Below are 72,089 nucleotides of genomic sequence, written 5' to 3'. Positions count from 1 at the left end.
GTGGGTGGCACTGGGGCCAGGGTACCCAGTCTTTCCCTAAACTTCTCCAGGGTCGCTGCAGGTGGGTTGCCCACATCTTTGGTTGTGGGCACTAATTCCCCAGGAATGTCCAAAGGTATGCTGTACACTAGCTCTGCTGCTGAGGCAGTTAAGTCTTCTTTGATGGCTGTATGGATCCCCAGCAGAATCCACAGAAGCTTGTCTGTCCAGTTGGGTCCCTTGAGCCAAGCCATCAGTCCCGGTCTTAGGTGTCTGTGGAACCATTCTACCAGCCCGTTTGCCTGGGGGTGGTATGCTGTGGTATGGTGGAGCTGCATCTCCAATAGGTTTGCCAGCACCGTCCAGAGAAGTGGCACTTCATTAAATACAAAATCAGTGATTTATGGTCAATAAACCCTTTGAATTGTCTTCCTTCCAAAAGTAGCAGAAGTGTCAGACCATGAGGTACAATGCAGTCCTTCCATGATTTACATAATATTTCTGCACACAACCAATGCATGGACCCAATGTTCTCAATACCACTTCCAATGCTTCCTTTGGGGGGCGTGTGTCAGGGATCCCCAGGAGTCAGTGGGGATGTCGGATTTTTGTTCTAAGAAACCTTGAGCACATCCTTCAGCCTTTTCCTCTGTCCACTGTGGCAGAGAGCAGAATAGAGATTATTTTCCTGAAGTTTGGCCTGTGAATGGGGTGGCCTGTTTAACAGAACCGACTGAGTATAACTTGGGCTTCCAAGGTGGAGATACTGGCCTGGGATATGGTATAATATGACTGAAAGTCAGGATGACAATTTGTATTCGGTTATCAATTTTTGTGTGGCCACAATATTCCCAAAAGGTCAATAAGAGGGTGACGAATGAGGATGGTGCAAGGCAAAATTCTTAAATATCATTGCAACGGAGGAAGTGAAAAGGAGGTGGAAAAGCATAAAGAGGGAATTACATGTCTAAAGACTTTGGCAACTGGTGACTATCCAGCTGGGACTTGATCGACAGCAATATAAGCAACAAGATTAGTACCACAGAATGGAAAAGTGTGAGTCAGCATGAAGGCGAAAGGAATAGCTGACCTTGTTCACTCCCACATTGAATATCAATTGTGACTTTGATAACCATTATTATTATGAAGGAAAGAGAAGTTTGGCAGCAAAGATTTAGACATCAAATTGCTCGGATTGTTGCTATAAATGTGAGAGATGAACACATGGTCAAGGACTCTAGAAGAGTTGGAGATAGGTTCTACATTGCCACAGGTCAAGCTTGGGTATTTTCTGTCATAGACGATCAAGGAAATGCCTTCAGTTGACTTGTAAGTCAGGATAAGAAATTGGGTGGTCTGCACATTGGCAGGGAAAACAATTGTCATTCTTTCTCCTCCTGCACCCCCATATTTTTGAGAATTAAAATTCCTGACCGCCAATGCCTCTTATACTGTTTGATATACACAGCTCTGCTTGCAGTAAAAGGTTCCCACAGAGGTTAGCTTGCCCAATGTTACTTGAATGACATAATTGAAAAAATGGCACAGCTGGAATCTTTTTCCCGAACGCTCGTCCAACAGAATGTGGTAATACGCAGGCGTGAGAAATGCTCCTTTCATCTTTGATGGGAATCCTGCTTTGACTGTTCCAAAATGAATCACAGTGCTTCATTCTGATTTAATCAGTGCTTTATGTTTCAAAATCTGCCAAACATAAAAAGAAATTAAATTAAAATTTATTGCCTTTACTCCATCATGGGCATTATAAACTGTTTTATCTAGCTATTGCGAGCTTTTGACGCTTAAAGTAACAGAAGATTTCAGGCTAACATGAATAAAATATTCTCACGAATATGCTAAGCAGATGATTTGAATTTAGTTGCAGGAAACATTTAACCATTGTTAAACTCTTTTGTATGTGTCTATAAATGCTCAAATCTCAGCCAGATTCAGCATCCCCTGAATCAGGAATTTGTGGTTTGAACACAAATTCCTGATTTTTGTACTGAATCCAGCTTTATAATTTATTCATAACGGTGTACTGATGAAATGTGAAAGTGTCTGGAATTAGAGACCTGGGAAGAAATAGTTTATGAAAAAAACAGATGGAGAACAAAGTAAATGAATGTCATAACAGAGATACGTCACTCTGTGAAGGGTTAACCCTCTTGTGGGCTACATAATGGCTGATGGAATTTAATTAGGACAAGGGTGAGCATTTACATCCTGGGTCAGACTTGTGAGTCATGAATGATATTTTCTGTAAGGGAGTGCAAAGTTCATTGTCTATTTCAACAGATGAAGATCCACATCTTGCTTGCTTCATTGGATGATTGCTGTGCTCAGACACAACAGACCAGAGGGCTTGTTTACTGGGGCTGTATGGGTAACCGGTGGAGCTGATGAAAGGAAAAATTATAACTACATTAATGGGATGATATTCACAACCATTTAATAAACAGCAAGAATTAGAGAAGTAAATCTGTAGAGAGATAGGAGATAGCTGCAGGAAACATAAAGTTGTGATTGTAGGTAATGTTAACTTTCTACATATTAATGGGATTCCCATATTGTAAAAGGGCTGGATGGCTTAGAGTCTGTCAACTGTGTGTCGACAAAATTTTCTAAATCAACGTATAGAGGTACCAACTAGAGAGAGTTCAATACTGGATCTCTTATAAGGGAACAAAACAGGACAGGTGACAGAAGTATGAGTAGGGAACACTGGAACCAATGATCATAAAGCCATTAAATTCAAGATAATTATGGATAAGGATACGTGTTGGCCTTGTGTTGAGATTCTAAATTGGAGGAAGGCCAATTTTGAGGAAATGACAAAAGATCTAAAGTGCGTGGATTGGAGCTAGGTTGTTTTCTGGCAAGAATGTTCTCAATAAGTGGAAGGCCTTCAAAGGTGAAATTCTGAGAATACAGTGTTTGTATGTTCCTGTCAGGATTAAAAGCAAAGTTAGCAGGCATAAGGAACCTTGGATTTTGAGGGATATTGGGGAGCTGATTTAGATGTATAACAGATGTAGGAAACAAGGAACAAATGAGGTACTTGAGAACCTAAAAAGGAAATCAAGAGGGCTGAAAGAAGACATGAGGTTGCTTTGGGAGACAGAGTGAAGAAAAATCCTAAGGGATTCTACAGGTAAATGAAGAGCAAATGGATAGTAAGGGGAAAAAAATTGATCCCCTTAAAGATCAGAGTGGTCGGCTAGTATGGAGACAGAAGAGATCGGGAGATGTAAAATGGGTTTTATTGTATCTATATTTACTCAGAAAACTGACACAAAGTCTATGGAAGTAAGGCAAACAAGCATTAATGTAATGGAACCTATAATTATTAAAGTGAATACAGATGAATAAATTCCCAAGGCTTTACAAGATATTCCCTTGGGCCTTTGTGGAAGCGAGTGTAGGAGCCCTGGTAGATGCATTTAAAATGAGCTTGGCACAGGTCATGTGCTAGAGGATTGGAGGGCTGCTCAGGTTGTTCCATTTTTTTAAAAAAAGGAAGTTATAGGCTGGTGAGAATGACATCAGTCATGGGTAAGTTATTGGAAGGTGTTTAAGAGATCAGATCTACAAGTATTTGAATAGTCAGGGAATGTCGGGATAGTCAACATGGCTTTGTGTGTGGTAAACTTATGGTAAATTTATAGAGTTTATTTTAAGGAGATTACCAAGAATCTTGATGAGGGAAAGGCTGTGGATGTTGTCTACATTGCCTTTGGCAATGTCGTACATTGCAAGTTAGTCAGAAAGATTTAGTAGCTCGGTATTCATGTTAAGGACATAAACTGGATTCATCACTGGCTTTATGGGAGAAGCCAGGGAGTGGTAGTCAATGATTGCCTCTTTGATCAGAGTCCTGTGACGAGTGGTGTCCCTCAAGGATTGGTGTTGAATCCCTTATTGTTTGCATTTCTCTCAATGATCTGGATGATAATGTGGTAAATTGAATCAGCAAGTTTGCAGATGTCAGGAACAGTGAAGAAGGCTTTCAAAGCTTGCAGAGAGGAAAAAAAGGGCTGCATAATGGCAGATAGAATTTAATGGAGACAAGTGTGAGCATTTTGGAAGGACAAACCAAGGTAGCACATACGTGAAAAGGGTGAGGGCACTGAGGAGTGCAGTGGAACAGAAGGATCTGGGAATATAGATGCATAATTAATTAAAGTAAAATCACAGGTAAATAGGGTCGTAAAGTGAACTTTTGGCACATTAGCCTTCCTTGGGGAGCAGAGTTAGCATAACTGTTAATGAAAAGCCATTACAGCACCTGTAGGGAGTTTTTGTGTTCTCCACTTGCTGGCATGGGTGCTCTGGTTTCCTCCCATCCCTGAAAAAACATACATGGTTTGCATGCTTTTTGGGGTATTTGATTAGCACAGACTCACAAGCTGGAAGGGCCTGTTATTGTGATATATTTCTAAAACAAAATTTAAAAATTAAAATCAAAGTATTGAGTATAGGAGTTGAAATTTTATGGTAGAGTTGTATAAGACATTGGTTAGGCCATATTTGGAGTAATGTGTGCAGTTTTGATCACCAAACTACAGGAAAGCTATCAATAAAATTGAAAGAGTGCAGAGATTTACTAAGATGTTGCTCGGTGGTGGTGGGCAAGTTGATGGAAAGTGTTCTGAGGGATGGTATTTACAAATATTTGGAGGTACAGGGATTGATAAGGAGTAATCAGCATGGTTTTGTCAGGGGTAGATCATGCTTGACAAACCTGATTGAGTTTTTCGAGGGGGTTACAAAAAAGGTTGATGAAGGGAAAGCTGTGGATGTTGTCTATTTAGACTTTAGTAAAGTTTTTGACAAAGTTCCCCACAGGAGGTTAGGAAAAAAGGTGGAGGCATTAGGTATAAATAAGGAGGTAGTGAAATGGATTCAGCAATGGTTGGATGGGAGGTGTCAGAGAGTAGTGGTAGAAAATTGTTTGTCCAATTGGAGGCCGGTGACTAATGGAGTTCCTCAGGGATCGGTCCTGGGTCCACTATTGTTTGTTATATATATTAATGATCTGGAAGTAGGGGTGGAGAATTGGATAAGCAAGTTTGCGGATGATACAAAGATTGGTGGTGTTGTGGACAGTGAGGAAGATTACCGTAGATTAAAAGGTGATTTAGGAAGGCTGGAGGTGTGGGCTGAGAAATGGCTGATGGAATTTAATACAGATAAGTGTGAGGTGTTACATTTTGGAAAGGCAAATCTAAATAGGTCATATGCATTAAATGGTAGGCTATTGAGATGTGCAGAGCAACAAGGGATTTAGGAGTTGTGGTAAATTGTACCCGCAAGGCTGATACTCAGGTAGATGGTGTGGTGAAGAAGGAATTTGGAATGTTGGCCTTCATAAATCAGAGTATTGAATTCAAGAGTAGGGAGGTTATGATGAAATTGTACAAGGCATTGGTGAGGCCAAATTTAGAGTACTGTGTACAGTTTTGGTCACCAAATAATAGGAAAGATATAAACAAAATAGAGAGAGTGCAGAGAAGGTTCACGAGAATGTTGACAGGATTTCAAGGTTTGAGTTACAGGGAAAGGTTGTGCAGACTGGGGATTTTTTCTCTGGAGCGTAGAAGATTAGGAGGGACTTTATAGAGGTGTTTAAGATTTTAAAAGGAACAGACAGAGTAAACATGGATAGGCTTTTTCAATTAAGAGTGGGGGAGATTCAAACTAGAGGGCATGGTTTAAGATTGAAGGGGGAAAATTATAAGGGGAATATGAGGGAAAATTTCTTTACGCAAAGGGTGGTGGGGATGTTGAATGAGCTTCCGACAGACGTGGTCGAGGAGGGATCATTGGTTACATTTAAGGAATGACTGGATAGTTACATGGATAGGAGAGGACTGGAGGGGTATGGACTGGGTGCTGGTCAGTGGGACTAGGAGGGTGGGGATTTGTTACGGCATGGACTAGTAGGGCTGAACTGGCCTGTTCTGTGCTGTAAGTGGTTATATGGTTATATGGTTATATGGATATGTTAAACAGGTTAGAACCTTATTCCCTGGAGCATAGAAGAATGAGGGGAGATTTGATAGAGGTACACAATAATATAATTGATAGAGTAAATGCAAATAACGTTTTTCCAATGAGGTTAGGTGAGATACAAACCAGAGAACTTGGGTTAAGGGTGAAAGGGAAGAAGTTTAGGGGAACATGAGGGAGAACTTTTTCCACACAGATTAGTGATAGGTGTTTGGAATGAGCTGCCAGCTGAAGTGGTAAATGTAGACTCGATTTTTAACATTTAAGGAAAATTTGGACAGGAACATGAATGGGAGGACTTTGGAGGGATATGATATGGGTACAGATCAATGAAACTGGGCAGGATAATAGTTTGGCACAGATTAGAAGGGCCAAAGAGCCTATTTAATGTGCTGTAATGTTCTATGTGAGATTATACCAGGATATGCCTTGCAGAAAGATTAATGCTGAAACACGCGGAATTTCCACTTCAGTATCTGAAGGTCACATCTGCTCGAGGTTCAACACTGACCAATGAGTGTCACAATGGTTCAGCTGACAACAATCTTACTATTTCCTCTGGCAAGTTTTTAGTTCATGCCCTGCCTGTTACAACTCTGAGCACCCAAATGTAGTTGGATCTTTTGTGTCGCACTGCTGGAGTGCTGCACTTTTAGAGGTGCTATTGTTTGGATAGCACTTCTGCTTTGGTTTCAGCTTAACCAGTGGTTTTCAAACTGCCCCCTGTAGCGCATCGAATGACTCAAAGACATGTAGATTCAAAGCAAGGGTTTTATTACCAAAAGACTGGAGCATAGTACATCGAGGTCGACCAGTCCAGACTGACCTGAATCTGGTTAGTTGGAGCACCTTATGACCTGGCCAATAGGTGTGGCTACAGCTCTCAGCCAATCATTAGCACTATATGCAAATATATACAGAGGTGATAGGATCCCATACTATCACATTCACCCCTTCTTTAAGAACAGACGCCGGGGTGGCTAAAAAGAAGGGGGTGGGGGTTCATTACAGAATGGTGGCTTTCCTTAGTTCTTAATAGTCCATAGTCTATATGGAGGGGAACAGCAATGGTACATCCTTTCTTTGGACTCCCAAACAAGGGGAGGATAGCATTCAGGGGTTACGGGCTGTGGCCTGATCGTCTGACATGATCGCCATGGTGCCGGAATTGGAGTAGCTGGCGGGGCCAGTGCATGATCACCGTTGGAGTTTCTGAGTACCCTAGACCACTGTCGTTGTCATCTGCATACTGCTGCTCGTCCCGCTGTCCCGGCATGTTACCAAGGGGAGAGTTGGAGGAAGGTTGGGGAATGAACATTACAATGTTAGATCTGGCTTGGGCCGGGTCCCTTATCAAGACCGTGTCCTCCCGTCCGTCCGGGTACTCGATATAAGCATAGTGCGTGTTCGCATGTAGCAGTGTTACCCAGTCCATTAGAGGGTCTTTTTTTTGTACCGGACATGATATCTCAGCTGAACAGGTCCAGGAATCATCAGCCAAACCGGTGTGGTCGTCCCCGATTCCGACTTCCGTGGGAACGAAAACATGCATTTGTATGGAATAGCGTTCGTGGCAGTACATAACAGAGACCTGATGGAGTGTAAGACATTTGGAAGTACATCCTGCCAGCAAGTGGTGGGAAGGCCTTTACACCGGAGGGAAAGCATGATTGGTTTCCAGACAGTGGCATTCTCCCTTTCGACCTGCCCGTTACCACGGTTGTAGCTAGTGGTCCTGCTCGAAGCAATACTGCGCTCCAGAATATACTGCCTCAGCTCACCATTCATAAACGAGGACCCCCAGTCACTGTGGATATAACTGGAGTATCTGAAAATGGTGAAGATGCTGTGCATTGCATTCATGACTGTGGAGACGGTCATGTCTGGGCAGGGAATAGCAAATGGGAAGCGGCAGTACTCATCGACCACCATGAGAATATAGGTGTTATGGTTTGTCGAAGGTAGGGGCCCGTTGAAGTCCACACTGAGAAGTTGGAAGGGCCAGGTGACTTTTATGGCATGTGTCTTCTCGGGCTGGAAGAAATTGGGCTTGTACTCAGCGCATATGGAGCAGGCTCGGGTCATGGAGCAGATCTCCTTGACCGTATAGGACATGTTGCGGGCCTTTACGAAATGTGTGAACCTGGTGACCCCCGGGCAACAGAGCTCCTCATGGAGTCTCTGCAGCCTGTCCAGCTGTACGTTGGCGCGTGACACATGGGAAAGGGCATCGGGCGGGTTATTGAGTTTGCCAGGCCGGTACAAGATGTCATAGTTAAAGGTAGAGTGCTCGATTCTCCACCTGGCAATTTTGTCATTTTTAATCTTACCCCTCTGTTTGTTGCTAAACATGAATGAGACCGCGCGTTGGTCGGTCAGCAGTGTTAAGCGTCTGCCAGAAAGGTAGTGTCTCCAACAATGTATAGCTTCCACAATGGCCTGGGCCTCATTCTCGATAGAGGAGTGTTGGGTTTATGGGCCCTGGATGCTCCTGGAAAAGAAGTTAACAGGCCTGCTAGCCTGGTTTAAAGTGGCTACCAGTGCAAAGTCGGAAGCATCGCTCTCTATCTGGAAGGGTATCAATTCGCTGTGGCAATGTCTGACCATGTTCACCCCTTTCTTAAAATTAGCCCTCGTTAGGGGGGGAGGGCCTCCTCAGTGCCAGGTAGTATCTACAAGTTCAGGCAATCTGGCAGTCGTCTGTGCTTTTGGGATCATCGCAGGACAGGCTCCTAGTCAATGATCGGTAGATGCAGAGCTGCCTGATGGTCAGCTGTGTCTGGGGTGGCCGGGATGGTGTCTGGCAGAGAGGGGGGTCTGCGGGGAGTGGGACCCTTTGGAGAGGAGGAGAGAGAATGTTGGCTCCAAGGGGATCCTGGATGGGCAAGGGGTGCCCGGGGTGAGAGGGATGGACCCCTGCTGTTGTTAGGTCCCTGATTGAGATGTCTATTGGGGTACCTGACATAGGAATCATTTAGCTTTGAATGGAGGAGGTGCACCTGCTCGACCAGGGTGCCGGATTTGTGGGTCCTCATGTATTTACAGGGGAGTATTGATCCCGGAGATGTCAGCCACACTGGCAAGGTGATGCTAGTCATGGAATTCTTTGGAAAGGGGAAAAAAGGTTCATAAAGGTCTGATTGGTAGCCGTGCACAAGAGCGACCATACTGCATGAAGTGCCTTGGGAGGGCCTCTTGCCAATAGTTCATGGACCAGACTTTCGACCTCAGGGCCAAGAGGACCGCCTTCCAGATGACCCTGTTTTCATGCTCCACCTGCCCGTTGCCCCTGGGGTTATAAGTAGTCATACGACTAGCCGTGATGCCTCGCACTGTCAGGTACTGGTGCAGCTAGCTCCACACTCATGAAGCTGAACCCCCAGTGGCTGCGGATAAATGTCAGATATCCAAACATGATGAAGATCTGTGCCATTGCCTTGATAACAGAGGTGGTGGAGGTCTCATGCCAAGGGATGGTGAAGGGAAAATGAAAGTATTTATCTATGCCCAAGAGGATATAGATGATCTTCAGAGGTCCCTTGAAATCAACACATGGGCCTGTGGTGGGCAGAAGAAGCGTGGCTTGCACTCTGCACAGACCCTGCAGGACTCAGTCATGGTCTGGATTTCTTGGACGGTGAAGGGAAGGTGTCGGCTTAATGACGTGCGACAAGTGCATGATGCCCAGGTGGAAAATGGTGATGTGCTGTGCCTGAAGCTGTTCGGACTGCGCGCTGGCGCAGGTCCGGGACAGGGCATTGGGGGAGTCATTGAGCTTCCCCGACCTATAGTGGATGTCATAGCTGAACGTTGCCAGTTCGACTTCCAGTGGAAGATCTTGTCATTTTTGATCTTGCCCCTGTGGGTGGTTCTGAATATGAATGCCACTGCATGTTGATCTGTGAGAAGGGTGAACTCCTCCCTGCCAAAAAGTGGCACCAGTGGTGGACTGCTTTCACAATCGCCTGGGCTTCCTTTTTTATGGCAGAGTGTCTGAGCTCAGGTCCTGGAGGAAATGGCCATGTGTTTCCCTCTTGATTGAGGGTGGCAGTGAGGACAATGTCAGAAGCATCGCACTCAACCTGGAATGGGGTGGACTTGTCCACAGCAAGCATCATGGTATTGGCGATGTGGGCAAAGGCCACTTGCGCCTCGGCAGAGAGGGGGAAAATGGTGGCTTGGGCCAATGAGCAGACCTTGTCTGAGAAGCGGGGGATCCACTTGGAGTAGTAAGAGAAGAGCCCTAGGCACCAGCAGAGGGCCTTGAGCATGTGGGGGAGAAGCAGTTCCATTAGGGGGCTCATGTTCGAGTTTAGGACCAATGATGCCATGTTCCAGGATGGTAAGACGGGTGGTGCTCAACCCCTGTTGTGAGGTTCAGTGCCTCTGCCGTCTGGAGAAATCTCTCCAGGTTGGCATCGTGGTCCTGCTGGTCGTGGCTACAGATGGTGACATTGTCCAGGTATGAGAAGGTTGCTCTTAGATTGTTTCAGTCTACCATGTGGTTTATCTCCTGCTGGAACATGGAGACCCCATTTTTGACACCAAACGGGACCCAGCAGAATGGATAGAGGCACCCATCTGCCTCAAAGGCAGTATAAGGTTTATCCTGGGCAGCTGATGGTAGGCCGACTTCAGGTCTACCATGGAGAAAACCATGTACTGGGCTATCTCGTTGGACATGTTGGCGATGCGGGACAGTGGGTAGGCATCCAGCTGGGTGTTCCGGCTGATGGTCTGGCTATAGTCGATAACAACCCTCATTTTGCTGCTCCCTTTTACGACAAGGACCTGGGCTCTCCAGGGGCTGGTGCTGGGCTCTGTAACTCCTTCCGCCAGAAGCTGACTCACCTTGGTCTTGATAAAGGTCCTGTTGGCCGCATAATAGTGCCTGCTCTTGGCAGCTATGGGTTTACAGTCTGGCGTCAGGTAATTGAAGAGGGATGGAGGGGACCCCTGTAGGATGAAGAGCCTGCAGGTGGACGGGGGAGGTTGCTGAACTTTGTGCTATGGATGGTGAGCGGGGGAGCTGGGCCACCAAAGGCAAGGATGAGGTTGTGGGGGTGACACGAGAATTCTAGCCCCAGAATGACAGGGGCACAGAGCTGGGGCATGATCAGGAGCCTGTTCCCTCCCCCCCACCCTGTCAAGTTCACTGAGCCATGATAGAATGGTCCTGGACTGTGAAAGTGACAGCTATAGCGAAGTTTGCTGGGTATACCTTTAATTTCAGCATATGGACCACATTCGGGTGCACAAAGTGCTCAGTACTACCGCTATTAAACAGGCATTTTATTAACTTCCCATTGACAGCAACATCCATCATCGAGCACCCAAGTCTGTGGGGAATGTCCTCCATTAGTGTGGTGGGTGCTAGGACCATCTTCAGGTCCAAGTCACTGCTTCTCGATAATTGTAGCGAGTAGTGGCCAGTGGGTGTCTTTCGGAGCATGGGGCGCGGTGAATGCACAGTTTTGCCTGTGTGCGTGTTGACCACCTCATCCAGTCAGAGAGTCAGGTGAGTTGGGGTGGTCAGGAGTCAGCTGGCCCATGAAAGCAGCACCCAAAGGGCACATATGGCATTGGTGTGGTTGGGCGACTTGACCGGAAGTGATGTCGGAGGTGATGTTATTGGTGCGGGCGGAAGTTGGACAACAAAAGATGGGGGCACCTGTGATGAGCACATGGCAGTGGCGTGGTTCGACAGTTAGGCCAGAAATGATGTCTTGGGTGTGGGTGGAGGAATGGTGCTGCCTGGCATCCACATGTAGGGTGTCCAGAGTGTTGGAAGGGGCTCCCGGTTGGTCACAGAGGGCCACAGTGCTCCTGGTGAGTTTGGAGAGGCATACTTTAGTGAAATGGCCTTTCTTGCTGCATCGGGAGCAATTCGAGTTCCTTGCAAGGCAACCCTTTCGGGAGCACCTGTCTGACACACAATTGGACCCACAGTACTTACAACAGTGGACTGCATCGGTGGTAGCGATCATCTATTCAATGTGGGCTCCTCAGTGATTGCTGTCGTTGGTATCAGCCAGTCCAGTATTTGGGGGTAGTCAAGCATCGAAGGCCTCTACATGGTGAGCTGCAGCTTCTAGGGAGCAGACCGCCTTCATGATCCTGGTAAGGGAAGCCCTCGACCGCAACCCTTCCACACAGGCATCTTGGACGGGTCGCTCCACCTCCCCAGCTTTCACCCCAGCTTTGATCGTATACGGGCATGCTAGTTTGTGCAGTGCCTGCTGTCTCACTTGGCTGCTACACCCTGATGCTGAGCAGGTAGCGGGTGTAGAGTTTGTTTGTCGGGGGCCGGTAAATGACTTCTAGGATGGCCATAGCTGGTTTGAAATTCATGCAGTCTCAGATAGCCTGGAAAGCGCGCAGGCCCAGCTTGATGCAAAGTACCATGAGGTTCTTCTGGTTAGTGTTGATGACCTCAGCCTGTGTGTGGATGATTGCTTCAATGGCATGCTTCCAGATCTTGAAGTGTCCATGTGTTGAGGGTTGATATCCAGCCTTTTGATGGTGATGAACTTCTCCATGCCCTTTTTAATTGTAAGCTAATTAAATTATGAGCGCTGCTATGTGAATGATTCTGCCTAAAAGTCCACAGCCTGTACAACAGGCTTTAATTAGCTTAAACGTACACCACTCTTAGTATCTTTGCTGGCTCCATGTGTCTGACTGTCCACTGAAGGGGCCAGCTTGAGTCGTTATATGGGCCAGTGATTGACAGCCGGCAGGTGGGGCCAGTATCCCAGGTTTCCTAGCTGCAGATACAGTGGTTGCCCCCTGCTGTAGGTTGGTAGGAGTGCGGCCAGTGTAATGATTGTATCACCACAATACCTAATTGACTCGTTATGTGCACAGTTTCATAACTCCAAAGGAAATGGGCCAATGACAATTTTTCTCAAACAAAATATTTCAGAAACAATTGGGTCTAGAGTAGTGGTTCTCAACCTACCCTTCACACTCACATCCCATCTTAAGCAATCCCTTACAATCACAGTGGACTGATGGCATTGAGATTACTCAAGGTGGAATGTGAGTGTGGCTGGGGAAAGCCAAGTCTCTTGGTGTTGAGTCTCTCTTCACTATCTGCAGATTAACTGCCTTGTTTCCTTAAATTTCAGTCATGTCCACACTTCAATATGGCTGCAGAACATTTGCTAAGTCCTGAGGCCATGGAAGATGTTTTGGCCTTTGTATGGATGAGCTTCTTTCAGCGACTCTGGTTATTCGCTTAATTGAATTGCTTATTATAGTAATACTGTCACTTTTGGATAAAACCATTTTTCATTCACTGTGTTAGCTAAGTTTAATAAATTTGTGTTCAAACCATATACCCAATTTCAGGAATATTACATTGGTTTTTCAACCACAACGTTTATCTTTCTTTAAACATCATCACCGTTGATTGGATTTCCCCACCTAATTTTATTGAAGGAAACACTTGGAAGGCAGTGTGTAAGGATTATATCAGATTTTTCAAACATCTTGTATTTTATAACCAAATGAAATTTTGTTGGCACACAGTGAACACTGAATCATTTTCATATTATTCCATTCTTATGAAATAAATGAAGGCCATTTGGGCTATCATGCCAGCTCTTAGAGAAATCTCATTTCTTTTATTTTGTTCCTTGTAACTGATTCGGTCTCACATACTCATCAACCAAGCTGTGATACTCCTTCCATCGACTGACACTTTTGGATGAGATAACCAATTAACCTATCCATCTGCATGTCTTTGCGATGTGGAAGGGAACTGGAGCACCTGGGAAACCCATTCAGAGGGAGAACATGCAAATTCCGCATCCCCTTCTGTACAGTGTGAGTATGGTAGGCTGACTGGTTTGTGTGGAAAAGTGATGAAAAATGGGGGAGAGAGGGAAGAAGAGAGAAAGAGAAAGAGAGAGATTCATAAGTAAAAATGGGAAAATTCAGTTTATACCATTGGGCTGGAGACTATGCTGGTGGAATATGGGGTGTGGATCCTTTAGTTTGCACTGGACACACTCTGCCAAAGGAGACCAAGGGTGGACATGTCAGTGTGGGAATGAGAACCACTCATTATTTGGTACATCTTGAACTGAACCTGGAAATGGCTTGCGAACAAAAGCTCAGGGTGCTCGTTGCAGACAGAGCACAGTTGCTCTGTGAAATGATCCCAAAGTCTGCGCATTGTCTCAGTGACATGGACGAAGCTCGGCTAAGGAGCACCATATGGAGTGGATGAGGTTGAAGAAGGTGCACCTGGAAGGATGGTGGTGAGAAAGTAGGTGTCAGTGCTTCCACGACTCTGTGATAGCATTGGAGGACAGGCTTCAACACAGGTTGCCGCAACTGCAAGCAGCAGCATTACCTTCTGCCATCACAGAGAATAAAGATGGAAAAGATTCCTTTGTGTGTGAGCCCTCATTAAGTGGGTCATGAATATCAAATTCTTCTTTTTAAATTCACTAAGATATTCAAGAAACAACTCAATATAGAAGATCCCAGCCCTCAAGTTCTCTGTGTTTCACACTATCTTGGATGTGTTGTCTGTGCCAAGCAGAAATTGATTAAAATTTTGTTTGTGCAAGAGGTGAGAACTTGCTTCAGACTTCTGGTCTTAGCTAAAGAAAATAACCTTGTAAGCACTTAATTGATCATTTGCCCCAAATTACCTGCCTCATTAGACTAAATTTTAAATTTGACCAGAAAAAGAGGTGGAAAAGAAGTTAAATTTGTGCCTTAAGACCCCGGCTTATTATTCAATGAATGCTAATAAAGAGAATGCTCAGATTCCTCATTAGAACAGAGGCCAAGATTTGGCTAATATTCAGGAGAAAGTGCTCATACCTTTAACTATTCTGTGGTCGGGTTTTTGGAAATGCTCTTTTACTATTCTCACAACGTACAACAAAATTATCATTCAACATTTTGATTGAACTTTAGGAGCCTATCACCAATAACTTTAACAAGTTAATTATACCGGAGCTATACCAGAGATAGCAAGTGGTCTGTGCAATACATGTCCCTATTGATACACCAATTATCTAACAATTGGGGTTTTCCGGCATAGGCTTGAGGTTAAGGTGAGATACAGTCTTCGACAAGTAAGTGTATCCCAAAATAATACTGTTAACCCACAAGGTGACATAATCATTGAGATGTTAAAGGCAGAATTAGAAAAGGGGTATGTTCTGATGTTTATGAACAACATCTATACATTAAAATCTTTACATCGGTGAAATCCTCACTACTTCCTTGCCTCTGGATTTCACATTTAGTTGCCTGCACTTCTGTTGTAAAATGTTTAGGATATTGTAGCAAAGTATTCTTTACTGAGCTATTAGAGATGTTGGTGGACACATTGTGAAATCGCTATATACGGTGTCGAGTGGTTGTATATGTGGGGAAGTTGACATACACGCTGTGGAGTCCAGTACAAGATTGATACCTCCAGGCTTGCATGCTGGACTTATATACATCATTGCTTCTGTCACATGGACAGGAAGCCATGTCATCAGTGATGTCATCAGCCCAGATAGAAAGAAGTATTGGATGCAGGTGAATTTCCTGCATTTTCCACAGCAGGTCTGCTATTTTGGGAGCCAGTTCACTTGCTGGTAAGTTTTTTATTTTTTTAAATTTTTCACACTATGAACCATACTGACCAAAATACACACCAACATTTCCCTCTTGAATATACAGTGTCATTTTCTCCCCTTTTTCCCCCCTCCCTTCCCTCCCTCCTTCACCCCCCCTCCCCACTCACTCAACGTTCAACATATTTGATACATTAAACCCATTAAACAATGTCATCACACAATGAAAATAAACAAGAAATTTGTGTCTTCTACTTTTACATACTGGGTCAGTTCATTTAGTCTTCTTCTTCTTCTTCTGTCATTTTGGGCGGTGGAAGTCCACGGTAGGACTTCTCTGTTGTGTTCCATGTACGGTTCCCAAATTTGTTCAAATACTGTGATGTTATTTCTTAAATTATATGCTTTTTCCAATGGAATACATTTATTCATTTCTATGTAGCATTGCTGTATTCTCAGGCTATCTTCTAGTTTCCAGGTTGACATAATACATTTTTTGCTACAGCTAAGGCTACCATAATAAACCTTTTTTGTGCTCCATCCAAGTCGAGTCCAAGTTCTTTACTTCTTATATTACTTGGAAGAAAGGTCTCTAGATTTTTTCATATGTTGCTTTTTGTGATTTTATTTAATACCTGATTTAGATCTTCCAAAACTTTTCCACTTTCTCACATGCCCAAATTGCACGTACTGTTGTTTCCGTTTCCTTCTTACAGCGAAAACATCTATCTGATACTGTTGGGTCCCATTTATTTAACTTTTGGGGCGTGGTGTATAACCTGTGTAACCAATTATATTGTATCATGTGTAACCTCGTGTTTATTGTATTTCTCATAGTTCCAGAGCATAGCTTTTTCCCATGTTTCATTCTTTATCTTTATGTTTAGATCTTGTTCCTATTTTTGTTTGGGTTTACAGCTTGTTTCCTCATTCTCTTTCTCTTGCAGTTTGATGTATATGTTTGTTATAAATCTTTTAATTATCATTGTGTCTGTAATCACATACTCAAAATTGCTTCCTTCTGGTAACCTCAGCCTGCTTCCCAATTTGTTCTTCAAGTAGGTTTTCAGTTGGTGGTATGCAAACATTGTACCATGAGTTATACCATATTTGTCCTTCATTTGTTCAAAAGATAATAATTTATTTCCCGAAAAACAATTTTCTATTCTTTTGATCCCTTTTCTCTCCCATTCTCTAAAGGAAAGGTTATCTATTGTGAAAGGGATTAGTTGATTTTGCGTCAATATTAGTTTTGGTAGTTGATAATTTGTTTTATTCCTTTCTACGTGAATCTTCTTCCAAATGTTGAGCAGATGGTACAGTACTGGTGAATTCCTAAGTTGCACCAGCTTTTCATCCCACTTATATAGTATATGTTCGAGTATCTTCTCCCCTATTTTATCTAGATCTAACCTGGTCCAATCTGTTTTTTCCCTTGTTTGATAAAAATCTGATAGGTATCTTAATTGTGCTGCTCTATAATAATTCTTAAAGTTTGGTAGCTGTAAGCCCCCTTGTTTGAACCATTCTGTTAATTTATCTAGCGCTATCCTTGGTTTCCCCACTTTCCATAAGAATTTCCTTATTATTTTCTTTAGCTCCTTGAAGAATTTTTCTGTTAGATGAATTGGTAATGATTGAAATAGATATTGTATCCTTGGGAAGATATTCATTTTAATACAATTTACCCTTCCTATCAGTGTTAGTGGTAAGTCTTTCCAATGTTCTAAGTCATCTTGTAATTTCTTCATTAATGGCTGATAATTTAGTTTGTATAGATGGCCTAGATTATTATCTAGTTGTATTTTTTTCTTTGGCTTGGCTTCGCGGACGAAGATTTATGGAGGGGGTAAAAAGTCCACGTCAGCTGCAGGCTCGTTTGTGGCTGACCAGTCCGATGCGGGACAGGCAGACACGATTGCAGCGGTTGCAAGGGAAAATTGGTTGGTTGGGGTTGGGTGTTGGGTTTTTCCTCCTTTGCCTTTTGTCAGTGAGGTGGGCTCTGCGGTCTTCTTCAAAGGAGGCTGCTGCCCGCCAAACTGTGAGGCGCCAAGATGCACGGTTTGAGGCGTTATCAGCCCACTGGCGGTGGTCAATGTGGCAGGCACCAAGAGATTTCTTTAGGCAGTCCTTGTACCTTTTCTTTGGTGCACCTCTGTCACGGTGGCCAGTGGAGAGCTCGCCGTATAATACGATCTTGGGAAGGCGATGGTCCTCCATTCTGGAGACGTGACCCATCCAGCGCAGCTGGATCTTCAGCAGCGTGGACTCGATGCTGTCGACCTCTGCCATCTCGAGTACCTCGACGTTAGGGGTGTGAGCGCTCCAATGGATGTTGAGGATGGAGCGGAGACAACGCTGGTGGAAGCGTTCTAGGAGCCGTAGGTGGTGCCGGTAGAGGACCCATGATTCGGAGCCGAACAGGAGTGTGGGTATGACAACGGCTCTGTATACGCTTATCTTTGTGAGGTTTTTCAGTTGGTTGTTTTTCCAGACTCTTTTGTGTAGTCTTCCAAAGGCGCTATTTGCCTTGGCGAGTCTGTTGTCTATCTCATTGTCGATCCTTGCATCTGATGAAATGGTGCAGCCGAGATAGGTAAACTGGTTGACCGTTTTGAGTTTTGTGTGCCCGATGGAGATGTGGGGGGGCTGGTAGTCATGGTGGGGAGCTGGCTGATGGAGGACCTCAGTTTTCTTCAGGCTGACTTCCAGGCCAAACATTTTGGCAGTTTCCGCAAAGCAGGACGTCAAGCGCTGAAGAGCTGGCTCTGAATGGGCAACTAAAGCGGCATCATCTGCAAAGAGTAGTTCACGGACAAGTTTCTCTTGTGTCTTGGTGTGAGCTTGCAGGCGCCTCAGATTGAAGAGACTGCCATCCGTGCGGTACCGGATGTAAACAGCGTCTTCATTGTTGGGGTCTTTCATGGCTTGGTTCAGCATCATGCTGAAGAAGATTGAAAAGAGGGTTGGTGCGAGAACACAGCCTTGCTTCACGCCATTGTTAATGGAGAAGGGTTCAGAGAGCTCATTGCTGTATCTGACCCGACCTTGTTGGTTTTCGTGCAGTTGGATAATCATGTTGAGGAACTTTGGGGGACATCCGATGCGCTCTAGTATTTGCCAAAGCCCTTTCCTGCTCACGGTGTCGAAGGCTTTGGTGAGGTCAACAAAGGTGATGTAGAGTCCTTTGTTTTGTTCTCTGCACTTTTCTTGGAGCTGTCTGAGGGCAAAGACCATGTCAGTGGTTCCTCTGTTTGCGCGAAAGCCGCACTGTGATTCTGGGAGAATATTCTCGGCGACACTAGGTATTATTCTATTTAGTAGAATCCTAGCGAAGATTTTGCCTGCAATGGAGAGCAACGTGATTCCCCTGTAGTTTGAGCAGTTTGATTTCTCGCCTTTGTTTTTGTACAGGGTGATGATGGTGGCATCACGAAGATCCTGAGGCAGTTTACCTTGGTCCCAACAAAGCTTGAAAAACTCATGCAGTTTGGCATGCAGAGTTTTGCCGCCAGCCTTCCAGACTTCTGGGGGGATTCCATCCATACCTGCTGCTTTGCCACTTTTCAGTTGTTCGATTGCCTTATATGTCTCATCCAGGGTGGGAACCTCATCCAGCTCTAGCCTTAGGGGCTGTTGAGGGAGCTGGAGCAGGGCGGAATCTTGGACTGAGCGGTTGGTACTGAAAAGAGATTGGAAGTGTTCTGACCATCGGTTGAGGATGGAGATCTTGTCGCTGAGGAGGACTTTGCCGTCTGAGCTGCGCAGCGGGCTTTGGACTTGGGGTGAGGGGCCGTACACAGCCTTTAGAGCCTCGTAGAAACCCCTGAAGTCGCCAATGTCCGCGCTGAGCTGTGTTCGTTTGGCGAGGCTAGTCCACCACTCATTTTGGATCTCCCGGAGTTTGCGCTGAAGATGGCTGCATGCGCGACGGAAGGCTTGTTTCTTCTCTGGACAGGACGGCTTTGTAAGGTGAGCCTGGTGGGCAGCTCGCTTCTTTGCCAGCAGCTCCTGGATTTCCTGGCTGTTTTCGTCAAACCAGTCCTTGTTTTTCCTGGAGGAGAAGCCCAGTACCTCTTCAGTGGATTGCAGTATGGTAGTCTTCAACTGATCCCAGAGGGTTTCAGGGGACGGGTCCGTGAGGCGGGTTGCAACGTCGAGCTTTGCTTTGAGGTTTGCCTGGAAGTTTCCTCTCGCTTCGAGTGAGGCAGGCGGAGGCCCCGGTCCGGACAGGGAGTGGGAGGCGGCGGCCCCAGTCCAGGCACAGGGAGAGCAGCAGCGGCCCCGGCCCCGGTCCGGGCGAAGGGTAGACGGCGGCGGCCCCGATACGGGCAGGAGCAAGGGGGAGACGGCGGCCCCGGCCTCGGTCGAGTGAGGCAGGCGGAGGCCCCGGTCCGGGCAGGGAGTGGGAGGCCGTGGCCCCAGTCCAGGCACAGGGTGAACTGCGGCGGCCTCGGCCCCGGTCCGGGCAGTATGGACCGACCTAGGAGGGGAGGCAGGCCCCTCCAGCCCGGGTAAGAAACCTGCATAGGAGAAGGCCACTCCGATATAAAACCTACGACCCAAGGACCTCGCTGCCACGTCCCAGCTTGCTTGGCCACGGCACACGAACCATGGGTGTAAAGGGTGGGGCCAGTACTGCGCGCACTGCACTCCACCTAAATGCTCCTTTGCGCAGGCCCGAGGACAGGTCCACGTCCTCCCCCTCAACGTCCTCCCCCTCAACGTCCTCCCCCTCAACGTCCTCCCCCTCAACGTCCTCCCCCTCAACGTCCTCCCCCTCAACGTCCTCCCCCTCAACGTCCTCCCCCTCAACGTCCTCCCCCTCAACGTCCTCCCCCTCAACGTCCTCCCCCTCAACGTCCTCCCCCTCAACGTCCTCCCCCTCAACGTCCTCCCCCTCAACGTCCTCCCCCTCAACGTCCTCCCCCTCAACGTCCTCCCCCTCAACGTCCTCCCCCTCAACGTCCTCCCCCTCAACGTCCTCCCCCTCAACGTCCTCCCCCTCAACGTCCTCCCCCTCAACGTCCTCCCCCTCAACGTCCTCCCCCTCAACGTCCTCCCCCTCAACGTCCTCCCCCTCAACGTCCTCCCCCTCCACGTCCTCCCCCTCCACGTCCTCCCCCTCCACGTCCACCCCCTCCACGTCCTCCCCCTCAAAAGATGCTCACAAACTCAAGCTAGCATGCTGGAACATCAGAACCATGCTAGACAAGACTGACAGCCACCGACCTGAACGTCGGTCTGCCCTCATTGCACATGAACTCCTCAGACTTGACATCGACATAGCCGCTCTCAGTGAAGTCCGCCTGGCAGATGTAGGCAGCCTCCAAGAACGCGGCGCGGGCTACACACTCTACTGGTCTGGCAAGCCTTCGGACGAACGACGCCTATCTGGTGTAGGCTTCATGGTCAAGAGCTTCATTGCCTCCAAACTCAAAAACCTTCCGACAGGCCTCTCGGACCGAATCATGTCCATGCGACTCCCACTTCAAAACAAGCGTCACATCACCCTCATCAGTGTCTATGCTCCAACCCTCCAGGCGGAACCAGCAGAAAAGAACAAGTTCTACACCGACCTGCGCAACCTCATCCAACGTACCCCTACAGCCGACAAGGTTGTCATCCTGGGCGACTTCAACGCTCGTGTCGGCAAAGACTCAGAAACCTGGCCAGGAATCCTGGGCAAGCATGGCGTCGGCAAGTGCAACGACAATGGGCGCCTCCTGCTGGAGCTCTGCGCTGAACAGCGGCTTGTCATTACAAACACCCTTTTTCAGCAGAGGGACAGCCTTAAGACCACCTGGATGCATCCCCGATCCAAACACTGGCACCTCCTGGACTACATCCTGGTGCGAGAAAGTGACAAACAAGATGTGCTCCACACCAGGGTCATGCCTAGCGCGGAATGCCACACTGACCACCGGCTGGTTCGCTGCAAGCTCAACCTTCACTTCAAGCCAAAGCCCAGGAACAATAAAGCCCCCAGAAAGAGGTTCAATCTAGTTGTATACCTAGGTATCAAATTGCTTGTGTTGGCCATCTAAATGGTGATTCTTTTTTAAACTTTGTGAAATCCGCATTATTCACTGGCATTGCTTCACTTTTATTTGCGTTGATCTTGTACCCCAATACTTCTCCATATTCCTTCAATTTCTTATGTAATTCTTTTATTGATATTTCTGGTTCTGTTAAGTATACTATGACGTCATCTGCAAATAGACTGATTTTATATTCCTTCTCTTTTATTTTTATCCCTTTTATTTTATTTTCTGTTCTTATCAGTTCTGCCAGTGGTTCTATAGCTAACGCAAACAGTGAGGGAGATATCCCTGCCTAGTTGATCTGCTTAATTTAAATTGATTTGATATATATCCATTTACTGTCACCATCGCCAATGGTCCCTTATATAATGTTTTAATCCAATTAATATATTTCTCTGGTAGGTTGAACCTCTGTAGTACTTTGAATAAATAATTCCATTCTACTCTGTCAAAGGCTTTCTCTGCGTCTAAGGCACCCGCCACTGTTGGCATCTTGTTTCCTTGTACTGCATGGATTAAGTTAATGAACTTACAGTTATTGTCCGTTATTTGTCTTTTCTTAATAAATCCAGTTTGATCTAGTTTTACTATTTTGGTACACAGTCAGCCAATCTGTTTGCTAATTGTTTAACTATTATCTTATAATCTGTGTTGAGTAGAGATATTGGTCTATATGATGCCGGTGTTAGTGGATCTTTCCCCGTATTTGGTATTACTGTAATTATTGCTGTTTTGCATGAATCTGGCATGTTTTGTGTTTCTTCAATCTGGTTCATTACTTCCAGGAGAGGAGGAATCAATAAGTCTTTAAATGTTTTATAGAATTCTATTGGGAGTCCATTGTCTCCTGGCATTTTATTGTTCGGTAGTTTTTTTTTTAAACATATCCTGTATTTCCTCTATTTCAAATGGTTTTATTAATTTTTTTTGCTCCTCTTCTTGCAATTTTGGTAGTTCAATTTTAGCTAGAAACTCATCTATTTTGACTTCTTTCCCTTCGTTCTCAGTTCGATATAGTTGCTCGTAGAATTCCTTGAAGTTTTCATTGATCTCCGTTGGATTATATGTAATTTGTTTGTCCTTTTTCCTTGATGCCAATACCATTCTTTTAGTTAGTTCTGTCTTAAGCTACCAAGCTAGTATTTTATGCGTTTTTTCTCCTAGCTCATAATACTTCTGTTTTGTCTTCATTATGTTCTTCTTCACCTTGTATGTTTGTAGTGTTTCATATTTTATTTTTTTGTTGTATCTTCCCTTATTGCTAATTCTTTTTCTGTATTGCTATTTCCCTTTCCAGCTGTTCTATTTCCCAATTGTAGTACTTCTTCATCTTAGTTACATAACTTATTATCTGCCATCTGATGAACGCTTTCATTGCATCCCATAGTATAAACTTATCTTTCATTGATTCCGTATTTATTTCGAAGTACATTTTATTTGGCACTCAATAAATTCTCTAAAATCCTGTCTTTTAAGTAGCATGGAGTTTAATCTCCATCTGTACGTTCTCGGTGGGATGTCCTCCAGCTCTATTGCTAATAACAGGGGTGAGTGATTTGATAACAATCTAGCTTTATATTCCGTTTTCCTAACTCTCCCTTGGATGTGGGCTGATAACAGGAACAGGTCTATCCTTGAGTATGTTTTATGTCTACCCGAATAATATGAGTATTCCTTCTCCTTTGGATGTTGTCTCCTCCATATATCCAAAAGTTGCATTTCCTGAATCGATTTAACCATAAATTTGGTTACTTTGTTCTTTCTGCTAGTCTTTTTTCCAGTTTTATCCACCTTTGAGTCCAAATTAAGGTTAAAGTCCCCTCCTATCAGTATATTCCTCTACATATCTGCAATCTTCAAAAAAATATCTTGCATAAATTTTTGATCCTCTTCATTAGGGGCATATACATTGAGCAAATTCAAAAATTCTGAATATATCTGACACTTTATCATTACATTTCTCCCTGCTGTGTCTATTATTTCATCCTCTATTTTGATTGGTACATTTTTATTAATTAATATAGCTACCCACCTGGCTTTTGAATTATATGATGCTGCCGTTACGTGCCCTACCCAGTCTCTACTTAATTTCTTGTGTTCCATTTCAATCAGATGTGTTTCTTGCACATATGCTATATCAATTTTTTCTTTCTTCAGTAAATTTAACAGCCTCTTCCTTTTAATTTGGTTATGTATTCCATTAATATTTATAGTCCTATAGTTTAATATGGCCATTTCATACTTTGTTTACCTCTCATTTCTGTTTCCTCATCACAACCTTTCCTCATTTCTGTTTTCTTTTTTTGAATGCACTGTAACACAACACTTCTAAAACATAAAATATTTCCACTATTCTCACATCTAAAATTCCCTTAACCCCAAATGTCCCCCCCCCCCCCCCCTCTGAGTTGCCCCTTATCCCTTGCCGGGCAACCACATCTCCCCTCTCCATTTGGATTGCTAACCTGCTCTCAAGTGTCAACTGATATTGCAGTGTCTGTTATTTTCCCCCACCCAGCCCCCTCCAGAAAAGACTGTTATCTTCACATATAACAAAGCTCACCCTCTTAATTCCCCCCCTTACTTCCTTTCTTCCCCTTCTTAGTTCTTACTTGTACATTATTTTTCTTCTTTATATGAAGATTGTCGTCATTCTTGTTCTTGTTACATCTCTTCATCTCTCTGTCTGTTTTGCAGGCATTCTGCAAATTCTCATGCTTTCTCCGGATCCGAGAACAGTCTGCTTTGCTGCCCCGGGATAACTATTTTAAGCACCGCTGGATATCTTAACATAAATTTATAGCCTTTCTTCCATAGGATTGATTTTGCTGCATTAAACTCTTTCCTCTTCTTCAGGAGCTCAAAACTTATGTCTGGGTAGAAAAAAAAAATTTTGACCTTTGTATTCCAGTGGCTTTTTGTCTTCTCTCATTTTTTTTTCATTGCCTTCTCCAATATATTTTCTCTTGTCGTATATCTCAGGAATTTTACTGGAATGGATCTTGGTTTTTGTTGTGTCTGTGGTTTGGGGCTAATGTTCTGTGTGCCCTTTCTATTTCCATTCCTTCCTGTATTTCTGGCATTCCTAGGACCCTGGGGATCCATTCTTTTATAAATTCTTTCATATCTTTGCCTTCTTCATCTTCCTTAAGGCCCACTATCTTTATATTGTTTCTCCTATTATAGTTTTCTATTATATCCATCTTCTGAGTTAACAACTCCTGTGTTTCTTTAACTTTTTTTATCAGATTCTTCCAGTTTCCTTTTTAAGTCGTCCACTTCCATTTCTACGGTGGTTTCTCATTCTTCTACCTTGTCTACTCTTTTCCCTATTTCTGTCATGACCATCTCTAATCTACTCACTTTTTCTTCTGTACCTTTTATTCTTCTTTTTATTTCACTAAATTCTCATGTCAGCCATTCTTGTACTGCTTCCATATATTCTTGAATTTTTTTTTTATCCATGTACTGTTCCTTCCCTTCATCTTTCATTTCTCTGTGCAGAGCTTGATGTTCTCCCTCCTCTTCCCCTGAGTCCACTCCAGGACCTGTGTCCTCTACCTTTCTTCCTTGTATCTGTGTCTTTTCTGACTTTCTTGTTGGGCTGTTTATCTCAGTTTGCTGGGTATTTTGTTTAATTAATGGTGTCTTGATGTTGGTCCTCTTCCTCTGGGCTGGTCATCTGCTGAGTCTCTGATTTCCTTTATTTGTTCTCCTCTTTCTCGTTCCCTTTATTTTCTGTATCTTCCTGCTGGGAGCCCTGTTGTTCCACACCACAGCTGGTCCCTCCTCACGTCGGTGTTGTCTTTGTCATGCGCATTGCGCATGCGCGAGGAGTCACTCATGCATGGTTGCGCACCTCTGTTTGGCTCTGTGAGCCATCCTTGTAGTCCTGCGCTCGGTGGGTCGTGCTCCTTCGGGGCTTCCACTGGCCCCAGGGAGTGGGCTCCTCTCTCAACGGCGGGTCCCTGCTTCTTCGTACAGGTAAGGCCTTCACCTTTCTCTTCTGACGTCTTTCCTTCTTCTTTTCTTCCCGTTGTTTTTGGCTTTTCTTTCTTTGGTGCCATTTCCTCCACACCTTTATTTTGTATTTGTTGTGATTTGTGTGTCTGTGGATTTGCTTTTTCTTTACTTTTTTCCTTCTTTTCTGGAGAGGTCTGGTATTCCCCTACCGGCCACTACTCCATCACGTGACTCCCCTCTTGCTAGTAAGTGAGTCACCACATGAACCCCCCCCCTCCTCCCCCAAGAACTGGCAATCTAAAGTCTGTGTATTTTTTTGTTTGGGCAGCCTTCCTCTTTGCCAAGGTGCCTGAACCACGGCTGGTCTGTCCAGATCCAGTTGGGCAGGTTTGAGGCAGTCAATTTCAAAAGCTTCCTCTTTACCTCGGATGTCCATAATGTATGTCGAACCATTGCATCTTAGTACCTCGAAGAGACCCTCATACAGATGGTGACTGGTGTGCTCCTTTCTGAACAAAAACTTACTTGCAGTCCTGCAAGTTATGGGATATATAGGTCCTGGCCTGACCATGTTTAGATGTGAGTATGGGTGCTAAAGGACCGAGCTTCTCATGGAGCTAGCTTATGACCACTGCGGGCATCTTCTCCTGTCCTCATGAGTCTGATACAAATTCTCCTGGAACCATCAGGGGTGTGCCATAGACGAGCTCTGCTGATGAGGCACTTATATCATCCTTAGGTGCCATTCGTATACCCAAGAGTACCCATGGCAATTCGTCAACCCAGTTAGGTCCCTGCAGATGCGCCATAAAGGCCAATTTCAAATGTCTGCAAAACTCTTCCACTAGTCCATTGGATTATGGGTGGTACGCAGTTGTGTGGTGCAAGCAGGGTGGCCATTGCTGACCACAGGCTCAACGTGAATTGGACACCACTGTCTGACATGATGTGTGCTGGCAGATCACAACGTGCTATCCTGGTTGAAATGAGGGCCCTGGCGCATGTGCCAGTAGTCATGTCTGCCAGTGGAAGCACCTCTGGCCACGTGTGGCCCAATCCACTATAATGAGAAAACAGGAACCACGTGACACCGGCAGGGGACTTACAACATCCATGTGTATGTGGTCAAACTACCAATACAACTGCTCAAAAATTGTAGTGGGGCTTATATGTGTTGCTGGACTTTGGACGTCTGGCAACAAATGCATATCTTCACCCAATTGCTGACCTGTTTCTGAAGGCCATGCCACACAAATCAGTTGGCTGCAATCCAGATAATCATTCTGATTGATGGATGTGTGGATGTGTCAACCTTTGTACTGTTTCCTTGAAACACACAGAGAGAGGTCAGCTGCAGCAACTTTCTGCATCCCATCATTGATGGTGTTATCTCCAATCCATTGTCTCCTGGAAGTCTAACAACAGATTTGATCAAGCCTGTTACTGGTCTAATGTTGGAGTGGCACAGTCCTGCTGCTGTACTTAGCCCACCATAGAATGTCAGCATAGGCCATGACTCTCCGTGGATCACTGAAAACCTCTTCAGCCAGCAGCATGTGAATTTCTTCTGGCAACTGCTCCAAGAAAGCCTGCTTGAACAGGAGGCAGGGCCTATGTTCTTCCGCTCGTGCCAGCATTTCATTCATGAGCATGGAAAGGGTCCCATTTCCCAAGGTACCCAAGTGCAGTAAACAGGCTACTCAGTCACATCATGAGAGCCAAGAGGTATGGAGGAGCAGACTCTTGAGCACCATATACTTGCCCTCCTCTGGCAAGCTGTTACAGAAAATTAGAAACTCAGCATGCCATCTCTTGATCCAGGGCACTTACTACATAGTAGTACTGCATGGAATCAGATGTTATCTGCCTTAACTGGAATTGTGCTCTTGCTTGGTCAAACAATACACGTGGTTGTGAAGTCCAAAACATTGGCAGTGAAGAAAAATTTTCCATCTGGAGTCCAAGTATCATTTGGACCATCAGAATTACCAATGTAGCAAAATATTCTATAGCAAAGTGCAGACTGACCCCTCCAGTGCTTGCATGTTGGGATTATATACATCACTGGGTTTTGTCACATGGACAGGAAGTGACATAATCGGTGATGTCACAGCCCAGATTAAAAACCTGTATTGGCTGCAGGTCAATTTCTTCCATCTCCGCAGCATATCTGCCATTTTGGGAGCTTATTCACTTGCTGGTAAGTGGGTTGACTCAATGTAATATTTAACAAATGTTTTTAACATTAGTTTCTGAATGCATTTACCTTCCAAAAATCTGAGAGCAAGTAATTAATTATGCAGGAAAGGCATAGTTAAAGAAGTGTGAGTATTTCCTTTGTGTAAACATCAAGTTGAACATTGCCTAACATTAATTAAGCATTGCTTTGCACTTTGCCAATTTGCATCTATTGCCTGTTTACTTCCAGTAACTGCCACAATTTGGTCATTAGTGCTGTTGTTGATGTGTTTTTTTTTAAATATAATTTTGTTTTCTTCCAATAACCTATCTCTAAAGCCTTGAAGGAATTGATTAAGGGAATTTGTAATGGAAATGAAAAATGCATATAAAATATTGGCACACTTTTTGCATCAAACATTGCAGGTATCTCATATTATCAAAGACCCAGTGGCCCCACATTTGAGTTTAGAAATGAAGATGGCACTCACTAGCATCTTGTAAACATTTTCAAAGATTTTTAATGCAGGAATAGTTTGTAAAAAGTTGAAATTAAATGTGAGTTCAAAGAGGTGTCCATTGGTGAGGCCTTCAGTGTATTTTAATGAGGTACAACTAAGAATGTATGGTTGAAAACCAGACATTAATGTCCATTTCAATATATCATCATTGCAAACACAATATCTGCACTATTGATTTTGTATTCTGGTTGAATAGATGTACTGGAGAGGATGTTTTCCCTTCTCTGAAAATGGATGGATTATTTATGTGTATTTTATAATAATGATTCCAAAATTCAATGTTAATAAAAGGTTCCAGTCATAGGATTATATAGATGAGCAACTGTTGGCAATATTTTTACAAGTTTTTCTAACTGCCAAGTTCAAATTTGAGAGATATATTACCAATGGGGTTATCCAGTGGAAAAAAAGATAAACACCTACAAAATAACTCTCTTGTGACTCTGCAGTTGTAGTTATAATTCAGAAGCAGATTTTCTCTGATGCCAAGACTTCATAGATCAATTAGGCCCAGTTTTCTGAGGTGGTCCATGAGAATCATTTTGAATGCAGATAAGCTCAGAGATCAACTAGTAGAAATGCTTCTGAAAACAAGGACTTTTATAAACTAAAGGAGCAAGAACAATTTATGAGAAAGTATTGGATTTGAGGCATCTATTGGCATTTACAATCACACACGCAGGCTTTGTTGAGGACAAAGGGATGTAGACTACAAGTGGTCAGGAAGAAGTGGAATGTGATATGTAGGCATGAGCTGTGAAACCATTGAATATTACAGCACAGAAGCAGGCCCCTTTTTACCCAGTAATCTGTGCTAAATTATTATTCGGCCTCGTCCCACTGAACTGCACCCAATCCAGTTTCCTCCGTACCCTTCCTATCCATCTGCATTTTTCTTAAATATTAAAATTGAGCCTGCACTCCCCACTTCAGCTGGCAGCTCATACCACACTCCCACCACTCTCTATATAAAGAAGATCCCCCTTAATATTCCCTTTAAACCTTCCCCAGTTTGACAAGTTCAACACTTGAGTCTGTAAAATCCGCACAGATTAAGAGCTTGCATCTCATCCTTCGATGAACTATGAAGGAGATGTGAGCTTGAGATAATTTTCTTTGAATTCATCTTCTTTCTTCTTGTAGATCTCTTTAAAGTTGAATATCGTTATATCTTTAAATATAGTCGAATGCTTTGTTTATTCATCGTTTCGAAAATCTCAATGCGAAGTTATGCAAAATGTTTATCTATTTTATCAAGGAATTAAAGCTGCGTAAAGCTGCATCTACAGTTTGGTTCATTAGATAGTAATTCAGACTATCATCCCCATGTTTCCTTGAAGATAACACATTTTGAAATTAGGAAATACTCGAACCTGAAAAGTGTTGTCTATACCGGGGATGTAGGTTAATGGGTTGTAACTTGGGAAGCAGGGACCAAAATGCTCCATTGCCATGCTGCATGACTAAAATTGTTTTAATAATTTAAATTTAAATACCTCTTACCCTGCATGTGTTTTTAGTCATTTTATTTATCCAACATATTGTAGGGTAAATTTCATGAACCATTACTAATTTATTCAGATTTTGCTGTGTCGATCTGGAAGTTTGAGAGGCAAGCCCACTCGCTGCACTACCAATGGCGAAGCCTGTCAGATGTCTAGACAGATGTATTACACCATCTGCAAATCTGATGTCCCTCCACATGGTTTCATCATGTGCGATGCAGGCAAGACAAGAATAATTAAATTTGTATCCACCTCTTTATAAGTTATCCTGGCATAAGGGGTATGACTATGGAATGATAAAATTGGATAAGTTGTTTCACAGAACACTCTATCATCCTGATCATGTCATCACTGAGATCCATCAACCTGAGGATAATACAGCTTCACATATGATGTAGGAGGAAGGGCTTCAGATCTCTGGATAATTGGATTCACTTCCAGGGAAGGTAGGACAAGTTCCAACAGGATGGTTTTCACCTGAATTTCAAGGGAACTGACATCCTTGCGGGTAGGTTTGCTAGTGCTGCTCGGGTGAGTTTAAACTAGATTTGCCGGGAAATGGGAGGCAGAGTACCAAAGGGAAGAGATGATGTGAAAGTTGTGTGCACCGTTAGAAGTCAGTCGGTTGAATGTGGTGGATATGTGCTCCAGTGCATCTATTTCAATGCAAGGAGTATTTCAGGAAAGGCAGATGAGCTTAGAACATGGATTCTTCTTCTTTCTTCTTTCTTCTTTGGCTTGGCTTCGCGGACGAAGATTTATGGAGGGGTAATGTCCACGTCAGCTGCAGGCTCGTTTGTGGCTGACAAGTCCGATGCGGGACAGGCAGACACGGTTGCAGCGGTTGCAAGGGAAAATTGGTTGGTTGGGGTTGGGTGTTGGGTTTTTCCTCCTTTGTCTTATGTCAGTGAGGTGGGCTCTGGGGTCTTCTTAAAAGGAAGTTGCTGCCCGCCGAACTGTGAGGCGCCAAGATGCATGGTTTGAGGCGATATCAGCCCACTGGCGGTGGTCAATGTGGCAGGCACCAAGAGATTTCTTTAGGCAGTCCTTGTACCTCTTCTTTGGTGCACCTCTGTCACGGTGGCCAGTGGAAAGCTCGGCATAGAACATGATCTTGGGAAGGCGATGGTCCTCCATTCTGGAGACGTGACCTAACCAGCGCAGTTGGATCTTCAGCAGCGTGGATTCGATGCTGTCGGCCTCTGCCATCTCGAGTACTTTGACGTTAGGGATGAAGTCGCTCCAATGAATGTTGAGGATGGAGCGGAGACAACGCTGGTGGAAGCGTTCTAGGAGCCGTAGGTGATGCTGGTAGACGACCCATGATTCGGAGCCGAACAGGAGTGTGGGTATGACAACGGCTCTGTATATGCTTATCTTTGTGAGGTTTTTCAGTTGGTTGTTTTTCCAGACACTTTTGTGTAGTCTTCTAAAGGCGCTATTTGCTTTGGCGAGTCTGTTATCTATCTCGTTGTCGATCCTTGCATCCGCTGAAATGGTGCAGCCAAGATAGGTAAACTGGTTGACCGTTTTGAGTTTTGTGTGCCCGATGGAGATGTGGGGGGGCTGGTAGTAATGGTGGGTTGCTGGCTGATGGAGGACCTCAGTTTTCTTCAGGCTGACTTCCAGGCCAAACATTTTGGCAGTTTCCGCAAAACAGGACGTCAAGCGCTGAAGAGCTGGCTCTGAATGGGCAACTAAAGCGACATCGTCTGCAAAGAGTAGTTCACGGACAAGTTGCTCTTGTGTTTTGGTGTGAGCTTGCAGGCGCCTCAGATTGAAGAGACTCCCATCCGTGCGATACTGGATGTAAACAGCGTCTTCATTGTTGAGGTCTTTCATGGCTTGTTTCAGCATCATGCTGAAGAAGATTGAAAAGAGGGTTGGTGCGAGAACGGAGCCTTGCTTCACGCCATTGTTAATGGAGAAGGGTTCAGAGAGCTCATTGCTGTATCTGACCCTTGTTGGATTAGCCCGTGGAATTATGACATTATGGTCATTAGTGAAACTTGGTTGTCGGATGAGCACGACTGGCAGCTCAGTGTTCTGGGTTTCTGTTGCTTTAGATGTGAGAGAATGGGGTGGTGTTGGGGGGCAGGGGGAGAGTGGCATTGCTCATCAGGGAAAATATCACAGGCAGGACAGACCAGAGGGCTTGTCTACTGAGGCTATATGTGTGGAACTGAGGAAAGGAAATGGTATGAACACACTCATAGGGTTGTATTATAGACCGCCCAATAGTCAGCAAAAATTGGAAGAGCAAATCTATAGAGAGATAGCAGACAGCTGCAGGAAATGTAAGGTTGTGATAGGAGATTTTAACTTTCTGCATATTTACTGTGATTCCCATACTGTAAAGTGGCTGGAGGGCTTGTCAAATATATTCAGGAAAGTTTTCTTAATCAATATAAAGAGGTACCAACTTGAAAGACTGCAATACTTGATCTACTATTAGAGATGAGACAGGTGACAGAAATATGTGTATGGGAAATGCCATGAGTTTCAAGTTAATTATGGAGAAGGATAGTTCTAGGCCTCAGGTTGAGGTTCTAAATTGGAGAAAAGCCAATTCTGAGGAAATGAGAAAGGATCTAGAGTGCATGGATTCAGGTTGGTTGTTTTCCGGCAAGAATGTGGAAGGTAAATGGAGGACCTTCAAAAGTGAAATTTTGAGAATACAGGCAACATGGAGCAAATGAGGTACCTGAGATGTATAAAAAATGCAAGACAAACCTCAAAAAAGAAACCAGGAAGGCTAAAAGAAGACATGGTTGCTTTGGAAGGCAATGAGAAGGCAAGTCCTAAGGAGTTCTACAGGTATATTAAGAGCTAAAGGATAATAAGGGACAAAATTGGCCCCCTTGTCAGCTTTGTGGGGAGCCAAATAGATGGTTACGATCTTAATTTTTTTTTATCTGTATTCATTCAGGAAATGGGAACAGAGTTGTAGGAAGTAAGGAAAACAAGCAGTGAAGTTATGGAATCTATAGATTAGGAAGAGGAGGAAGTACTTGCTGTCATAAAGCAAACAAGGATGGATAAGTCCCCAAAACCTGACAAGATATTCCCTCAGACTTTGAGGGAGACTAGTGTAGAAATTGCAGGGGCTCTGGCAGAAATATTTAATGTCCTTAGCCATGGGTTTGGTGCCAGAGGATTGGAGGGCAGCTCACATTGTTCCATTGTTTAAAAAAGACTCCAAAAGTTACCAAGGAAATGATAGTGATCCTGACTATAATCAGTGGTAGGTAAATTATTGAAAGGTGTTCTAAGGGATCAGATGTACAATTAATTGGATTGCCAGGGACTGATTAGGGATAATCAAGATGGCTTTGTGCATGATAGGTCATGTTTTTCGAGGAGGATACCAGGAAAATTGATGAAGGAAATGTTGTAGATGTAGTGAACTGCATTTGACAGTAGCTGGACAAGAGAAGCCAGAGAGTAGTGGAGGAAGATTGCTTCTTGGATTGGAGGCCTGTGACGAGTGGTGTGCCTCAGGGATCAGTACTGGGATTATTTCTGTTTGTCATCTGTATCAAACATCTGGATGATAATGTGGTAAATTGGATCAGCATGTTTGCAGATGGCTCTAACTAAGATTGGAGATGTTGTGAATAGCAAAGATAGTTTTCAAACCTTGCAGAAGGATCTGGACCAGCTGGTAAAATGGGTTGAAAAATGGCAGATGGAGTTTAATGCAGACAAATGTGAGGTTTTTGCATTTTGGAAGGACAAACTAAAAAAGAACATACATGGTAAATGGTAGGGCACTGAGGAGTGCTGTAGACCAGAGGGATCCGGGAATACAGATACATAATTCTCTGAAAGTGGCATCACAGATTGATTGGGTTGTAGAGAGAGCTTTTGGCATAATGGCTTCCATAAATCAAAGAATTGAGTGCAGGAGTTGGGATGTTATGTTAAAGTTGTGTGAGACATTGATGAGCACAAATTTGGAGTATTGTGAGCATTTTTGGCACCTAACTATAGGAAAGATCTCATTAAGTTGGAAAGCGTGCAGAAAAGATTTACTAGGATATTGCCTGGACTTTAAGCACTGAGTTACAGGAAAAAGTTGAACAGGTTAGGATTTTATTCCCTGGAGCACAGAAGAATGAGGGAAAATTTGATAGGGGTATTTAAAATTATGAAGGGATAGACAGAGTAAATGTAGATGGGCTTTTTTTCCACTGAGCATTGGTGAGATATAAACCAGAGGAAATAGGTAAAGGGTGAAAGGGTAAATGTTTAGGTGGAACATGAGGGGAGAAATTCTTCACAGAGTGTGGTGGGAGTGTGGAACAAGCTTCCAGCTAAAGTGGTAAATGTGGACTCAAATTTAACATTTAAGAATTTGTACAGGTACTTGATGGGAGAGGTATGGAGCGATATGGGCTGAGTGCAGGTCAGTGGGACTAGGAAAAAATGGTTTGGCACAGACTAGAGGGGCTGAGGTGGCCTGTTACTGTGCCGTAAGTTTTCTATATGGTTCTATGGGGTTTTTTTATTGCAATGAGGGGTAGAGAATGGTATTTGAAATGTTCTTTCAATCATTTGTCAATAAAAATAAGAAAAGAAAATTCACATTTTATATTGAAGGTGTCTGAAAGAAAAAGCAACTTAAAAAGGAGGTAACTCCACTGAGTGCCTACACTCTCTCATCTGGCAACAATGGCCATTAAATGGATTATTTGTAAGAATCAGCTTGTACGTTTACTTTTAATTCATTGCATCTTTATTAGGAAGAATCTGATGAGCTTTTGACTTTCAGTTTCATCCATGACAGTTAGAACCATCACAAAAGATACAGGTTTACTTTACATAACAATTCTCAGATTCTCAGATAACAAAGTTCTTTGTGAAAATAACCTTTGCATTAAATGGGAGGTACCTGTGTGACCAACTAATAATCACACCATGAATGCACTGATTGTAACCAACCAAATATTGCAAGTAATAGAAAGGATGGTCCAGATCTTCACTCATGGGAGGTACAGATACATTTTTTGACATCTTTCCTTGATATGAGTTCAATTGGTAGATTGCTGTACCACCTCCGACTGCAAGACCTTGCAGAGGATAGTGAAGTCAGCAGAAAAGATCATTGGGGGCTCTCATCCTACCATGAAGGACATCTACAACACTCAATGCAGGTGAAAGGAAATAAACATTGTGAAGGACTCCACACACCCCTCATGTAAACTGTTCTCCCTTCTGCCATTTGGTAGAAGGTACCATAGCACTCAGGCCCATATTTCCAGATAAAGCAACAGTTCCCCCCCCCCCCCCGCCCCCCAAGCCACCAGACTCCTGAATTCCCAGAACATATGTGGATAGTGTACCATGGACCTTTACTGTACATGACTTAATATTTTAGTGTTTAACTTCTATTCTACTTGTATTTCTGTAAATATGCTCTATTGTTATCAATTTTTGAAAATGATGAAAATTCAACCATCTTTTTTCTCTCTGGCACCACAGTTGTGCTGTCTGTTTAACTGAGCAAAGTGGGTGCAAAGCACCACAACAAAATAATTTGCACATTTCAATTGATTAGCTTGGCTGAAGTGCTTTCAATTAAATCTGAATTTTGAACTTTGTAATTATTTTGACGTGACTTAAGGGGTTTAATTTGTATTTAATAATGATGTTTTTAGGATTTGAATTACTTATTATTTTGATTTTGAATGTGGATAAACCTTCTCAGCATTGGAACTTTCAAAGTATTGTTGTTTTTGACAGCTGGGTAAACTCAGGATGTGTTTGCCAGCATTTTCAGAAATTTTGTGGGCAAAGTTTGTTCTGGCACTAATCTGCACAAGAACCCTGACATTTTAGATCAAGGCAAGTAATTAAAAAAAAAGTATTTGCCTGCCATGGAGGATTGGTGCCCCAGAATCAAACCAAGTGATGATGTGGGTGTCTTCAGCACCTCCATTGCAGAAGGAATCTGTGTTTTACTGAATGTTCCATTATGTATAAATCTATATTTGAGACTCGTAATGTTGATGAAAATTGCTGAACTTCGTTTGGTTCACTCGTTCCAGGGTTCAGCTTAAATAATTATTTTTTAATTCCCCACCTGAATGAACTGCTTCCTCTCCTGGAAGTCATTTCCTCTATTTATTATCCACTTTCAACTGAGCGCTCCCCTTTCATTCACATGCATAACTTTTCAAAAGCTGACAGATGTACCTGAGCTGTCAGAGAACATAAAAGAATGCATGTCGAAAAGAGAACGGAGATTTGGAGAAAGCATTCCCAGCTTTATTTAAGTCTGCGGGGCAGGGTGGGGGGGGGGGTTAATGAGTAGATTTTAAGATGCAGGAAAGGATCAGGAAACTACAAAAGATTATCCTATGAATCAAGATACTCATGTTCTAACTTCATTAAACATCATTAGCAAATTAAAAACTGAAGATTAAAGTTAACCACCATGTTTAAACTATTAATTATGAGGTCGGCAGGACCACAAAATTATAATCAGTAATCAATAAAGTTCATGCATTAAGCAGTTCAGTTCTTCAACTGGAACTGCAAGGGGAAAGATAGTTTCAGTGGCTTGATTCACCCATGAGAAATATTCCTCTGCATAATGTATGTGTTTTTTTTAGTTGGAATGATTCTTTCCTTTGGATTGGCTTCGCGGACGAAGATTTATGGAGGGGATATGTCCACGTCTGCTGCAGGCTCGTTGGTGGCTGACGAGTCCGATGCGGGACAGGCGGGCATGGTTGCAGGGGAAAATTGGTGGGTTGGGGTTGGGAGTTGGGTTTTTCCTCCTTGGCCTTTTGTCAGTGAGGCGGGCTCTGCGGTCTTCCAAGGAGGTTGCTGCCCGCCGAACTGTGAGGCACCAAGATGCACGTTTGGAGGCAAGATCAGCCCACTGGCGGTGGTCAATGGGGCAGGCACCAAGAGATTTCTTTAAGCAGTCCCTGTACCTCTTCCTCCTAGGATGGAGGAGATGCCAGCAGCCATCGACTGATTATTCAGATGGCTATTAATGATCATGGCTAATTTGTCTGTAGCATTTCATTTAAAAAAAAATCATTGCAGGTCCAGCCAAAAGCAAACCATTCTAAAAACAATATAATTACCAGAAAGTAAATTGTGTTCTCCCATCAGTCAACATGGAAGCATTTGAAGTTGTATGACCAGCCAGGATGATATTGAATGGTGGAACAGGTTCAAAGGGCTGAATACCATGCTCTTGCTCCTATTTTCTATGTTTGTTTTGTTCTAACAATCAAGTAGTTGCACCCACAGATGATGCACTGATCCTCGAGAGGAACCCTCTCCTCTTCCTGGCTAACCATTTTGTCCTAATATGCCTACAGAATCTCCTGATTCTCTGATGTGCTGAGGATATCTCGTATTCCCTTTTGCTCTCCATAAATTTACACCTACATCCCTGATGCTCCTTGGGGAAATTTGCTTGATCTCAGCTGCTTGTACCTTCCTTATGCCAGCTTTTTTTTCCTGACCCGAGTATCATAAAGATAATGATGTTCACTCTCATATACATTGAATGATGTATCACCATTCTTGATGCAGTCAGAAATGTGTAACTCATGAAGAGAGCAACTACAAAAACAACTACATTAGATTAAAAGGAAATAATATATACAAAAAATAGATAGATGATGTATATTTGCAGTTGCCATAGCACAAGAAGAATGTGTCATTATGATGGTGCACTCGGTCCCTTTGTGATGTCAGAGCAGTAGTGTAACAAGAAAGGGTTCACCAGCTTGGCAGCCATTGGTAAGAAACTGTACTTGAACCTAGAAGTAGTTGTCGTTGGACTTCTTCCTGATGGTAGCAGTGAGAAGAAGTGTGACCAGGGTGATGGGGTTCCTTTATGATGTTGGCGGCCTTTTTGTTTTGAATATTCAATTTTTAATTTTCAAAGACTCAATAAATCCAAATAAATAATACATTTTTTTCTGACAATAATCTATATCATGCAGTCTATTTTATCCCCTACCCCTCTCCCCTCCTTCCCATACCTAATACAAAAGAAAAAAAAAAGATTATTAAAATTAAACAAATACAAGGAATAAAATATCATTGAAGTCAAAAAAATCTTTCAGGGAACTTGAGAAGAACCCAAAGAAACCTAAAATAAAAGGATAAGGAACAAAATACAAGAGCACATCACCTGCTCCGTGACCCACTTCACTGATCTCAATTATTCCACTACTGGCGTGGCTGGTGTATTCACTTTATCTAAGAGGGCTATAATTACATCTGCATGCCAATGCACTGCAGATAGGGTTGCTACACCCCAACGAATGTGCACATTTCTTCAAATATCTAGGAGAATACACCTGTACATTTCCATATTCCATCATGTAATATTTAGCTGGGAGTCGGACTTCCACGTGACCGCTATACACTTCCTGGCTACTGACAAGACGACCTTCACAAACTGAATTTGGTATCTGGACAGATTAAAACATGTCCAAAATGTTTCCCAGAAGGTACAATTCAGCACCCTATAGAAAGTCCACCTTTGTAATTTTTTTTCAGAATGTCCTCAAGGTCCTCCCAGAAGGATCTCACCCTTGTAAACAGGCAGGTTGAATGGATAAAGGTTTCAATTTCCACATCACACCCAAAGAACATTTCTGAGATTCCTGATTTAGATTTGTGTAATTTTTGTGGGGTAAGGTACAGTTGATGCAGGAAATTGAAGCAACAGCTCATGTGCATGCCTTCAGCAAATGGGAGGCTAGAGCATGTGATGGATCCGGCTATGTTTGCTACCTTCTGCAGCACCCTATATTCCTGGGCAGTCAAATGACCAAGCCAAACAGTGATGTAACCAGTTAACCAGTCAGCATACTTTCCACAGTACACTCACAGATGTTTGATAGTACTTAAAGACATGGCCACTATGGATGATGTAGTGGTTAGTGCAATGCCTTTACAGTGCCAGTTATCAGGACAGGAGTTCAAATCCCACACTAAGGTGTAAGGTGTTTGGATGTTCTCCCCATGTCTGCATGGGTTTTCCCAGGGGCTCCGTTTTCCTCCCACTGGGAAAACCCATGCAGACATGGGGAGAACATCCAAACACCTGATGGATGGATGGAGGGCAGTTGTCTAGCAGCAATACAGCCCTCTCTGGAAGCCTCTTCGATCTCAGGTAGTGGCATACACTTGTCACAAATGACTTTCAAAACCACTCCTTGAAGTTGTCACCAGTTATCCAGACTTTCTTGTTTTTTCTGTAGATGATAGGTAAGGAGTTCATGTTAACATGATGAAAGCACCTAGGTTGTCTGGACTGCCCACTCACTGGGTGGGGGGGGCAGGGGTGGGGGGGGCAGGGGTGGGGGGTCAACTTGTGGTTACCAGTCTTGTGGCAGGCGAAGAGTAAGGTCACCCAGTTCTTCTGTGGTTTGAACCCCTCATTCTTGTGGGCATCATCCTTGGCTGCCAGAGTGGTTTCAGGTAACATCTTGTAGCAGACCCCAGATTCAGCTGCAGTGTAGGCCTGTTCTTCAGAGAAGCCCTCTTCTTTCTTTCTTTTTCAATTTTTTTATTATTATTATAATTTATAAACACATACAGTTCAAAGAGATATAAAAAATGCATAGTAAGTAATGAATTAATACAGAGATATTAAACAATAATATTACAGAATAAAAATATATCATAAAAAAAAATTTAGATCAGTTTAGGGTGTGAGCTATCTCTAAAAACAAAGATATAATTAATAACAATATATGAAAAAAGAGAAAAAAAACCCCAAAAAAGAAGAAAAAACAAATCTGAATTAAAAAAACTTTAAAAAAAAACTTTAAAAAAAAAACCTACAGATATAGCTAAACCACGCCGATCACTCCGATCTCATCTTACAGCCCAATTATCATACATAATCATAGAAAGAAAACAGAGCCAGATCAACTCACCACAAATGAAAATATTGAATAAATGGTCGCCAGGTTAACTCAAACTTAGAAGGGGATTCATAGACAGAGTTTCTAATTTTCTCTAAATTTAAACATAGTATAGTTTGGGTAAACTATTGGAAAACAGTGGGAGGATTAACCTCTTTCCAATTCAATAGTATAGATCTTCTAGCCATTAGTGTAAGAAAAGCAATCATACGATCCGCAGGAAGAGATAAATAAGTCAAATCTATCATAGGTAATCCAAAAATTGCAGTAATGGGATGTGGTTGTAAATCAATATTCAAAACAGTAGATATAATGGAAAAAATTTCCTTCCAATAATTCTGTAAAGAGGGACAGGACCAAAGCATATGTGTAAGGGAAGCTATTTCCAATTGACATTTATCACATATAGGATCGATATGAGAATAAAAGCGATGGAGTTTATCTTTAGACATATGAGCTCTATGAACAACTTTAAACTGTATTAGTGAATGTTTTGCACATAGAGAAGAAGAGTTTACCAGTCGCAGAATTTTATTCCAATTTTCATTGGAAATATGAAGGTTGAATTCTCTTTCCCAATCATTTTTAAACTTTTCAAAAGCCCTCTTCTTCTCGGTAGGCTTTGAGTTGCTCTGGAAAGGTGTCAGCAGCTTCACAGTCAGCAGATCTGATCTCCCCTGAGATCTTCACGTGGAAGATGCCATGTCTTCTTTTTATGCACTGTAGCCAACCCTGTGTAGCAACAAAGTCTGTGGACTTTGACTATGGGCTCAGAGATGGGGGTCCCAGATGACTTCTCCTCTACACAAGTCAGTTAAGCACAGCTGTATCTAGAGGTGCATCTGATTTTTTTTTGGGGGGGTTGCATGGTTGACGTAGCAGTTAGTGCCACGCCTTTACAGCACCATAGATTAGGACTGGGGTTCAAATCACACGCTGTCTGTAAGGAGTTTATTCAATCTCCCCATGTCTGCTCAGCTTTTCTCCATGGGCTCTGGTGTCCTCCGACCATTTGAAACATACCAGGGGTTGGAGGTTAATTGGGTATAAATTGGGCAGCGCAGACTCGGGCCAAAATAACCTGATACTGTGCTGAATTTTAAATTTATTCTTTTAAATTTACAAAACAAATGTTGCATTTTCTCACCTTGCATAACCACATTGGAACAGACTAATTCATTATTCATCTGTTTATTATTCATTGCAAGTTTATAAATCTTTGATTGATACAATAAAATACATTTTAATAAAACATTCCTTTGTGTAGTGATTATGACAAACAAAAAGGTGAATGAAAATATGTAACTAAGTGTGAAGGGAAGGGGAAGTTCTCCTCTTTGGTTCTGCTCTTAAGTGTTTTCACCTTGGAACTTATCTGCATTTTATTTTCAAGAGGAAAGCAGTCTGATGAGCAAGTGATTATTTACAGGTCCTATCTGAAGGACAGGAGTGGATGTGAATTTAGATGGTTTGACTGAATATTAGCAGCCCATCAGGAGTAAAAGAGCAGGGCCAAATTCAGCAGTGGTCCTGCTGCTTATGTTAAGTGTGGCACAGAAGGAGCTGTATGTAGTGCAGGTTTCTCCCAACTCAGCTGTACAATATAATACTAGATGACATTTTGGGCCAAGAGTGTACAGGGGAGATCAACAGTATAAAGAAGAGCCACCAAGCAATCAATGGATTCAGGTGAGGTGAGGTTGATGAACAGATGGAGTGAGGAGGGGGAGGGAAGGATCAAGGGAACAATAGAGCTTGAGAGGTGATAAAGTGAAGACAACAGGCAGGCACAGATATATGGAATCTGCTATGAAAGAAAGGAGTTGAGTGGAACTGGAGGACAGAAGGATGGTGGGCAGATGAGAGCAGTAGGTGATGGATGAACCAATGCAAGCAGTGTGTGTGGGTGATGGAGTCAGCTTGGGGAAGGGAAAAGAGCTGGTTATAATTTTGAGCTTGTTCTGTCTGTGTAATTTGTATCCTTTCCCTATGATCGGATATGCTTCGCCCAAGTTTTATTCTGCATTTCAAAATCAGGCTGGTTAATTGACTACTGCAAATTGCTGCTGGGATGGATGTGGGAAAATCAGAGTTTGTTAATAGCAGGTGAAAAACGATAGGTTAAAATGAAATAAATGGGGGAATGGGATTGATAAGGTTGCAATACTTACTGTTGGTGGTAAAATTGCTGGTGAAAAATCAGGAATTTAATTTGCGCTTAGATTTCCAACATACATATGGTTGCTATTCATTGACTACAGTTGAACCTTCAACACCATTATCCCCTCAGTGCTGCTCAACAAGCTCCAAACCATGGGCCTATTCCTCCCCCCTCACCTCCATTTGCAACTGGATCCTTGATTTCCTCATCCAATGCCCATAGTCAGTACAAATTGGGAACAGTGTCTCCTCCTCACTGATGATCAAAACAGGCGTTCATCAAAGATGTGTGCTTAGCCCACTGCTCTACTAACTCCACATCCATGACTGTAGCTAGGCACAATTCCAGTGGTATCTACAAATTTGCCAATGACACCACGGTTGTGGGCAGAATCACAGACGGCAATGAGGAAGCGTGCAGGAGGGAGATAGATGAGGTAGTTGAGTGGTCTCATAACAACAACCTTAGACTCAGGAGGAAACCAGAACACAGGCCAGTCCTCATCTAGGGTTTAACAGTGGATAGGGTCAAGAACTCCAAATTCCTTGGAGTCAACATCACTGAGGACCTCTCCTGGAGCCTCCTCATCAATGTAATCATGAAGAATTGTAACCCTCAGCTTTACTTTGTGAGGAGTTTATGGAGATTTAGTATGTCATCAAAGACTCTTGAAAACCTCTATATGATATACCATGGAGAGCATTCTAGCTGGTTGCATCACTGTCTGGTATTGAGGTGCCAATGCTCAGAGCAAGAAGGAAAAAAAACTCCAGAGGGTTGTTAACTAGACCTGCAACAGCATGGGAACCCATTTTCAAGCCATCAAGGACATCTACAAGATGTCTTAAGAAAGCTGCCTTCATCTTCAAGGATCCCCACCACCCATGGCCTCGCCATTCTGCTACCATCGAGCAAAAGATACTGGAGCCTGAAGACGAACTCTCAACCACACAAGGACGGCTTCTTCCCCTCTGCCATTGGATTCCCGAATGAACAATGAATCACAGACGATGCCTTACTTTGGCATTTTCTTTTTTATTTGCACTAATTTTATTTATTTCGTAAGATCGTTGATATAATTCTTTGCACTGTGATACTGCTGCAAAGCAACAAATTTGTGATATGTTAATGACAATAAAATCTGATTCTGATTTCCTTTTGGTTTAAGACTGTTGCAGAGTTTTGCCTAAGAATAGAACCTCTGGCACATAGTTTTTGTTCAATCAAGATCAATTAATGAGTTTGCATGTTGGTACTTTGATATTCCACTGAAATCTCAGCATTGTGAATTGTGCCAAAAAAAATAATTTATGCAGGTTTCTAAGGATGTCCATATCTTTCTTATGCTGATCAGCTGAAAATTATTGGAATTTCACATCAAATGAAGCCTATTGTGTGAATGGTCAAACATGGATGACATACAGGGACAATTAGTTAATTTTCCTACTAATTGCAGAATAAAATTGTAATTTTGAATGAACAAGTTGCTTGGCAACACTTCTAAATGCTAATGTGCAAAACCTTTTCTAGTCACTGTCAGATGTGCCATCCTTTAGCTGAGATGCCAAAACAAGTTCGATGAGTTCAACCATCTCTGTTCAAGCTAAATCTTTGCATCCCATTTAACCCTTGTAGTTACATTATAAGGCTGTGTGATACCTGCTTGTGAGATGTGGTACCTGATGCCAAACACTGTCATCCAGATGTTATTTCTGAAGCCCCTCAAATATAAATCTTCATGCATAATTATGTGTTATTACATGACAATAAAAGGAAGTTTAAAAAGCTGGAAATATCTCGCCTTTGTATCCAGGCTTTGTAGGATAATTACAGTAGATCCTTGTTACCCAAAAGGACGAGGATTTGGACTTCCTCCAGATAAAACCGATATCACAATCATCCTCTCCTTTGTACCTAATACTTTGTACCCAATACAACCCCCAAAAATATAAATATTCTTAAAAAAACAATGGCACACTGCAATCAACACATTAAAATACTTAAATACCTTAAATTAAGTGATTTTAGTGAACAATTTCCATTGAAACTCGCATGCCTAAGAATTGTACACCAGAAGACTCAACTGATACAAGAGGTTTAAAAACATCTCCTCCCATACCCCCATTGATGCAATCTAGCAGGATTGTTGTCTGAGGACTGCATGCAAAATCACTGAGGACTCCTTCCACCCCACACAACATCTTTCAGCAGCTCCTGTTGGGAAAAAGATGCAGGAATATCAGAGCCAGCTCCACGAGGCTGAGAAACCGTTTCACCCCTCGGGCAGTGATTATGCTGAACGACCAAAGGAACTGCTCACACTAACCATCTGAGAGACTCTCATATTTTGAAGCAACATTTATTTATTTATATGTATGAATACCTGTCCTGCTTATGTATTGTTTGTCTATGTGTGTTCTGGCTGTGTCTGAATGTTTTGCACAGGACTGGGGAATACTGTTTTGTCAGGTAGTACTTATTCAATCAGATGACAATAAACTTGATGGGCTGACGATGTGGCTGTTTATATCTTGAGAAAGCAATGCAACAGATAATGAAGATCGAGTGTAAATGACATCAGCCATTGAAACTTCACTGTGGGTCGAAATATTGAGACTATTTCCATCAGATCTGGGAACCATGGGGAGATTTGATGGAAGTATTTCATATTGTCAACATTATTGATCGGATAAACAGACAAATATTTCCTCTGGTACCTAAAGGTTTTAAATCTTAAATCTAAGTACTGAGGTGAGGGCCAGGGATATCTCTGATCGAGTTCATAGCATTCTGCAAGGGGAAGGAGAACAGCCAGAAGTTGTGATCCATGTGGGGACCAATGACTGAGTTAGAAGTGGGGATGAGGTCCTGAAACAGGATTAAGTGGAATTACATAGGAAGTTAAAAAAACAGGACCTCCAAGGTAGTCATCTCTGGATTGCTGCCGGTGCCACACGCTAGTGAGGATAGAAATAGGAGGATGTGGAGGATGAATGCGTGGCTAAAGAGATGTGGCAGGGGGCAAGGGATCATTGGGATCTCTTCTGGGGAATGTCAGACCTGTACAAAAGGGATGGACTCCACTTGAACTGGAGGGGGACCAATGTGCTGGCAAGCAGATTTGCTAGAGCTGTGGGGGAAGGTTTAAACTAGTTTGGCAGGGGGGTGGGGAACAGAGTGTGAGTGCAGTGTCAAGGGAGCATGGCCACCTAGATCGGAATAATAACGATAACAAAGGTAGGATGAAGATTAGGGTAAAAGGTAAAAAAGAGAATATAGGTGAGGGTCATTCTCTGAAATGCATATATTTTAATGCAAGAAGCATAGTGAACAAGGTAGATGAGCTTAGAGCATGGACAGATACTTGGGGTCATGATATTGTGGCAATTAGGACCTGACTACAGGAGGGACAGGACTGGCAACTTAATATTCCAGGATACATTTGTTTTAGATGTGATAGAGCAGGGGGTAAAAAAGGGGGAGGAGTTGCTCTGCTTGTTAAGGAGGACATTACTGCCGTGAGGTGGCAGGATGGTCTGGAGGGATCATCCAGTGAGGCTGTTTGGGTGGAATTGAGGGGTGAAGGAGGCATGAGGGTGCTAATAGGGGTGTATTGCAGACCACCAAATGGGCAAGAAAATTAGAGGAACAAATTTGTAGGGAGATAACGTATATATGTGAGAATCATAAGGTAGTAATCATGGGAGATTTTAACTTCCCTCACATTGATTGGGATACCCATACAGTTAGAGGGTTGGATGGGCTAGAGTTTGTTAAATGTGTTCAAGATTGTTTTCTAAATCAATTAGTAGAAGAACCGACTCGGGACGGTGTAATACCAGATCTCCTGTTAGGGAATGAGCTAGGTCAGGTATCGGACATTAATGTTGGAGAAAAAATTGGGTCTAGTGATCATAACTGTGTTAGATTTAGGGTAGTTTTAGGGAAGAGCAAGGAGGGGCCTAAAGTTGAGGTTCTGGATTGGAGAAGAGCAAATTTTGAAGGAATAAGAAGGGATTTGGGGATTATTGAGTGGGACAGGATATTTTCAGGTAAGGATGTAAATGAAAAATGGAGGATACTCAAAAAAGAAATTTTGAGGGTACAGAGTAGATATTTCCCAGTGAGGATCAAAGGAAGGGCTGGAAGTCATTTTTGAGGAATATTGGAAATTTGGTTAGGAGAAAAAGTGAGGTGTACAAGAGGTATAAAGAGCAGGGAGCTGAGAGTTTGAAGGAGGACCACAAGGAGTGTAGAAGGAATCTTAAGAAAAAAAATAGAAAGGCCAAAAAAAGGCATGAAGAGGTTTTGGCAGGCAGAGTAAAAATAAATCCAAAGGGTTTCTATAGATACATTAAAAGTAAAAGATTAGTGAGGGATAAAATTGGACCCCTTGTAGATAGCGAAGGTAGGTTGAGTGAGAAGTCAGAGGAAATGGGGGAAATTTTGAATGATTTCTTTGCCTCGGTATTCACTAGGGAAAAAAATATTGAAGCAGTTGAAATAAAGAAAAATAGTGGGGAGGTCATGAAGCATATAAGGATAACCGAGGAGGTAGTGATGACTGTGTTAAAAAAGATAAAGGTGGATAAATCTCCGGGTCTGGACAATGTATTCCCAAGGACACTCAGGGAGGCTTGTGGACAGATAGTGGGGCCATTAACAGAGATATTTAGGATGTCACTGGCCACGGGGGTGGTGCCAAAGGATTGGAGGGTGGCGCATGTGGTTCTGCTGTTTAAGAAAGGGTCCATAACATAACATAACAATTACAGCATGGAAACAGGCCATTAGGCCCTTCTAGTCTGCACCGAACCAAACACCCCTCTATTTCCACCTCCCTGCACAATGCCCATAACCCTCCATCTTCTTCTCATCCATATACCTGTCCAACCTTTTCTTAAATAATACAATTGACTCCGCCGCCACTATTTCTCCCGGAAGCTCATTCCACACGGCTACCACTCTCTGAGTAAAGAAGTTTCCCCCTCATGTTACCTCTAAACCTCTGCCCCTTAATTCTTAACTCATGTCCTCTTGTTTTAATCTTTCCTCCTCTTAACGGAAATAGTCTGTCCACATCCACTCTGTCTATCCCTTTCATAATCTTAAATACTTCTATCAAATCCCCTCTCAACCTTCTACGCTCCAAAGAATAAAGACCTAATCTGTCCAAACTCTCCAGATACTCTAGATGCTTAAACCCAGGTAACATTCTGGTAAACCTTCTCTGGACTCTCTCCACTCTGTTTATATCCTTCCTATAATTAGGCGACCAGAACTGCACACAGAACTCCAAATTAGGCCGCACCAACGTCTTATACAATCTCAACATCACCTCCCAACTCCTATATTCCATGCAATGATTGATAAAGGCCAGCATACTAAAAGCCTTCTTCACCACCCTATTCACGTGAGTTTCTACCTTCAGGGAACGATGTACAGTTACTCCTAAATCTTTCTGCTCTTCTGTATTCATCAATGCTCTCCCATTTACCACGTATGTCCTGTTCTGATTCTTCTTACCAAAATGAAGCACCTCACACTTATCAGCATTAAATTCCATCTGCCATTTTTCAGCCCACTTTTCTAAGCAGCCCAAATCCCTCTGCAATCCTTGAAAACCTTCTTCATTATCCACTATTCCACCTATCTTAGTATCGTCTGCATATTTACTAATCCAATTCACCACCCCATCATCCAGATCATTAATGTATATAACGAACAACAATGGGCCCAATACAGATCCTTGAGGCACACCACTGGTCACCGGCCTCCAACCTGACAGACAATTATCCACTACCACTCTCTGGCCTCTCCCTTTCAGCCAATGTTCAATCCATTTGACTATCTTAAAATTTATACCTAACTAACCTTACATGTGGTACCTTATCAAAGGCCTTACTGAAGTCCATATAGACAACATCCACTGCGCTATCCTCATCCACATTCCTAGTCACCTCTTCAAAAAATTCAATCAGATTGGTCAAACATGACCTTCCTCCCACAAATCCATGTTGAGTGCTCCTGATCAGACCCTGTCTATCCAGATGTTTATAAGTACTATCTCTAAGAATTTTCTCCATTAATTTACCTACCACAGACGTCAAACTTACAGGCCGATAGTTGCCAGGCTTCCTCCTTGAACCCTTTTTAAATAACGGAACCACATGCGCAATGCGCCAATCCTCCGGCACTATCCCCATATCTAATGACATTTGGTAAATTACCGCCAGAGCCTCTGCTATTTCCTCCTTCACTTCTCTCAATGTCCAAATGTAAACCTTGGAATTATAGGCCCGTGAGTCTGACGTCTGTGGTGGGTAAGTTGATGGAAAGTGTTCTGGGGGATGGTATTTACAAATATTTGGAGGTACAGGGATTGCTAGGGAGTAATCAGCATGGTTTTGTCAGGGGTAGATCATGCTTGACAAACCTGATTGAGGGAAAGGTTGTGCAGACAGGGGCTTTTTTCTCTGGAGCGTAGAAGATTGAGGGGGGACTTGACAGAGGTGTTTAAGATTTTAAAAAGGACAGACAGAGTAAATGTGGATAAGCTTTTTCAATTAAGAATGGGGGAAGATTCAAACTAGAGGGCATGGTTTAAGATTGAAGGGGGAAATTTATAAGGGGAACATGAGGGGAAATTTCTTTACGCAAAGGGTGGTAGGGATGTGGAATGAGCTTCCGGCAGACGTGGTTGAGGTGGGATCATTGGTTACATTTAAGGATAGACTGGATCGTTACATGGAGAGGAGAGGACTGGAGGGGTATGGACTGGGTGCTGGTCAGTGGGACTAGGAGGGTGGGGATTTGCTACGGCATGGACTAGTAGGGCCGAACTGGCCTGTTCTGTGCTGTAAGTGATTATATGGTTATATGGTGAGTGGCAGTGGTTTGCAAAACACTTCTTTGTGAAGAAAACTGCTGGATTATGGAATTCCTCACCACCAAATATCATTAAAGAAAAACCTGTGGGGCAGAAGCATCCACTGGGATTTGAGGGGGAGTACAGCTGCCTCTGGATTTTCCCAGCAATGAGTGAGAAAAGTGAATGAATTGTTTTAGTGTCACATTGTGGTGGAACCACTGTTAATACTGTTTGTGTGTGTGTACAGCTGGCCCACCCCTTGCTGATTGTACCTGTGGCTCCTCCCCTTAATTCCCCTAATAAAGGCAGCAATGCCATAACCCCTCCCCCAGAACAAGCTTGGGTCTCGGGTCAGTAACATGACATGTACTTTCTGTTTATGGTAATAAAAGCCTATCAGTCAGGTAACTTCTAGTCTTTGGGGTCATTGATAGCACATCACACGTATCAAAATACAGTAAGAAACTCAGTTTTTCCTGCTATCTCAGCAATCTAACGTGTGCAGGAGGTAGTGCAATAATAACAATTTTTTAAAAAGCAGTGTTGTGTAACAGCAGTCAAATGATACAGGTATAGAGAAGTACAAAGACATAGTGCAAGTAATGGGAAACATTGCAGTCCAAGTTGGATAATTCCTTGCATTGCCTTACATCCTGTATGGTCTTTTTTTTTAATCACCGGCATCTCTCGTGGCTCCAAAGTATTTGGATTGACTGAGAATGTGATGAAGCATTATGTAGATTTTCTTTTTCTCTTTATCTACATCTTCACAGCTCAATAGGCCACACTTCTGGTTTGGAAAATTGTGGGATTCTCTGGTAGAATTCTGTACTTCTTGTAAAGATGAAATTTTAAAATGAGGCCCCCACAAACCACAGAGATCTTCTAAAACTAATCTGAAGAGGAACAACTCAGTGTTTTTCCTGATGTGGCTGCAGTTGACATTAATGGAAGAGGTCATCTGGTAATAGTGTTATTCTGTGGGAATTTACTATGTGGAAACAGGTTGCAGTATTCTTTTTCCTGCATAGTTACCAAACTTCCAAAAAAAATTAACTACAAGGCAGTTTTGGCTGAACTGGAGTTATACGAAACATGTTTTGCATAAATATAGTTCTTCTGTTCTCTTTATGTAAGGTAAGTTGGCCAAAGATTCAGTGCTCGGGTTTTACAGAAGTTCTAACCCTGACAACAGTGCAGAGATGGTCTGGGCTAGGGGTAGTGGTGTGAGAATTCATACAAGGTGGAATCGATTGATATTTGTATGCATATCAATAAGTACTTAACCATGTTCCAGCTCGGCTTTAAGGATGGTGTCTCTTCTTCTCTCTTTGGCTTGGCTTCGCGGACGAAGATTTATGGAGGGGGTAAAAGACCACGTCAGCTGCATGCTCGTTTGTGGCTGACAAGTCCGATGCGGGACAGGCAGACACGGTTGCAGCGGCTGCAGGGGAAAATTGGTTGGTTGGGGTTGGGTGTTGGGTTTTTCCTCCTTTGCCTTTTGTCAGTGAGGTGGGCTCTGCGGTCTTCTTCAAAGGAGGCTGCTGCCCGCCAAACTGTGAGGCGCCAAGATGCACGGTTTGAGGCGATATCAGCCCACTGGCGGTGGTCAATGTGGCAGGCACCAAGAGATTTCTTTAGGCAGTCCTTGTACCTTTTCTTTGGTGCACGTCTGTCACGGTGGCCAGTGGAGAGCTCGCCATATAACACGATCTTGGAAAGGCGATGGTCCTCCATTCTGGAGACGTGACCCATCCAGCGCAGCTGGATCTTCAGCAGCGTGGACTCGATGCTGTCGTCCTCTGCCATCTCGAGTACTTCGACGTTAGGGTTGAAAGCGCTCCAATGGATGTTGAGGATGGAGCGGAGACAACGTTGGTGGAAGCGTTCTAGGAGCCGTAGGTGATGCCGGTAGAGGACCCATGATTCGGAGCCGAACAGGAGTGTAGGTATGACAACGGCTCTGTATACGCTTATCTTTGTGAGGTTTTTCAGTTGGTTGTTTTTCCAGACTCTTTTGTGTAGTCTTCCAAAGGCGCTATTTGCCTTGGCGAATCTGTTGTCTATCTCATTGTCGATCCTTGCATCTGATGAAATGGTGCAGCCGAGATAGGTAAACTGGTTGACTGTTTTGAGTTTTGTGTGCCCGATGGAGATGTGGGGGGGCTGGTAGTCATGGTGGGGAGCTGGCTGATGGAGGACCTCAGTTTTCTTCAGGCTGACTTCCAGGCCAAACATTTTGGCAGTTTCCGCAAAGCAGGACGTCAAGCGCTGAAGAGCTGGCTCTGAATGGGCAACTCTGCTTTAAGGATGGTGTAAGATGGGAATAAAGCAACAGTACACAGCCTTGAGACTTCTGTTAATCCTTGAAGAAAGGCCCTAAACTTCAGCACTATACCTTTGTACTTTATGAACACTGAAAGACTGGTTGAGTTCTTCCAGCATGTCTTCATGCCGAAATTGAAATACATCTGATGCTACCTGTAAAACAATTGAAGCACTGCTGGATTAAAGAGCAAGGGAGTGAAAATGGATGAAAAAGCAGTTATGAAAAGTTTAAACCGAGTGAAGAAATTCTGCAGATGCTGGGATCAAGTGCAATACACAAATGTGCTGGAGAAACTCAGCAGGTGCAGAAGCCTGAACACCAGCAGTTTAGGTTTCAACAACAATTATTTCCTTCCAACAGCTATCAGCCTCTTGAACCTCCCCTTGGTACACTAATCAGAACTTCACTGAAACCACAGAAGGACTGTCTGAATGATTATATGATCATGTTGCACTTTGGTAACTGTGAATATCTATCTTTTGTATTAATTATTTTTGTGGTATAGTATTGTAGTTTTATATTCATGAAATACTTTTTTGGCTGCATGAAGTTTAAAAAAAAAAGTGCATAATGCACATTGTATAATGTGTATGAAAATAAACATCCTCATTGTTGAAGCCATTGGTCCAAAATTGTTCTCAAGAACAATCCTTACCCTAATTACTGTAACTCAAATCAATGTCTCCTTATTTAAGTCAAATAATGTGCAAAGTAAAAGTGTTTAAATAATCTGAGTTTGTTGTTTAGGAGTCTGGTGGAGGGGTAGCAACTCTTCCTGAACTTACAGCCTATACTTCTTTCCTGGTGACACCAGTGAGAAAGAGCATATCCAGGATGGTGTGGATCTTTGATTGCCACTGCTCTCCACCAGCAGCATTCCATTTTGATGTTCTCAATGCTGAGGAGAATTTTTCCTGTGATGGACTGGGCTCTGCCCACTACTTTTTGCAGGGCTTTCCTCTCCGAGGTATTAGTGCCCCATTTCAAGCCGTGCTCAGCTGGTCAGCGCACTTTCCATTATGCATCTGTAGACATTTTTCAAGGTTTCCAATATCATACTGAACTTCGCCATTCCTATTGCAAAGCATAAAATTCCCCTTTTTGGAATCTTCAGGGCTGAAACATTGATGGACTTTTACTCTGCATGGTGGTGCATGCCTTGCTGAATTTCTCCAGTACTTTTGTGCATCACACTAGACCCCAGCATCTACACATTTTCTTGTTTATCTTCACACTATTATTCTGGTCTCATATGTATGCATTCTGCTATCCTTTGTACCTCACATTAGGTAGGCACTATCTTATCTATGTAGCTCTATATTTCAGAAATTTCACAGATAAATCTGACTTCTTCCCCCCCCCCCCCTTTCTAAAGCCTATTCAGATTCCTCGGCACCTTGATTAAGTTTTTGCAAAGGCATATATTGTCTGGATGTTTGGGACAAAGAAAGGGAGAGTTTCCTAGACCCAATCAAATTTGCACCTGGCCAAAATAGTTCTGCCCAGACAAATTCAGATGTTAAGTATGAGGAGCATGGAAAATATTTGAATTCTGCCTCACTGCCATCTGTCACTTTGATATACAAAAAAATCTAACCATAGCAAAGAAGCAGATGAGGATTTTTTCTGTAGATTGAAGAAAGTTTTCTATCCTGCATTCATTTTTTGCAAAATGATGCCCAAATTTAACTATTGGGCTACAATCTACAGTGAGCGAATATTGCATCTCCCTGAGGCATTTTTCCTCGAACCGTAATGGAAGCTTCCCATTGATCTATTGTGTACACTGAAATGTGAATTCCCCTGATTTTCCTTCAAGCTGTCATGGTATTTTGATAAACCTTGTATTCTGTTGAACCAAATCCCTTCAAAACAATTAACTTGTCAAAAGAAAGCAGACACAACTCTGAAATGTCCCCACATGAATGGTTTTGAAGTAGCTCTGGTCAGCTCAGTTCTTTTTGTGCACTTGGAGCTTGTGTTACCTTACTGGTGTTGATGCTGACATATGGTAATGAAATCAATTTGATCTTTACCATTTTATTTAAATTCAGTCTTTTTGCAAACAAGATGGTAATCAGGTTTCAGCACGGTAACAAATGCAATGTATGAGCTCATTGCAGTATATTGTTGTTAAAACCCAATTTCACTGGGAATAGCCAAGCTTTTGAGCTGGGAGTTGCAATTTATCTCTGTCATGGAGATTTAAAAAAGCCTTTGGTAGCTGGCAAGGTAGGTTAGAAGTCCCAGAATGGTGACACAGGCAGGAAGACGAATGCATCTCAAAGAATAACTAATACATCTCCTGTAAATTGGTGACAAACTAGTATCATGGGTGTTCTTCGAATATGATAGGGGAGAAGTGAGAATTGATTATATCTGTGCGGCAGGGAAAGAGAGACAGCTGGGGGGAGGTGATGGGGAAAGAAGTGAGGGTGGGGCGGGGGGGTGACTGTAACAAAAGCCAGAGAAGTTGATATTAATGCCATCTAGTTGGAGGGTTCTCAGTCAGAAGATGAGACATGCTACTCCATTTTGTGGGTGTTCTCAATTTGGCAGTGCATGAGACCATGGACAGACATGTCAGTTAGGAATGGGATGGGGAATTTGAAATGAGTGGCCACCGGGAGATCCACGCTATTGCAGCAGGCAGAGCTGAGGTGCTCAATAAAGTGATCTCCCAGTCTTGCCAATGTAGAGGAGACCACAACTAGAGCACCAGATGCAGTAGATGACCCCTGAAGATTCAAGTGAAATGTTCCTTCATTTAAGCTGCATTAAATGAATTGGGAATTCTGGTGGGAGATGGAGTTCTGGTGGAGCAATGGTAAGGGGCTCAGCGAGGCCAGGCAGGAGCAGCAGCAAGAAGCACAGACATGGTGAGGCCCGACGGGCGTGCAGCGATGGACCCGGACAAGGCGAGGCCTGGTGGGAGAAGTAGTGAAGGGAAGCACAATTTTTGATATTTTAGCTATTAGAATAAATCTTGCTGGGAATGTATCACAAATTTCAGTGATCTCCTGGAGCTCTGCTTGGTTGCCATGAAGGAGTCGGGGATGAATTTCCAAAAGTTTATCCTGAAATTGTTCACAGGTTTTTCCTTTGGATTTTCACCTCCTCCAGGAGCTACATTACCAACATATTAGGGCAGAGAGAGGTAGAAATCCAAAAAGAGCAGTGGTGATAGAGAAAGGGGGGAGGGGAGAGCACAAATGAGAAAGAGGCACCAAAGCAGGTGAATGCTCCTCTTGCAGGATGTGGGTTGTCAGGGAAGCCAGCAGTATCCCTGATGACTTCATCTGTGCAGCTCTTGACAAACTGAGTTAAGGAACTGGAGCTGGAGTTGGATGAACTCCAGATCATTTGGGAGGCAGAGAGTATGATTGACAGGAGTTACAGGGACACTATCAAGCCTAAGAAACAGGAGGAAGGTAGATTGCTGACATTCAGGAGAGGGAAAGGGAATAGGCAAGCAGTGCAGGTCACCCCTGTGGGCATTCCCCTGAATAACAAGTAAAAATGGTAATTTTGGATACTGTTGAGGGGAGACGACATACCAAGGACAAGCCACAGTGATCAGGTATCTAGCATGGAGTCTGTCCTGTGGCTAAGAGGGGAGAAGAGGTAAGCTGTAGTGATGGAGGATTCCATAAGTAAGTGGATAGATAAGAGGTTCTGTGGAGGAGATAGAGTATCCTGGATGGTATATTATCTCCCTCGTGCTAGGGAACAAGATATCTCAGATCAAATTCACGGCATTCTAGAGAGAGAGTGTGTGAGCAGCCATATGATGTTGATAGGAAGGGTGAGGAGATCCTGCAAAGAGAGTTCAGGGAGTTAGATGCTAGGTTGAAGGTCAGAACCTCCAGGGTAGTGATCTCAGGATTGCTACCCATGCCACATGCTGACGAGGTTAGAAATAGGAGGATAATGCAGCTTAACATATGGTTGAAGACGTGTAGGAGGAAGGGGTTCAGGTTTCTGGATAATTGGGTTCTCTTCCAGGGAAGGTGGGATATGTTCCAGCAGGATGGTTTTCATCTGAACTGGAAGGGGACTAATATCCTTGCGGGCAGGTTTGCTAGAGCTGCAAATTAGATTTGTAGGGAGATGGGATCAGAGTGCAAGAGCAGGTAAAGGCGTGGAGGAGGGAAAAGATGTGAAAATTGCATGCACCATTAGAAGTCAATGGGATGAATATGGTGGAAATGTGCTCATGCGCATCTATTTCAAAGCATGGAGTATTGTAGGAAAGACATGAGTTTATAGTGTGGATTGGCGTGTGGAATTATGACATTGTGTCCATCAGTGAAACTTGGTTGAAGGAGGGAAAGGATTGGCAACTCTATGTTCCGGGCTTCAGATCTGATAGAATTGGGAGATGAAAGAGGGAGAAGTGGCATTGCTCTTCAGGGAAAATGTCACAGCTGTGCTCAGGCAGGATAGGAATGGAAAAGTTTCATATTCACAAGATTCTATTATAAACTGCTCAATAGTCAATGAGAATTGGAGGAGAAAATCTGTCGAGAGATAGCAGACAGCTGCAGGAAACAAGGTGATTTTAACTTTCCAGATATTACTGGTACTCGCATAATGTAAAAGGGCTGAATGGCTTTGAGTTTGTCAAATGAGTTCAGGAAAGTTTTCTAAATCAATATATAGAGGGATCAACTTGAGAGAATGCAATGCTGGATCTCCTATTGGGGAACAAGACAGGACAGGTGACAAAAATGTGTAGGGAAACATTATGCCATTAGTTTCAAATCAGTTATGGAGATGGATAGGACTGGGCCTTAGGTTGAGATTCTAAATAGGAGGAAGGCCAATTTTGAGGAAATGAGAAAGGATCTGGAATACATGGATAGGGATGAATTTTTGGGGGGCAAGGATATGCAATGTATGTAGAGGACCTTCAAAGATAACATTTTGAGAGTGCAGAGTTTGAATGTTCCTGTCAGGATCAAATGCAAGGTTAGAAGGCATAGGGAATCTTGGTTTTTTGAGGGATATCAGTGATCTGGTTGGGAGGGAGAGAGGTGTATAGCAGGTATGGGCAACATGGAGCAAAAAAAGCACTTGAGTATTGTAAGGTAAAACATCATGAGATGGGAATGTGTAAGGAGTTACCCTGTACAGGGCTGTAACAAGATGTGAATGCATCCTTGTACTTACAAGATAAGAGAGACATTGATGGATTGAGAGGCAGGAAGCTAGCAGGGAAAGGATAGCAACAGTTTTAGTCATTGGACAAGTAATGATATGATGATGTTCTAAGCATGTATCCAAGGGTATAAAAAATCACCATTTTGCTGATAACGGCAGAATGCATTCTCCGACTAACATTGTTAGTCGCAAGTGTTACAATCCGGTAATAAAGAACAAAGAACCCTGATTTCGACTCAGTCTGGTGTTTGTCTCACTCATTCATGAACAAAGCAGACCTAACAGTATCAAAGAAAAACCTCAAGAAAGAAATCAGGAGGCTCAAAGGAAACATGAGGTTTCTTTGGCAGACAATGTGAAGGAAAATCCTAAAGGTTTTTATAGGTATATTAAGAGCAAAAGGATAGTAAGGGACAAAACTGACCCCACTTGAAGATCAGTGTTTGGCTTTGTGGGATTCAAAAGAAATGGGGGAGATCTTAAATATTGATTTTTTTTTCATCAGTATTCACTCAGGATATGGGCACAGAGCAATGGGAAGTAAGGAAAATAAGCAGTGAGGTCATGGAACCTATACAGATTAGAGGAGGAACTGCTTGCTGCTTTAAAGCAAATAAGGGTGGATAAATTTCCAGGGCCTGACCAGATATTCCCTTGGACATTGAGGGAGGCTAGTGTAGAAATTGCAGAGGCTCTGGGAGAAATATTTAAATATGCTTACCACAGGTGTGGCACCAGAAGATTGGAGGGGAGGTCATGCTGTTTTGTTGCTTAAAAAACGCTCCAAAAAAAATCTGGGAAATTATAGGCCAGTGAGCCTGATGTCAGCGATAAGTAAATTATTGGAAGGTGTTCTAAGAGATCAGATATACAATCATTTGGATTGCCAGGGAATGATTAGGGATAATCAAGATGGCTTTGTGCATGGTAGGTGGAGTTTAACGAATCTTAGAATTTTTCATGGTTGTTATCAGGAAAGTTGATGAGAGAAATGCTGTGGATGTTGTCTACGTGAACTTTAGCAAGGCTTTTGACAAGATCCTACGTGGAAGGTTAATCAGGAAGGTTCAGATGCTTGGTATTCATGGTGAAGTAGTGAAATGAATTCAACAATGGCTGGACAGGAGAAGCCAGAGAGTAGTGGTGGAAGATTGCTTCTCAGATTGGAGGCCTGTGACTAGAGGTGTGCCTCAGGGATCAGTGCTGGGGCCATGTTGTTTGTCATCTTTATCAATGATCTGGATAATAATGTGGTAAATTGGATCAGCAGGTTTGCAGATGGTTCTAAGATTGGAGATGTTGTGGATAGCAAAGACAATTTTCAAACCTTGCAGAAGGATCTGGACCAGCTGGTAAAATGGGTTGAAAAATGGCAGATGGAGTTTAATGCAGACAAGTGTGAGGTGTTGCATTTTAGAAGGACAAACCAAGAAAAAACACAATAAATTGTAGGGCACTGAGGAGTGTGGTAGAATGTAGGCATCTGGGAATATAGATACATCATTCCCTGAAAGTGGCATCACAGGTGGATAGGGTTGTAAAGAGAGCTTTTGGCATATTGGCCTTCATAAATCAAAGCATAGAAGTTGGGATGTTATGGTGAAGTTGTACAAATCATTGGTGAGGCCATATTTGGAGTATTGTGTGTAGCTTTGGTCACCTAACTACAGGAAATATATCAATAAGATGGAAAGAGTACAGAGAAGATTATTAAGATGTTGTCCAGATTTCAGGAACTGAGTTACAGGGAAAGGTTAAACAGGTAAAGACTATTTCTTGGAGCTTAGAAGAATGAGGAGAGATTTGAGAGAGCTATTTAAAGTTATGAGGGGGATAGACAGGGTAAATGTAGATAGACTTTTTTTCCACTGAGGTTAGGGGAGATACAAACCAGAAGACATGGGTTAAGAGTGAAAAGGGAAAATTTTAGGGGGAACATGATGCAGAACTTAACACAGAAAGTAGTGGGAGTGTGGAAATAGCTTCCAGCTGAAGTGATAAATACGAGCTTAATTTTAATATTTAAGAACAATTTGGACAGGTACATTGATGGGTGGGGTATGGAGGGCTATGGGCTGGGTACAGGTCAGTGTGTCTAGGAAAAAAAATGGTTTGGCACACACTAGAGCGACCAAGGTGTCCTGTCTCTGTGCCATAATTGTCCTATTGTTCTATGGTTCACTTAGAAGGATTGTTTGGAGCCCACAATGGTGGAGAGGGAGGAGGCTTAAGTGGAGCATTGCCTGCGGTCACATGGGTAGGCCCCAAGGGGATGATTGGTGGGGAGGGAAGAGTGGACAAGGGAGTTACAGAGGTAGTGGAAGGTGGAGAGGGAGAATGTGTCTAGCAGTGAGATCATGTAATAGATGGCAGAAATGGCAGAGGAGATGTGTGGGATGCTGGGACTGAATACAGTCCTTGTTGAAAGTGGGGGCAGAGGAGGCCAGGACAGATGTGTGGGTAATAGAGGAAATGTGGATGAGAGCAGAGTTGATGATGGTAGTGGGAAAGCTACATTGTTTGAAGAAGGAAGACACCTCTGATCTGGCATGGAAGTCCTCATCCTGGGTGCAGATGCAATGGAGATGGAGGAATTGAGAGAATGGAACAGAATCCTTACAGGGGACAGGGTGGGAAGAGGTGTAGTTGAAGTAGATGTGGGAGTTGGTGGGTTTGTAGACGTCTGTGAGTTTGTCTCCCAAGATGGAGACAGAGTGATTGAGGAAAGGGAGAGTGTTTCTAGAGATAGAGCAAGTGAATTTGAAGTTGGGGTAGACGTTGACAGCAAAGTGGATGGTCAACAAGCTCATAACAGCTTATGAGGCTGCACCAAAGTAGTCATCAATGTAATGGAGGAAGAGTTGAGGGACCTTGCCTGTGTAGGATTGTAGCCAACCAAAAGGCAGGCATAGATGGGGCCCATGCGGATACCCATGGTTACCCCTTTGACCTGAATAATGTAGGATGAGTTAAAGTTCTGCCAGCTGGTGGAAGGTGGTGGCAGCGAGAGACTGCTCAAGTCTATTGTCCATAAAGAACCAAAAGTCTTTGTGGGCTTTGGTATGGTGGCTGAAGATGTATAGGGTTTGAATGTCCATTTTAAACATGAGATGATCAAATTCCATTCTGGAAAACGTGTTCCTGGAAAGGTCAGAGGTATCTCAGCTTTATACTGCTCTAATATTTTTCAGTAGTGGTCAAAATATAAAACACCAGATGGGACCTCAATAGTAGCACAACTGGTCTCTGCCTTTAGAGGACATGAGTAAATGGTGGAAGGTGATATTTTTAAGGTGAACATTAGTTCCATCATCCATAGCTCCTGGCAAATGCGGGTTTGATTTTAACATTTAAGAGAAGATTGGATAGGTACATAGATGGAAGATAATTAATTTGGTGCAGTCCATGGGACAAGCCATGATAAGAGTTTGACGTGTACTAGAAGGCCTGAAGGGCTTTTTTTTGTTGTTACTCCAGTGGTCTCTGGTACTGGAGAGCACTCCATTAACAGTCAATGTCCATGGTACAGGCAAATTCTTGAGGGGAAGGGCAATAGACTAAAAGGAGCTGATTTAGCCTCTCATTCTATTTAATGGCCATACTTTACCTCTGTCCTGCACCCCCCTAATATCCTCTGTTTAAAAGTCTATTCATCCCTGGTTTGAATTTCTCAATAGAGTAGTACAGCTATGTTGCGGTCAACACAATGCTATTGTAATGCCTGTGATTTGGATTTGAAAGGAATTTGCACATTCTCCCATTGTTCCAAAGATGTACAGGGTTAGTTGGTTAATTGGTCACATGATGTACTTGGGTTCGTGGGCTGGAAGGCTCTGATACAGTGCTGTATCTACACTATAAATATTTTTTTAACAGTGACCAATATCGGTCACTGTTTGAGGAGAATGGCTGCATGGAGTGGGATGTTTTATCCTAATCATTTGTCTTGATGTTAATCTAAGTCAAAACATGGGAGGAGGGAAATGGGATAATGGAAGGTGTACAGAGAAAATACCATTTTTTAAAAACTATTTATAATTTTTCAAGTGCTACCTGCTGCTTGGGGAAGGGATAGAGATGTGTGGTATCCAATTCAAGGTGGAGTATGTTTGCATGCACAGCTGAGATCATCTGTTGTTATTCCAGATTGATGGGATGTCTTGGATATAACCTGGCATTTAACAGGCCTGAACTAATTACAGCCATATATTTGAACACATTTAAAATCAGCAATTGATTCTGAAGGCAAAGATCTGCTGTATTTACATGAAGCCATGAGACTGATTGATATTTAAAGGGAGTTGACCAATTTATATAGAGCCACATGACAGGGAGCCAGACTGCAGGAGAGCTGACCCAATTCAAAATGTTTCACAGGATTGATCTATTTATGTTCAGCTCTGGGGCAGTGATCTATATAAATACAATTAAGTGGCAGTGATTTATTTAAAAGGGGAAGCAAGAGGCACAGTGGAGGTGGCAAATTGGGCTGTTGATATTGGAAACAGAATGAGGACTCCTGTTCAAACTGATGCAGCAAATGCCTGTTGTCCATTGTATGAGGTGGTTCTCATCCCTCACCAGCATTGACACAGACATACAGCCTGGAAACAGAACACCTAGTCCACTGAGTCCACAGCAACTACCCAGTACACAGAGGGATGAATTATGTCATCAACCTCCATACAGATTCTCCCCTTCCATGTACACTGGGGGCAGTCAACAAAATTTAGAGATGCGGAAAGGAAACCGGAGCATCCGGATGTGAAACTCACAAGAAGAATGTGAAAACTCGAAAGAGCCTGAGGCCAGGATTGAACCTAGGTATCCAGCAGCGTGAGGAATGTGCTAGCTCTGCTACTTTAGTTGGGGCCTGGCTTCAAAGCCTGCAGAAATTGATGAGCATTTCACTCAAGTGTTCCTCTTTAATTCATGTCCTTGCACAATAAGTTTTGGCAGTTTTATCCTGCAGGAGGGACCCCCAATCCTTGCCTTGTCTGCATTTCTAGCAGAGGGGAACCAATATTTAACAAGGAAGCTGTTACCTTGTGTGGACAGGGAAAGCAACAAGCCAATGTAAGAAATGAAAATAAATCTCCACTCTAATAGAAGGACCTCTGTCAGTTAAATTTAAAGAACAGCAGTGATGTACTGGATAGTCAAGTTGGATAAGGCATCTTTAAAAGCTGTGATGGAAAAGATGCACAGTGGGGTTTCCAAAGCAAGAGGTCAGGGATCATGCAAATCCAGCATAGTGTGATGTATAATCTCAGTGGGATATGTCAGTGTGAATAGGACATTAATTGGTTAGTTAGTCTTTAATTTACTGCATTTTTGCTGTACAAATACTGCCCTGGGAATTATTCAGCTCTGCGCAGCTGTAGAAAAATCGAAGAAAGTGATTTTTAAAAAAAGTATGAAAACTGAAGAAGGCACTTTCTGCTTTCTAAGGAGTTTGAGGAGATTTGCCATGTTGTCAAATACTCTTTCAAGCCTTTGCAGCTTGTGGTGTGTTGTTAGCCAGAATCAGACATACACAAAAATAAAAAACTGTACAACAGACTTCAATCCACAAAGACTTTCACAGAGCCAGGCTGGCTGTGGGTGCAGCAACTCAGTGTGAGGCCTCTGGAGGCCGGCGCAGGCTTATAATCCTGGAGGGTGATTGACACCCGACTGGGTGGGCCTTGATTCCTTCAGGCTGACTGATTGACAGCTGGCCAGGTGTTGTCCTGTCCTCTTACACTCCTGCAGGTACAGAGGTTTCCCCCTGCAGTAGGCCAGTGGTGTTCCACCACACAGCTGGACTGCTGACTGGTTGAAAGATTTGGGACTTCAACTCCCCAGGAATGTGGCAAACATAGCCATGTCCATCCATCATGGCCTTTGAACTCCCATCCACTGAAAGCATCCATGTGAGATACTGTCTCAGGAATACACAACATAATAAAGAATCTCCATCACATCTTCTCTCTGCTACTTTCAGGCCAAAGGGACAGAGATTGATGACCAGCACCTCTAGGTTCAAGAACAGTTTTTCTTCCCCTTCAACACTAATCATGGACTGCTCCAACACCACAAAAGAATTGTCTGCAGTATTGCAAAGTACTTTTTTTTGCACTAGAATAACTGATAATAGTTATTATCTACCTTTTTTATATTTATTGGCCTTTTTAAACTCCATCTTATTATTGTGGAGAGTTCTTAGAGAATTTGACAATTTTTTTTCTATTTACTAAGTACATGTTCAGCTGCAGCAAGATTTTTTTGTGCATGTGCACATTGTCCAATGTGTATGACAATACGTGCATTATGAAGAATGATTGCCCAGATGGATGCTCATTAGAAAAGGTGAAGGAACAATTTATGATCGAATAGGATAAATAACATGTGTTTGATAATGAAGGTATAAAGCTATTTCTGCACGATGGACCAAAATATATGACACCATTACAAAATCAATCATTTATATTGATGTCTATCATTGTACTGGAGGTGTTACCATTAACCAGAAAGTCAACTGGATCATCCACAAATGTACCACGGCTCTAGGAGAAGGTCAGAGGTATTTTGTGATGAATGATTCCATCTTGATGCCCACATTTTTTTTCCACTCTTAATAAGACACAATTCAGGAGATAATGGCTAGCTCTCCACTACCTGTGCCAAAGTTTGACATGATCGAGGACAAATAAGCCTGATTGGCATCCATCTTGGCTTCTTCCCCTCTGCTATCAGATTCCTGAATGACCAATGAACCACAGGCACTACCTCACTTTCTCTTTTTTGCACTAATTTATTTATTTTTAAAATGTTATTTATGGCAATATTTGGATGTAATGCTGCGACAAAACAACAAATTTTAGGAAATGTTTGTGACAATAAATCTGTTTCTGAAGGCAGCTTCCCATCAACTTATGGACAGTTAAAGATGAGAATAAATACTACATTGCAACTGATGCACAGGGCTCAACAATGAATAAAAATCAAATCAATCCATGCAGGAGAAATTTCTTTACTAAAGGATTGAAAAGATTGTGGAACATAATGAATGGAAATGAGTTGTTCTTTATTGTCACACTGGCCAGGATACAGTAAAAATATTTTTTTCATTCTATTTAGTCAGTTACAAAATTCGCCGCACTCCAGTGCTATTTGAATTTCAAAAATTCATGGAGAAGGACATGGTATGTATGTAAACATTAATCATGGCAGTATTAGAATTTAACTTTCACACACAACAGGCCAATAAAATTCCCTCACAGTGGCATCCTGCTGTTCTAAGGAACCTAGTGTAACAGTTGCTCTAGTCATAGTCCTGGCAAGAGTGGTCTCCCTTCTCTCGAATCCACTGGATCTGTCTTGTCCCCCAGTGAGGCTCTTGCATATCAAGGAATTTCTGTAATTCAGTATTGAAAGATTTTGCTTGCCCCTCTGAGTTCCTGATGCCCTGATTGCCTGCCTATCTGAGCTCCCAATGCCCCCCACTTTGGATCCTCACCCCTGCTGCTCGCCAACTGGGGCTCCTGACACCTCGACTGTGGATCCTCACCTTGACCCCCTGCCAACCTGGGCTCCCGATGCTTGATTGTGGACTCACTACACATTCAGCAAAGATGAAGATATATTACCAAAATTTCAGGCCTGTCCCCTTCATCAAGGCATGGACAAAATGTAGATAGGTGCCTGAATAAAATGGTGGGGGGAGGGCAGGGGAGGAGCTCAGGCCCACAGGCAGGTCATAATAGGTGGATAAGGGAGGAAGGGCACAACAGCAAACAAGGGGATGGAGATGGAGAGCTGGAAGAAAGGAAATAGGGAAGTGAGGGAAAATGGGGAATGGTTGAGCAGAAATGGAAAAGTCTATGTTAATGCCATCCAATTGGAGGGTGCCCAGATGGGATATTATTGGTGCAAGAGTAGGGTGAAGAATTGAAATGATTTGTCACTGGGAGTTCCCGGTCATTGATGCAGACAGACTGAAGGTGCTCAGTGAAATGATCTCCCAGTCTATGTATAATCTCTCCAATATAGACAAGGCAACAACAGGAGCACCAGATGCAGTAGATTCACACACTTGGAAGGATTATTTGTGGGTACAAATATGGCACTTCGTGTGGTCACAGGCTATGTATCAAGAGGGTGATTAGTGGGAAGGGATGAGTGGGCAAGGAAGTCATGGAGGTAGTGGTCCCAAATGATGGTGGAGAGGACAGGTGAAGATTATTGAGTTTCTCAAGATGTGGGAACCATTGGAAAAACCCTGCATTTATTGCTCATCCCTAATTGCCTTTTGGTGAGCAATCTTCTTGAATCACTGCAGTTCTGGCAGTAAATGAACCACTTTAATGCTATTGGGTCATGTGTTCCAGGAATTGGACCAATCAGAGGTGGAGAAACGGTGATGTATTTCGAAATCTGGATGGTGCGCAGTTTGGAGGTGAAGTAACAGGGAATGATTCCCCATCCTGGAATGCCAATGAAAGGTGTCCAGGCATAGCAGAGTTGGATATGTGTAAGCTGACCAGTCAGGCTGGGTTTCATAGGACTGGGTTATAGTGGATGTGATGGCTTCAACTAAAAGCAGCAGGGGCAAGGAGAATGGAAGCAAAGTGGACTTGGAGAGTAAGAAAGATAATAGATTAAAAGCATGAATGGAATTAAAAAAGAAACATTTAAAAAGTGGGATTGCTAAACTATTGGATAGATTTAAATTTATTATCAATAAACCAGGGGCAGAAACCATTATATAGATTACTGTGATAATTAGCATGTGCATGGCATGAGAGTTGAATTTTGCTCATTAAAGAAAACTATTCAGGAAAGGAAGATTGGCAGCAGAGAACTGGAGGTGAAGATGCATCAGATTGGCAAAATGATATACGGAGTGGTGTAGAAACTAAAGCTAGTGGTGCACACTAGGGGAATGTTGGGTTCACTGGGACTCATTATCATTATCACCTGTCAAACAATGGTGGAAAATGCAGAAAGGGAAATAGAAACAAATTCAAGAATAGATAAGCAGAGGAAACTAGACTGTTATAATGGATGAATCGAATCATCTAATCAGTTAATGTGTTGGAGTTGATAAAGAAGACAGAAGGATTTCTACCATAGGGCCAGAACAGTTTCCTGCATTGGGATGATGTTGATGTAGTTCAAGAAAATAAAGTGGGACAACCTATCCATTTTTGTCTAATGTGGGTGGAATGGTTAGCTCACATTAAGGAGTTTGTACTCTCTGTATCTGCATGGGTTTTCCCCATGGGTTCAGATTTCCTACCAAGGTGAGGGTTAATGGGGTGCAAATTGGGTAGCATGGACTCTTAAGGCCGAATTGGGCTGTTAGTGTATTGTATGTCTCAATGTAAGGTAGCCATTTGGTATATGGCTCAAATCTTTTCCATCTTCCACTTATTTTCCCTGTAATTTATTCTTTCTATTTTTCCACCAAGTTCTCTCAACCCTTCACCCTAACCTCCACCCATGCATTTTCCCCACTTACAAGGAACAATTTACATTGGCTAATCAACCTACTGACCCCTCCACCCATGAGATGAGAGAAATCTGGGATACCTTGGGAGAAACCCACATGGTCACTGGGAGTTCCTTGAGATCAGGATTAAATCTAGGTCACCAATGCCATCAGCTGTGCTGCCCTGGTAGGCATAGACAAATGGGAAGAGAGACATGCACAATTTATACCTCCTGAGAGAACAGATGAGACCTCAATTGGTGCTCTATAAAATTTCCATCAACCTCTACCAATCCATAACAAAAAGCTTAATGAAGGGCACAAGGCAGAAATATTTGTTATGTATCTTTGCTATATATAGTACACTGTTTGACCAGTTGAGTTTCTCCAGCATTGTGTTTTTACTTTAATCACGGTGTCTGCAGACTTTGGTGTTTTACAAAACAGATTAATAGATTCCACAATATTGCAAGCTGTCAATTATATAGCTGCCCACTTCAGCATGTTCTAATGCTGAACCTTATTGTCTACATACATCAAAGACTTATTTACTGATGGAGGTATCAAACATTTTAGGACATGTATATGAAACACATGACCTGGTATGTCTGGAATACTACTTGCAAAATTAAGACTATACCTGTAGTTATTTGAATAATAATAGCTTCTTCTACTGAATGCAGCACACATGACACTCAATTCAAATTTCCCGAGTGTTATCTAGGAGAATATTCTCATTTACCTAGTCCCATTTAGTAACACTCAGCAAAGATATAGACCATGCTTTACCTGGTCCACCTGGAAAATGATAGAATACAGAGCAAAATTACCTTGCCACTCAGTAGTGATTTTAGTGCATCCTCTTTTGTAGAGGACTGGTCCTCCTCATGAGCCTTTAGCCACTAGCTCATGGTCCTTAACACCATGGGTATAATCTCAAATGAAGATAATCCCATTGAATGGCTCCCAGTGTCATCTCACCTATTTATTGCAAGTGCATCAGGCTTTGTGATTTGTAAATAGTCATGAGCAACAACAACCTTTCACTCACAAAGGCATAAAAAATACATGTATAAAATCACATTGCCTATTCTGTAAAGCAGCAACTAATATTTATACAAACGGGCATGGATCCACTTTGCTGCAGAATGTATGTGACATTGTGGAAAATAAAGAGTCAACAGCAAAAATGCATTGATGGAACACCCCTTAAGTGCAGCAGACAATGTTGGATCAATTCCTCATAATTGCCACCTGCCTTTTGTTAGGAATGATCCTCGTGTGATGGTGACAACAATCTCAGATAATGTACCAGATGAGTAGGCACCTAATTTCATTTTCATCTTCATTGGGGCCAGCTAGCTAGACATCCCATTTAACATTTCCCTGTCTTTTAGAGGTAAACTCGGTGAGTCACAGAGGCATGTAACAGAGGAATAGACCTTTCAGTCCACCCCTCTTACTATCCAAGCAGGTACATTTCAAGCGTATTGAGCCACACTGTAAGGTGGAAAGAAAAAGTTTGAAACCATTGTTATAATTGTATCTAATTGACTCCTTAGGTGCACCTTTTCATAATTCCAAAGGAAATGGACCAATGACAATTTTTCTCAAGCAAAATACTTTAGTAGCAATTGGGTCTAGAGCAATGATTCTCAACCTTCCCACTCGCATACCACCTTAAGCAATCGCTTGCTAATCACAGCACCAATGGCATAGGCATGACTTGGTGGTATGTGAATGGAAAGAAAAAGGTTGAGAACCATTGGCCTACAGAGCTGTGGTACTCGCTACTCTCCTGTATGCCTGTGAAACATGGACTGTGTATCGAAGACATGCAAGATGGCTCAACCATTTTCACATGACTTGTGTTTGCAGAATATTAGGCAGCAGATGGCAAGACAAAGTTCTCTCTCGAGCAAGTCTACCATCAGCCCGCACACCGTGCTGTTGAGAGCACAGACCTAGTGGGCAGGTCATGTTATCTATAAGCTCATCAGTGCCTACTCTAGCAGCTACTTTTTGGGGAACTCACTGCCGGTAGATGCTTGCATGGAGGGCAGAAGAAACTTTACAATGGCACACTAGAGACCTCCCTAAGGTTTAAAAAAAAACAGAATTCTGTTGGCACTGTGGTTGAAGTAAAAACACAATGCTGGAGAGACTCCAGCATTGGTCAAACAGTAGCAAAGGCAGAGATACAAAACGGACATTTCAGGCTTGAGCCTTTCATAAAAGTATGAGAAAATGACAGTGAGCATCAGAAGAAGAGTGGGAGGGGGAAGAAAAGGCAAATAAGTTTAGTGGAAAGCAGTGAAGTCAATGTTCATGCCATCTGGCTGGAAACCCAATAGTCATGACCCCTGGGAAACACTGGCACAAAAGTGGATTACAAAATATAACTGGAAATAGATAAGGCCTGCCAGGAGGACAACATTACCATAATCATGGGGTATTTTAACAAGAAAGTAGATTGGGAAAGTCTGGTCAGTTCAGGATCTCAGAAAAATTGTTTGTAGAATGTCTATGGGATGGGTTTTTGTTGATGAACCCATCAAGGGATCACTTGTTCTGGATTGGATGCTGTTTAATGAACCAGAGATGATTAGAGAGCTTATGGTAAAGGAACCCTGAGGAGGCAGTGATCACAATATGATTGAGTTCACTTTGAAATTTGAAAAGGAGAGGCTAAAGTCCATTGGGTTGGTATTTCAATGGAGGAAAGGAGATTACAATCACATGAGAGAGGAACTGGCCAAAGTCAACTGGAAAAGCACACTAATGGGGAAGACAGCAGAGTAGCAGTGGCTGATGTTTATGTGAGAAATGAGGAAACTGTAGGGCAGGTGCATACTGAAAAGAAATAAATTTGTGAATTCAAAAATGAAACAATAGTGACTGATGAGGGAAGTTAAAGCCAAAGTAAATACAAAAAACAGGGCATACAAAGAAGCAAAAAAATAGAGAGAAACAACTAAGAAGGTGATTAGGAAGGTTTAAAATAAATAATTGTGAAGAGGCTTGCCAATAAAATCAGAGGATATTTAAAGCTTTTTTTAAAAAAGCTTTTAAAATTAAACGAGTGACCAGACATAGGACTGATGTAAAAGGAAGCTGTAAAAATACTAATGGAAGTAAAGGAGACAGCAGGATAACTGTATGATTGGATCAATCTTCACTGTGGAAGACATTAGTGTCATACAGGTTCTCTGGAAAGAGAAGTGAGTGCAGTCAGGATCATGCCAAGAAGGTTCTTGGAAAGCTAAATGGTTCAAGGGTAGATAAATCTCTTGGACTAGATGGAATGGATCCTCAGGTTCTGAAGGAGGCAACTGTAAATATTATGGAGGCATTAGTAATGATTTTCCATGAATCAATGGAGTCTGACATGCTCTTGGTGGATTGGAGGATCGTAAATATCACTGCTGTTTAAGAAGGGAGTGAGGCAGCAGAAAGGAAATTTTAGACCTAGTCATCTGACATCAGGTGGATAGGAAGCTGTTGGAGTCGGACTGTCAAAGATGGGGTTACGGAATACCTGAAGGGGCATAAAAAGATAGGCCCATCTCCGCATGGTTTCCTTAGAAGAAAATCAGGCCCTACGAATCTATTGCAATTCTTGGAAGAGATTACAAGTATAGTCGGATAGACAGGGGAGATGCAGTAAATGTTATATTTGGTCTTTCAAAAGGCCTTCCTCAAGGTGACACACATGAGGCTGCTAAAGAAGACGAGATCCTGTCGAATCACACGAAGGATACGAGAATGGGTAGAACATTGGCTGATCAGCATGAAAGAGAGAGTAGCAATAAAGGGATCCTATTCTGGATGGCTTAAATTTACCAGTGATGTTGTGCAGGGGTCAGTATTGGGAATGCTTATTTTTTTTACGTTGTATAAAAGTGATTTGGATTATGGAATAGATGGCTTTGTCTGAATTTGCAGATAATACTAAAATGGGTGGTAGGGTGGGTGGTGCTGAGGATACAAAAAGGCTGCAGAGATTTGCATAAATTAAGAGAAAGGGCAAAGAGGTGGCCAGATAAAATACAATGTTGGAAAGTGTACATCATAAACTTGAAAAGTTGGCATTCATTTCTGGAGAAATAGCATACAAGAGCAGGGATGTAATGTTGAGAATCTATTACATATTAGTGAAACCTCACTTGGAGGACTGTGTACAGTTTTGGGCACCTTATTTGAGAGTCATGCTGAAGTTGAAGAGGGGTCAGAGAAGATTTAATAGAATTATACCAGGAATGAAAGGGTTAGTATATGAGGAAAAATTGTCGGCTCTTGGAATATACTTTTTGAAGTACAGAAAGATGAGGGGGGACCTCATCGAGACCATTTGAATGCTGATGGGCATGGACACAGTAGATGTGACAAGGATGTTTCCCATGATATGGGAGTTCAGGTCAAGAGGACACAACTTCAGGATAAAAGGGCACCGATTTAAAATAGATATGTGGAAAAATTACTTTAGTCAGAGGGTCGCAAGTCTGTGGAACTTCTTGCTACGTGTCTGTGGAAGCGTGGTTGTCGGGTGTATTTTAAAAAAAAAAAGGTAAACAGAAAGAAAAGGTAAAAAGAAAAATGGGGAACAGACATATTGTTCCAGTGGGCTGCCTTCTGCTCCCATATCATGTGAACTTTGAGGATTTGAAAGGATTGGCTTTTTAACTTTGGCCACTTCCAAAGATTCCTCTGCCAATTTTGTCACCTTGGAATCATAGAACATTATGGCAGAAAAATAGGTTGGCATGCACAAGGGCCAAAGAGCCAATTTCTGTGCTAAGTCCCACTGACTTGCACCTGGTCCATAGTCCCTCACCATACTCCTCCCATCTATGTAACTGACCAAATTCTTCTTAAAATTTAAAATTGAGCCCACTTTCACCACCTCAGCTGGCAGCTGGTTCCACTCTCCCACCAATCTGTGTGAAGAAGTTCCTTCTAAACATTTCCCCTTTCACCCTTCTGTTCTCTGGTTTGTATCTCGCCTACTCTTAGTGGAAAAATCCTACCTACATTTATCATCTATATCCTTCATAATTTAAAATATCTCTATCAAATCTCCCCTCAATCTTCTACGCTCCAGGGAATAAAGTCCTAACCCATTTAATGTTTCCCTGTAGCTCAGATCCTGAATTCTAGATAACATCCTAGTAAGTCTTCTCTGCACTCTTTAAAGCTTGTTGATATCTTTCCTGTAGCTAGGTGACTAAACCTGCATATAATATTGTTAATTTGGCCTCACCAATGTTTTATTCAACTTTACCAAACATCACAACTCCTGTATTCAATACTTTGATTTATGAAGGCCAAAATGCCAAAAGCTCTCTTTACAACCCTATCTACCTATGACACCATTTTCAGGGAATTTTGTATCTGTATTAACAGATCCTTCTGTTCTACCACACTCCTTAATGTCCTACCATTTACTGTGTATGTCCTTTTTAAAGCTTTCCTTGCTCTCCACAACACCTCCAAACATTGTGTCATCTGCAAATTTGTTGATCCAATTTAACACATCATCCAGATCATTAATATAGATTGCAAACAACAATGATCCTAGCTTCGAACCCTGAGGCACACCACTAGTCACAGGCCTCCAGTCTGAGAAGCAATCATCCACGACCACTCTATGGCTTCTACTGCATAGCCAAAGACAAATCCATTTTACTACCTCACCATGTGTACTGAGCATCTGTGCCTTCCTGACTAACCTCCCATATAGGACCTTGTCAAAGGCCTTACTAAAGTTCATGTGGATAAAATCTGCAATCATCAACATTCATAGAAACCTCCACGAAAAACTATCAGATTGACTAAGCATGATCTACCATGCACCAAGCCATGTTGACTAGCCCTAATCAGTCCCTGGCTGTCCAAATATTTATATATTCAATTTCTTAAAATTCCTTCCAATAATTTACTCACTACTAACATCAGGCCAACTGCCCTATAATTTCCAGCATTACTTTGGAGCCTTTATTTAAACAACGTGAACTACCCTCCAATCATCCACCACCACACCAGTGGCTAAGAATATTTTAAATATTTCTTCGAGCCCCTGCAATTTCTACACTAGCGTCCCTCAAGGTCTGAGAAAATATCTTGTCAAGCTTTGGGAATTTATCCATCCTTATTAGCTTTAAGACAGCAAGCACCTCCTTCTGTTTAATCTGTATATGTTCCATGATCTCACAGCTTGTTTTCTGAACTTCCCATGACTCTGTACCATTTTCCTGAGTAAATGATGCAAAAAAAAACATTTAAGATCTCTCTCATCATCTTTGGCTCCATAACTAACTGACCACTCTGATTTTCAGGAGGACCAATTTTGTCCCTTGCTATCCTTTTGCTCTTAATAAATCTGTAGAA

The 72,089-nt window shown here is 42.8% G+C and overlaps 2 long non-coding RNA genes across 2 annotated transcripts; one reads left to right on the top strand and one right to left on the bottom strand.

The window, feature by feature from the left end:
* Positions 1 to 27,693: 27,693 nt before the first annotated feature.
* On the top strand, positions 27,694 to 34,495 carry LOC138762677 (uncharacterized). Its single transcript, XR_011357044.1, has 3 exons — positions 27,694 to 27,788; positions 29,869 to 30,013; positions 34,395 to 34,495. It is a non-coding gene; the product is annotated as an uncharacterized lncRNA (long non-coding RNA).
* A 9,433-nt stretch (positions 34,496 to 43,928) lies between these two features.
* LOC138762676 (uncharacterized) lies at positions 43,929 to 66,605 on the bottom strand. Its single transcript, XR_011357043.1, has 3 exons — positions 66,533 to 66,605; positions 51,134 to 51,216; positions 43,929 to 44,078 (listed from the first exon to the last, which is right to left on the bottom strand). It is a non-coding gene; the product is annotated as an uncharacterized lncRNA (long non-coding RNA).
* Positions 66,606 to 72,089: the final 5,484 nt, after the last annotated feature.

This window comes from Narcine bancroftii, chromosome 5 (assembly GCF_036971445.1).
Source record: "Narcine bancroftii isolate sNarBan1 chromosome 5, sNarBan1.hap1, whole genome shotgun sequence".
NCBI lineage: Eukaryota > Metazoa > Chordata > Chondrichthyes > Torpediniformes > Narcinidae > Narcine > Narcine bancroftii.
The sequence above is the reverse complement of the archived record's forward strand: the minus strand, read 5'-3'. Positions and strand labels throughout refer to the sequence as shown.